Source organism: Hemiscyllium ocellatum, chromosome 30 (genome assembly GCF_020745735.1).
Source record: "Hemiscyllium ocellatum isolate sHemOce1 chromosome 30, sHemOce1.pat.X.cur, whole genome shotgun sequence".
NCBI lineage: Eukaryota > Metazoa > Chordata > Chondrichthyes > Orectolobiformes > Hemiscylliidae > Hemiscyllium > Hemiscyllium ocellatum.
The window spans coordinates 50,802,215-50,874,303 of NC_083430.1; the positions used below are offsets into that span (position 1 = coordinate 50,802,215).

Here is a 72,089-nt window from a genome sequence, read left to right on the forward strand (position 1 = left end):
ATTCGTCGACGACCTGATTCTGGCTCAGGGTTTTGTGTATGTGTACTGGTAACATTAAATGGTACTTGCTAGCATACAGGAGTATGGAACATACATTTCACTCTTCAAAATTGTTTCTAAATGCACTGATTCTCAAAACTCTTTAGAGTTGTATTGGTCTGATCATCTTTACTGTTCTCAGAGCTTCACACAAACTTTCAGAAACCAGTATAAAGTGACATTTCACCTCAGAAGGGAATTAAACATTTACACATTTAGATCTTGAACCAAAAAAGTCTCAAAAAGCCAAAACAAAAAACCAAACAGGCTCTGCATCAAGATCTTTTATTGAAAAAAAAAGACGCCACTGTAGTCTGGTCCATAAAAAGCACCAAACTATTAACAAGATCTTTTCACTTGATCTCTGTATACAATATCATCTCAATACAGTGCTACTGAGGGTCATAGCACAGAACATCAGTCCTGGATGTACTCTAGTATTTGTAGCCAATTCAATCCACCACGTCAAAGGCAAACAGAATCTTAAATCTCCTCCACTATAATGCAATATAAACGTGGCATTAGTGAAGACAGCTTCATTTAATAGTGTTTGCTGGGAAATGAGTAGATTTATTTTGGCCACTTCAAAGCCATTCTTTCCATCCTTGTGATTATATCCTATTCCAACAGAAGAGATTTGTTTTAATTCAGCAAAACACAAATATCACAGCAGTGAAATATCTTAACATTATACACAATACTTTTGAAATAAGGACACAGCATTCTTTGCCCGTTGTTCAAAGTTTAAATTTATAAACATACCCCAATCTTTAAAAGTTCTCCAACTTCAGTTTTAAACAATTACAATATTCCCCCACCCCATCCTTCCAGACTGCTCTCAACTGGAAATACACCGAAAGCAATAGTTGTTACTGTGAATCCAAAAAAATGTCAATTACTAATCTACCAATTTGCAAATATGAAATACAGCAGAAGTAAATCAGAAGGTCATACCAAATTTCAAGTGAAGTACATGGTAATTATTTCTGTGTAATTACTTTAGCTCCTTCTACAAAGTAGAGGGGCTCCGTTGGGAATAGGTGATGAACTGACTTGTATTAATACAACTTTAATGACCGCCATCATGGGTGTTCAGCGTCAGGCCAGCTGATAATACTTCGCTCGACTTGTGATTCGACAATGAACTGGCTTTAAACAAATTTCTTCATGGAGAAATGGAGGGCTTCATGGAGTGCTCTATATTACTGGGAAAGAGGGTGCATGAGCCAGGGAGGAGAAGGTGAACAGAGGGATTACAAAATGATAATGAAAACACAGAAGCCAAAGGGGGAGGACAACAGCTGAAATGTTAATTAAGGGATGGACCTCAAGTAGACGTTGCTGAACGTCCAATTACAGAACTCTGAGGGCAACCAAGGGCAAGCCAAAAGGAAGTGCTGGGTTTGTTAGCACTGCTCATTCCCCATCAGCAAATAAAATGATGACAGAACTGGTGAAAGTGGAACAAGCAAGTCATCTATGTCAGACAGGCAGTGTGAGTCACTAGTAGAATTGTTGTAATTCCAAAACTAAATTTGATATAGAAAAATTCCAATTTAGCAATAAGCTGAAGGTTCTGCTTGCTATCCCCGGTGAGTCATTAATTTGCCATCACGGATTTAAAGCTTTATATAGGGACTGTAAAATTGAACACGTTTCTTCATTTTTCTGCCTTTATATTCTATGTTTTGGTTTACCTTTCTGTTTTAAGACAGTACTAGTGTGGCAACACTATACAAAATACATTGAAAAAAAAAGTGTTGTATCAAAATACACATGATAATAAAAAGTAGATTGGATTGGAAAGCATTGCCCGATAGTGGACATGTTTTTGGTGTCCAAATAAAAAGGAACTTGAAGGAGAAACAAAAATAGGAGAATGCACGATGAATTTTCAAAAAAGAACCACAAATGGCTAAATTGCCTCCTCCATGAACCCTTAAGTGTACAGGCAGAAACAGTACATACTGTTCTATTGTGCTTACATTCTATATTTTGCTTCTAAGTAGCTCTTTTCTAGCTGTCATTTACCAGACTAGGTATTGCTCAACAAGAGCAGATAATGTTACTTCAAACAGCTCAATGCAAAATGTGATAGAGTACACCGTGTTTTAAAACATATTTTAACATTGACAACAGGAGATGGCAGGAATGACAACAGCATTCTCACACCACACTTAGTGACAAATGCAAAATAAGCTGACCACTTAGGACCTGGGATAGAGGGAGAGCTGGCCAACTTAATACAAAAACTGGCTGAACAGCAGGAGACAGAGGGTGGTGGTGTGGTGTTTTTTGGACAGGAGTCCTGTGACCAGTGGTTTCCATGGGGATCGGTACTTAATCCATTTTGCCATTTACAATTAGGATTTAGAGGAGATTAGAGGGGGTATGGTTAGTAAGCGTGCAGATGACACCAAAATTGGTAGTCTAGTGAAGAAAGTTCAGATTTCAAAAAGATCTTGATCAATTGGGTCAATGGGCTGAGGAGTGACAGATAGTGTTTAATTTGAATAAATACAGTTCAGTTTCATAATTTTGAAATTTGCATCACATACAGACTGTTAGTTCAGGCAGTGTTTAGCACACTTGCCTTCATTGTTCAGACCTTCGGGTATTGGAGTTGGGATGTCATAATGAGGTTGTACAAGACATTGGTGAGGCCCCTTCTAGAGTACTGTGTCCAATTCTGGTCAGCCTCCCTATAGGAAGGATATTATGAGGCTGGAGAGGGTCAGAGATTTACCAGGATGTTGCTGGGAATGGAGGGATTGAGTTATAACAAAAAAAAATAGACTGATGATTTACACTAACATAGGAAGTGGAGGGGAGACCTTTGAGGTTTATAACGTAAGAGGTATAAATAAGGTGAATAGCAAAAAGGTTTGTTCCCTGAGGTAGGTGGGGGGTGCTCATATACAGGGAGCACTTTTATTTTAAAAAGGCAGAGGAGAAAGACGAAGTTATTTTAAAAAGACAATTTTCTTTAGTTGGAGAGTGGGGTGTGCAGAATGAGCTTCCAGAGGAAGTGATGGATGCAGGTACGGATACAACATTTGAAAGACATTAATTTGAAATGATTGGAGGGATATGGGCCTTGCATGGGCAGGTGGGACTAGTTTAGTTAGGGATTATGTTTGGCACAGACTGGTTGGACTGAAGGGTCTGTTTCTGTTCTGTATGACCTGCTTAATTTAGCGACTGTAAAGATCAAAGCGGTATTACATTGTTTCTGACAAATTCTCCCCACCACACAACAGTATACCTGGTTTGCAGTTTGAAATCCGACTGAGATGTTACCCAACACCCCCAAATACACAACTGTCGGATGAGAAAGAAAGAGCGCAAAAGATGCTCAGTTGACTGATTATGCTAATCTCTGCACAGACCGTGGCAAGGTGTACTGGTCGGAGTAATACTTTCAGAAAAACAGAATCACAATATTAAAAGAATTTCACTCCTCACACTGCTACTTGGAAAAAATCATCTTTCAAACTATAATTCTTATCATTCAATAGATCAAGGCATTCTTCAAAAACAAAACCACAAAACAGGTTTGAACAACTGGCTGCTTGAACCATATTAAAACGCTGTTTCTTTAAGTTATATTTGAACAATGCAAACAAAAAAAAGGCATAAATCAAAAAGGATTGGGTTGCTGATCATTACTGTCTGCAACACATCACTTTTAGACAGTTCAAAGCCAACAATCTAAAATGTTCAGAGTCCAATACCATCTGTGCTTATCAAAAAAAAGAGAAAGCACATGGGTTAATGGTGTGATGAGACATGCATTTGAATCAAAAACTTCATCAGGGTGCAGACTACGTTAGAAAGACGCAAAGTAAAGACAGGAGACTATCGAGAGACTATATTGAAGCATACTGCAGACAGATAACAGTAACACTAGTGATGCATCCACGCACGAGCTCTGGTAGCAAGCCCCGGAGGGGTCTATCAGAGGGAGTTGTTCCCCTCGTTTGAGAAAAATAACCACATTGTACATCAATAATTTTCTTTTAAACACTGTGCTATCATCCCAAATAGCAAAGATTTTTAAAAAAATGTTAAATATTTCACTCATGCTCATTCAATACGTAGACTGTAATGGAGCAATAATTAAAACACTGGACAGGAGTCTATTCTCTTTTCACTGACAACATTTAGACAAAACAAAAAAGGAAGCTCTCAGGCTTTTGCTGGGTAATAGGTGCCAAACATTGCCAACATCAATTATTGTAGCTTACCAGTACAAAGGTCAGGCCACTATTGGCACAGTTGATAGTTACTACAGCAAAAGACTGTACCAAATTGTAGAAAACTAGGAGTTATTATGAATCTAGCTATACAAAGCTCTCATCCTCTGGCAGCAGGGTCAGACTTTAGGGTTAGCAAGCTAGATTTTACAAGAGACAGGAATTGAATCCCAAAAAAACATCCCGAACATCTTCAAACTCAATGCTCAGAATTACACTGGGAGATAGCCAGGGGTAAGTTTTGAACCCAACTCAAGCAATAGAGAAAGGAATCTTGGGGAGATTGGGGGGGGAGCAAGGGGAAATCTACTTTATACATTCACCCTACTTTCATTTTACTGAGCGACTCAAAAAAGATTTCAGAAAAATTAAACTGTTGTTATTCTGACAACTTGGACAGTTCTCATATTTCACAGTTCCAATCAAGACATCAGGAATAAAAACAGATTTTTAAAAAGTTACATATTTACGGGAACATCACCCTTTTTACTAGTCCAACATTGGAGCAATTAGCTGTATCCAAAATGTATGATCTCTCCCTGCATTCATTAAAATCTCTCAAATTTAAGTGGTGAATCATTGTAAACAGAATCGTGACAAATGCACAACACACAAGTAAAAATGCACTGCAGTGCATGTTATAAAGACATTAAAAGTAAATGAAATTTTGTTTTCTTGTTCATGTGAAGGGCAAGCTATTACTTCCTTTATAGGCGAGTCAGGTTGTAGCCAGACCTTACACAATCTACTGTGGCTCCTCACTATTTGCAGCATGTGTTAAGATGAAACAAAACAAAAAAAAGACAAATGAAGCAGACAATGCAAACCAGCAAAGAAACTGTAGCAGTACTTTTACATTACAAGCATTTCTCGTTAAGGATGTTAATCTTGGCATCAATGAAGGACAGCACAGTAGCTCAATAGTTGGCACTGCTGCCTCAGTGCCAGGAATCTGGGTTCGATTCCAGCCTTGGGCAACTGTATGTGGAATTTGCACATCACATTCTTCCAATGTCTGCATGGGTTTCCTCCCACAGTCCAAAGATATGCAGGTTAGAGGAACTGGCCATGCCAAATTGCCCATATTGTTAGGTAGATCTTCGAGGGTCGGTGTGGACTTGTTGGGCCGAAAAGGCCTAGGGAATCTAATCTAAATCTTCGAATTAATGAACTGAATTAATCTTTCATTGTTTCTCACTACTTGAGCAATCTCACCCCCAACTGTCTAGTAAAGATTTAATAAATGCCACCCAATGGAAACAGAACTGGATGTGATAAGATTTCTTCATATTTCCCCATCCCTCCCCATTGAAATGTCAGTCAGGTAGCAAGTTTTTAAGCATTAAAATAAAAATAAAAGCCCACATCACCCTATGCATGCATCCCTCCTACTCCACTCCCATGGAATTTAAAAATAGAAGAACATATTTTTAAAAACAAATCTGGTCAGGGAAAAAAAAAAGTGATCAAGGGGTTTTGAGCAAATAAAAAAGTGTGGTGGGGGTTGGGGGCAAGAGTGGAGTAATTGGGGTTGGGCTAGAAATCAGCCAAAGTGGAATGATCACCGAACACCATGTGGGAGCCAACGGCCAGTGATCATTATTGGACTATTAAAAAAAAGAGTTGCAAGTGTAAATGGCCACTTTTAACCTGTGATCCAGGAGCATATATCTAAGGAAGTGGCTGAACAATGCTCTATGTCCACCTATCCTTTACTCCTTACCCATTATCTCCTGCATAAAGGAAACCCAACTTTTTCCTAGTTAACAGAAGATCTGAGGAAGGGTCACAACCTGAAATGTTAACTTTGATCTCTCTCCACAGATGCTGCGAGACCTGCTGAGCTTTTCCAGCCATTTCTGTTTTTGTTTCCAATTTCCAGCATCCACAGTTCTTTCGGTTTTTTTGAATGACTCTGGTAGATTGGAACCAAATACTAGCAAGTTGGAACTCGCAAAGTTAGTGGGTATTTCTTGAACCTGGCCAAGATTAGTCCTAGTTCTGATGCTGCCCATAATTAGCTTATGAGCACCATCTCACTCACACACACAAAACACTTCAACAGGTAACTAGCTGGCAAATAACAGAGGGAAGTCCACACATTTGGCAATGGTGTTCAGAATGAGGGGACAAACCACACAAACATGCGAGAGGTTTCAATTAAAGAACAACTTTCAATTAAAGTAACCAGAGTTGTTCAAACCCACAGGTTCCTGACAGTCTCCCAGTCAAAACAAAATGGTGGGCAATACTCAGAGTAAGCAGTGCAGGTGCAAACTCCATCTTAGCTGACTGGTTTTTGTTGCAATTATCTTTGCACTGAAGATTTTTTGGATTGAATGCATAAACCCAAGGCATAATATGGTGCACAGAAGCAATACTGCTACATTAGGGAACTGCGAGATAACACTGTTTAACTAGTTTATTAATCAGGTGGCGAAAAAGTGAGGAGGACTGCAGCTGCTGGAGATCAGAGTCAAGAATGTGGTGCTGGAAAAGCACAGCAGGTCAGACAGCATCCGAGGAGCAGGAGAATCGATGTTTCGGGCATAAGCACTTCATCAGGAATACCCTGATGCCCTTCATGATGAAGGGCTCTTACCCGAAAGATCGACTCTCCTGCTCCTCAGATGCTGCCTGACCTGCTGTGCTTTTCCAGCACCCCGTTCTTGACTCTAGTTTATTAATTAGACTATCTAGATGTCAATCTGAAGCTATGGAAATGGATGGTAGAAGCCACTTGTGCTGATCAGATTCTTAACACTGCATTAGAAGGACCCACGACACCAGATAATAACGAAGGGCTTTTAGTATATTGCAATGCATCAATTCAATATGACCCTCCAGTCTCATCACAGCAGTGCTATTTCACTTCTTTCCAAATTTCAGAGGGACCCCACTACACTGCATTCACGAAAGGCTCTTTCAAGTGCTCATTACAAATTTTCCTTTTCTTTCTTTAAAGCTGTGCTGTTTTTGATCGAGTCCAATGTCCCTTAATCAGGATCACGACCTGGATTTGAAACATTCACTCGGTTTCTCTCTCCACAGATGCTGCCAGACCTGAGTTTCACCAGCAATTGCTATTTTTGTTTCAGATCCTTGGAACACAAATACCTGCAGTTGTGTCTGAGATTTCTCTTGCAAATGAAGAGGTTGTGCTGCGTTTACTAAAACGTCATTACCCATTGAAACCAGAGTGGAGAGTTAACACTTCATAACTGCATTGGTGGCACATTTAAAATCAGTCATCTACATTTTTTTTGGTTGACTTGAATTCTATACCTGACCTCCTATTCTATCTCCTCTCCCAGTTTAGCATGGTGTATAAAAACAGTTTTCCTAACATAAAATTTGAAGGTAAAGGATTAATTCCTCATGTCCCACTCACTTTATCCTGAATTCTCACCAAAGATTATAAAATATTAAAACTTTCTTGCTGTTTAAAAAGAATACAGGACATAGGACAAGTAGAAGGGATTTTTCAGGAGGAAAAACTTTCAATATAAGAAAATTTAACAGCTGCACTATTTTTTCCTGACACCGACTGTAAGTCTATTTATAACGACATTTACCTGCTCTTTTCTGACCTAATGAGTGATTCAATACGTTTGAACAGAAGACAAGTGACAACATTAAAGCTTTAGCCATCAGCAAACAAAGCATGCAGGAGGGGGCACATGCAACATGAACATTGGATGAAATGGCAAACAAGGAGTTGGGGGTAAAACAAAGTACACAGCAGGACAACAATGATCAGCATGCCACATTCAGAAGGCAGGTCAGTGCTTACAGAGTTTGGTAGGTTCCATCTCGTGCCTTGAAGAACTTGACTGCAAAGAAAAATGCTGCCTCAGCTCCCAGAACCAAGACAATTCCTCCAATGAAACTGGCTGGGTCAAAGCTGGAGGGTGAATACACAGGAGTCGTTGTTGGAATCTCAGTGGTGATGTCAGATTCTGTAATGAAAGGAAAACATCCACCTTTTTAAAAAAAACACAAAAGAGCTCCACAACAGTTCGCCCAATTGAAGCCCCTGCGGTCTTTGCCCCCCCATCCCTCGTCATATCCACCAGAATATCACCGTGAGGTATTTCAGTGACCAATCCTCCTGGGTCCTGGAACCAAAAAAAGAGAAAGTGCTGGAAAATCTCAGCAAGTCTGGCAGCATCTCTAAGGAGAGAAAAGGGCTGATGTTTCGAGTCTAACTGACCCTTTGTCAAAGCTCCTGGGTCCATTTAGTGATTAATGGTACACCACTGTCTAGCATCTACAGAAGAGACACTGCTCTTAGATAAAAAGAGGACTTGCTGCATGACAGCAGTAATAGGTTTGTTCTAGCATAAGTACTAGGATCTTAGCAAACTGTTACACATACTCCTGCTCCATTGGAAACAATGGAGCTCCCGGTCATGTCTCGCACCACCTGCATGTGGGTTATCAGTAGGATGGTTGGAGCCAATGTAATAAACGCTGCTCATTTCATAGTCAGAGTCAATCAATGCCTTATACAAGAACCTCTCAATTCACATGTCACAGTATTGTATTGAAGGAGTGAGCAATTGATTATGGAAATGAATCTCTTTTCCCGAGACATCGAGTGAGATAGCGGAGCTCAGGGACAGGTGCCCTTCTGAAATCTGGCAATTCCCTGCTCCAGGAAAGCCCTGGCTCCAAGTTTGCCAGATTACAGAGGTACAGCCTGGACAGGTATGGAGCAAAAGCATTTTGAACATGGCTACTCTTCCAGTGAGTCCATGCGGCGTGTCTTTTCTCAGCACAATAGATCAGAGTCACCTTGGTCAGGTTTACAAGTTAAATTAATTTGTGCATGAACAAAAAACAAAAAACTCAAATCATTCCTTCCTATCAATATTATTAAAGAGATGTTACACAAAAGCATGTATCTGAAAAAAGTTTCTCAGTGTTCACCCCTGAACTAAACCCTTTTCCTATCAGTGCTCCCACATAACAATAAAGCAAGTAAATAGCTAGTCAGGTATGGGTCCCAACAAATTTAGTTAAATTGAATTAATCGGTGGAGAGATGGATTGCCCAAGGCGGCTTCCAGTATTTACAACAGAAACCAACACAGAGCCACTCTCCTCCGGTCTTTACCGCCTCCTGCAGGCTCAAAATCTTCATGAAAAATGCATATTAAAAGACAATAATTCTGAAAAAGGATGAAGGCTAATGTAAAGAAGGATTTCCAAAAGCAAAACAGAGGATAAAAGCAACATTTCTTTAAAAACATCTAACAACGCAGTCTATACAGCATGTGAGAATTTTCTAAAAACCTGCCTTCGAGATTAAAAGCTTCAACTAGGAATAGATTTGAGTAAAGACTTAGTGTCAAGTTCCACAATTCAGCACCCAGTTTGCATTAAAGAGCATGGTCACTACCTATTCTGCAGAATAGACTGATTAGAAGATTACATTAAAGAAAAAGAACCAACTGCAGATGCTGGAAATCAGATATTGCTAGAAAAGCTCAGCAGGTCTGGCAGCATCTGTGGAGAGAAGGCATTGATGTTTCGGGTCCAGTGACCTTTCCTCAGAAAACATAATTGTGCAACTGCTGCAACAGCCACAGTGAGGGGGTAAAGTCGCCGCAGTCTTACCAGAGACAGGGCTGCTCTCAATAGAGGGGCGACCAGTGGTGGTTTAACCAGAGGATCACCACACCTCAGGGGAGAGGAGAAGTTAGAAGGCAAGGACCTGAGTGCACAACAGCTACAGTTGGCAGGATGAGCTGAGATTGGAGGCTGAAAAATCAGAATTTATTAAAACCCTTGAATATGTTAAAGAAAAATTATTCTATCCTGAACACCTCAGACCATTTGCCTCTGAAATTTGAATCAAACCTGGATTACGGGCTGTTTAAACTCAGATTTCCACGCAGCTTAGTTACTCTGTGAAACCTTCATCAAAAGAACACCGGAGTGCCCACAGAATCCATGATGCTCATTTTCTGATCATTAGTTATGAATATGGAGCACTCAAGATTTGGCCATTTCAGTAACCTGATGCAGGCAAATTAATGAAAGTCATCTTAAGTGGTAACCAGTATCCAATTTATAATCAGATTGTCAGGGAACCAAGTGTTTAGGCATTTCTGTACATGTACCCCTCCCAGAAAGAGAGGGGTTAAGGAGCACATGTTGTTTAGGATTTGTGCATTTAAATCTTGCAGACCACTTTTGCCAGATTAAGTGGTCACTTTGATTGCAGTTGAGAACATATTTTCTAACTGGTAGAACACTGTAGGCACAACACTGACTCATCATTACCTACAGATCTTTGTGATAAACTTCTGCTCTCAAACTTTTCGAAAGGAGGGAAGGGTGGCAGAGAAATGGGAAGCAAAGCGGAAGAAAAGTGAACCAAAATGGAACCAAGACAACTGTCCATCCTAGCCAGGAGAAAGAAAAAGAAAAGTCAGCATAAAATGCACGACTTAATAACCCCAAGCAAGGTTTCTAGAATATGTCTAGTGTTTGTTCTTGCGTTTCAGATTCCAGTATTTCAGGGGTCATCCTGACCATGTGGCCCACCTGGAGATTGGACAGGCCAGTACTGTCCAGACAGATCTACAACAGAAACCAGTGATCCTTAGCAGACAGGAACTCCGAATCGAAGGAAAACAATGGGTACGCTAGATCCAATTTATTTTAATTGACTGTATCAGCTTGAGAGAGAAGCAAAGTTCCTAAAACCAACAATTGCCATCATAACTGGGGAACTCTTTGCATTCAGTCAAAAGACGGATTGATTTTAAGGCCATTTTGAGCCAGAATGGTTGAACATTTCCTCAATACACATTGTTAAAAGGCTACGCTGTTCAATAGATTTACTAAAGCATGGTGCAATTGAAGTGATTCCCAACTCTAAGCCAAGTCATTTTAATTTCTTTAAAAATGGAGTCAATACATAGCAACAATTTCTTAATTATGCTACTTCCAAATTACTGCCAGTGAATAAAAGGTTATTCAATTTAAACTTCCAGAATTGAGTGGTTTTATACATCTTTAGGTCTTTACTCAATTAAGCAAGGTTTCTCAGAGTGGAAAGTATCTTTCTCAATGTAATTTAAAGCGGTGAAGATTAGTTAGGGCTGTGGTTAGGTATGCCTTTTACATCTTTCAAGAGCAGAGGGTCAGATGAGTTGGGGATGCAACATGTGAGATCATTACTGCTGAGGGAGGGACGGATCAGCAAGTTATATGTTGCTGTACAAATAATCACTTAACCCCTGGAACATGCTAACTGAAAGCAGCATATTCTTCACCAGGTCTGTAGAAGGGGATAGGATCTCACAGTATAGAGGAGGCTGTTCAGCCTATCAGGTCTGCGCCAAATCTACAGCAGTCTCACTTCCCAGCACCTGGCTCATACCCTTGAATGTTACGATATTTAAGTACTTTTTAAAAAGTTTGAGGGGTTTCTGGTATTCTCCACAAGAACTTGAAATGAACGATACTATTTTATCCAACATGCAATGCATTAAAATTACAAAAGTTGTCCAAATTGATGATAGAAGCTCCTTCTTTCCACACCCACCCCCAGAGAAGCAATATCGGGATTTGACTCCTCAACTTCACAATTAGTTTAAATTGTCCACTAAACTATTGATGAGCAGATGGTAAACACCATGGAAAGAAGAGGTTACCAATACAGTACAGCCTAATTTTTAAAGTAAAAAGGCTCATCCATTCTGAAGGCAAAAAACCCTTTATGAAATTTGCAGCTTTCTGAGCAGCATAACTATTTACAGGTTGAGGGGGATGCTGTTACATTTGCATCTGAATGGTGAAAATTTAAATAAGCGTTTTTCCTTAAAAAGAATAATACTTGACTTTTACAAAGACAATGCAAACAGTCTTTATGCTTTCTGTTTTCACCCATCAACAAGATGGAAGGTCAACTTCTCCCAACTGTGCATCCAGACAGGCAGCAATAGGATGGAGTGAAAGGATTACAATTCCTCAAAAATATGTATCCTGATGAAAAAAAAGTTCGATAATACGTTTACAGCACAAAACAAAAACGCAATAAACAAGCTAGTGTTTCCAGTGGAGAGTTAGTAATACATCATGCAAAGTACCTCCTATTGTCAATAAGCAGAACATATCACTGTTAGTGAATAGACTGTACCTGCAGTGGATGAAGCTTCTTTAGCAGTAGTGGCAGCTGTTAATTCAGCAGGAAGAGAAAAAATAAACAAAGTCTGATTAATGTAAAAATTAAATCTCAGTTATTAATACACATTTCTATCGCCACGATTGAAAAAAGGTGCATACCCCTTTAACCCAGCTATTTTGTTGAAAAACGAGAGAATCAGATGTACATGGTGGAAGCAAAAGGAATAGAATAAAAATGGCACTACAATTCTTCAAATAATTCCCAGATATTTTACATCAGATCAAAATCACTGGGACAGATGAAGTCCATCACTCAAACCTCGTGATCCTAATGATGCTTACAGGACACAGTATGAAATATTGAGCCACTGCTGCCTCAGAGGGGATTGATAAATCACCAGCTCTCACATTCTGCAGCGTACAATAATCAAACACAAAATGATTCCAAACATGAACAGGTTAGAGAAGTGCAGGATTCAACAGGAGGGCAGATGAAATTGAATATATGGGTTCATACTAATAGTCCAGCTGATCAAGAGGTAAAGTCACTCAGACAGGGGGACACAGGTGGGGGTAACGTTGAGAAGACATGAAGTTCACTAATTTCAGCTGGTATAGGAGTTGAACCCATGCCATTGGAATCACACTACATTGCAAAGGGGCAGTCCAGTTAGTGGATCCCCCCTCCCAACAGCCAACGATGAACCAGTACACCATACAGAAACTGGCTACCAATTTTAAAGGAAGAAAAAATAAACTTTCACTGCTCTTACAATACAACCAAGCACATTGAAATGGATTCAGAGAGCAGAGAGAAACAGAAAATTTAGTCAAGTCTTTGACTGAGGTTGATACCTCTGCTCACTCAAGTTCAAAACACATTGCAGTGTATTGGAACCAGTTTGTGGTCAGAGTGTTATCACCTCTATTATTTTGTTAATCAATTATCTCAGTGTATGGAGTTTGGAATCAAGAATGTATTTCAGCTCCAATATGAAAAATTCTTGAAGTCCTTGCCATGAGTACTTTAAAATCCTCCCACACACTAGCACTGCATCTAGGACATAGAACAGACTCTGTAGCCCACAATGTTGTGCCAAACATGACAAATTAAACTAATCCCTTCTGACTGCCCTGAGTCCATATCCCTCCATTCCTTGCAATAATCATGTGCTTATCTAAAATGTCTCTTAAATGCCCCGATTGTATCTGCCTTCACCACCACCCCTGGCAGCATGTTCCAGACTCTGACCACTCTTCATGTAGGAAATGTGCCCCACATCTCTTTTCAATTTTCCCCTCATCTTAAATGCAGGTCTCCTTTGTAAAATGTGTCAATGGGATGTGGAATATCAAAATTGCTAACCCCCTCTCCCCCCAAAACATACACAAAGGAAAAAGTGCATGCAGATATACTCACAGCGCCTGAGACCCGGGTTCAATTCCCGACTCAGGCGACAGACTGTGTGGAGTTTGCACGTTCTCCCCGTGTCTGCGTGGGTTTGCTCCGGTTTCCTCCCACAGTCCAAAAGATGTGTGGGTCAGGTGAATTGGCCATGCTAAATTGCCTGTAGTGTTAGGTAGGGGTAAATGTAGGGGTATAGGTGGGTTGCGCTTCGGCAGGTCGGTATGGACTTGTTGGGCCGAAGGGCCTGTTTCCACACTGTAAGTAATCTAAATCTAAAGATACAAAAGACAAGCTTCATGGAGCAAGTTCTCACAGCAAACTGATAAGTGGTGGGCTGTTGCATTAGAGTTTTACTACTTCACACAAACAGACTGCACTGTACAGCCTGAAATCTGCACTCAATACCTACCCTATGGGCATGAGCAGAACTGATAGATAATGGAATTCAAAACTCAGTCCTTCAGTGTTATAATGTGTGGTACAAGAGTTCAAGGACTGAAAAACAGTCGTAACCATCAAAATTAAACTTTAAAAGGAAACTATCAAATACTGTAGTTGATCCCACAAGAGTGTGTGTGTGTTTTAGTGAATAATTGCTTTCATTTTACCTGCAGAAATGGAGGTAGTCACAGCATTAGTGGCATTGAAGATAGGAGGAGTAGCAAGGAAAGATAGAGCCGAGGAGACAGAACAGTAACATTTACAGGATTATTTCTAACTGAGTGGACAGCATTTAAGTTGAAATCACATTTCCTTGAAGGAGCATGCCTCTAACAATTATTCCTGCTTTCAAAAACGTTTTGATTTGTTACACAAGCCTAACTAAAATAAAAAAAACACTAACATTTTTGCACCATCTAGTCCACCTCTTGCAAAATCCTCTTTTCTTTTTATTTCCTCACCATTATAACCTATTCCAACTGAGAGTAACTCAATGTGGTGGTGTAATCGGTGGTGTGTCACTGACTTATTTCATCATTTCAGAAAGCCAGCATTCTAACACTATTCCATTCTTGGCGAACCATTCACTCTGACTTCACAGCATGAATAAAAGAGATGACCAGCTAATCTGGTTAGGAACATTTACTAAAAAGACAACTGCACAAGAACGTTTTCTGAAAATGAAGCCATTTTGGAGTTATTGTAGTACAAGAGCATTCTGATTCTTTTTCAGATGTAAGGGTGACTTTTATTGAAAAAAAGGATTCTTACAGGATTGCGATGATAGGACATATATGGAAGGAGCTGCCAGAGGAAATGATGGAGGCCAGTACAATTGCAACATTTAAAAGACATCTGGATGGGTATATGAATAGGAAGGGTTTGGAGGGATATGGCAGGCAGGACTAGATTGGGTTGAGATATCTGGTTGGCATGGATGGGTTGGACTGAAGTTGTTTCCATGTTGTACATCTCTATGACTCTATGTGGAGAGATCATGGATTTCCCCGTGTGGAGAGTCTAGGACAGGAAAGCTTACTCTCAGAATAACAGGTCGCACATTTATAAACAGACAAGGAACAACTTCTTTCACAAGTAGTGAATTTGTGGAGTTCTTTGGGCAGCACAGTGGTTAGCACTGCTACCTCACAGCGCCAGAGACCTGGGTTCAATTCCCGCCTCAGGCGACTGTGTGGAGTTTGCACGTTCTCCCCGTGTCTGCGTGGGTTTCCTCCGGGTGCTCCAGTTTCCTCCCACAGTCCAAAGATGTGCGGGTCAGGTGAATTGGCCATGCTAAATTGCCCGTAGTGTTAGGTAAGGGGTAGATGTGGGGGTATGGGTGGGTTGCGCTTCAGCGGGTCGGTGTGGACTTGTTGGGTCGAAGGGCCTGTTTCCACACTAAGTAATTTAATCTAAAAAAAAGAAAGTTGTAGAGGCAGAGTCATTAAAGTACATTCAAGACGGAGACATTTTTAATCAGGAAAGGATTGAAGGGTTTTAGGGAAAGGCAGGAAAAGTGGAGTTGAAAATTAACAGATCAGCCATGATCTTACTGAACGGGGGAGTAGATTTGATAGAACAGCAGGTCACTCAGCCCATGTCTTATTTGCATCATAGGACACTACAGCACAGTCCAGGCCCTTTAGCCCTCAATGTTGCACTGACCTGTGGAACCAATCTGAAGTCCATCTAAACCTACACAATTCCATTTTCATCCATATGTTCATCCAATGATCATTTAAATGCCCATAAAGTTGGTGAGACTACTACTGTTGCAGGCAGGGTGTTCCACACTCCCACTACTCTGAATAAAGAAGCTACCTCAGACATCTGTCCTACATCTATCACCCCTCAATGTAAAGCTATGTCTCCTTGTGATGGCCGTCATCATTCAAGGAAAAAAAGCTCTCACCATAAACCCTGTCTACGCCTCTGGTTTTCTTCTGTCTCCATTAGGTTCTCGCTCAACTTTCGTGTCTTTAACAAAAGCAGCCTCAAGTTCCTCAGCCTTTCCTCATCAGATCTTCCTACCATACTTGGCAACACCCTAGTAAATCTCTTCTGAATCCTTTCCAAGGCTTCCACATCCTTCCTATAATGCAGTGACCAGAACTGCAGCCATACCAGAGTTTTGTACAGCTGCAAAATGTCCTCATGGCTCTGAAACTTAATCCCTCTACCAATAAAAGCTAACACATTGTATGCCTTAACAACCCTTATCAGCCTTGGTGGCAACTTTCAGGGATCTAGGTACATGGACAAAGATCTCTCTACTCATCTGCACTACCAAGAATCTTACCATTAATCCAGTATGGGTGTTCCTGTTGCTCCTTCCAAAGTGAACATCTCACACGTTTCCACATTAAATTCCATTTGCCACCGCTCAGCCCAGCTCTGCAGCTTATCTATGTCCCTCTGAAACCTACAACATCCTTCAGCCCTATCCATAATTCTACCAAACTTTGTATCACCTGCAAATTTACCAACCCATCCTTCTATGCCCTCATGTAGGTCATATAGAAAAAATGACCAACAGCAGTGGCTCCTAAGCAGATCTTTGCAGGACACCACTAATAACTGAACTCCAGGATGATGATTTCCCATGAACCATCCTGTCTTCTTTTAGCTAGCCAATTTCTGATACAAACTGCTAAATCACCCTCAACCCCATGCCTCCGTATTTTGTGCAACAGCCTACTGGGGGGTGGGAGGGAGGGGGAACCTTATGAAAAAGGTCTTACTAAAATAAATATGCACTACATCAACTGCTTTACCCTCATCCACCTGTTTGGCCACCATCTCAAAAGAACTCAGTAAGATTTTGAGGCACATCCTAACCTTCACAAAACCTTGTTGACTATTCCTAATCAACTTATTCCTCTTGAGATTACAACAAATCCTATCTTTAATAACATTTTCCAACTCTTTACCCATAACCAAAGGAAGGCTCACTGGTCTATAATTACCAGGGTTGCCTCTACTTCCCTTCTTGAAGAAGTGGACTACATTTGCTATCCTCCAGTCTTCTGGCACTATTCCTGTAGACAATGACGACACAATGATCAACGCCAAAAGCTCTGCAATCTCTTATCTAGCTTCCAAGGGAATCCTAGAATAAATCCCATCTGGCCCTGGGGACTTACCCATTTTCACACTTCCCAGAATTGCTAACACCTCTTCCTTGTGAACCTCAATCCTGTCTAGTCTAGTAGCGTGCATCTCAGTATTCTTCTTGACAAGATTGTCTTTTTTCAGCGTGAATACTGAAAAAATATTTAGTGCTTCCTCTATTTCTGCAAGATTCCACGCACAGCTTCCCATTACTGTCTTTGATTGGCCCTAATCTTACTCTAGTTATTATTTTATTCCTGAGATAGCTATAGAAAACTTTAGGGTTTCCTTGATCCTACCTGCCAACAACTTCTCATGTCCTCTCCTGGCTCTTCTTAGCTCCCTCTTTAGGTCCTTCTGGTTAATTAGGTCCTTCTGTAACTCTCAAGTACCCTAACTGAGCCTTCACGTCTCATCTTAACATATGCCTTCTTCCTCTTGACAAGAGAGTCTACTTCTTTAGTAGACTGTTCCCTCAAACACTTCCTCCTTGCTCAACTTATCAAGGACACATAGTAGTGTTCCTTGAATAAGCTCCACAATTCAATTATGCCCATCCCCTGCTGTTTCCTTCCCATCCTATGCATGCCAAATTCTATCAATTGCCTTTCCTCCACCTATAACTCTTGTCCTGTGGTAAATACCTATCCCTTTCCATCGCTTAAGTAAACATTGGTAATAGTGACCACAATTTGGCTAAGTGCTCACCTACCTCTAAAATCGAATACCTGGCCTGGTTCATTATCCAATACCAAATCCAATATGGCCTCGCCTCTTATCAGCCTGTCTGCATACTGGGTCAGGAAATCCTCCTGCACACATTGGAACTGACCCATCTAAATTACTGGAACTATAGTATTAACTTTCAAAATATTGACTGGTAAAGGCCCCATAACAATTCCTTGTTACTCTCACTCCTATCCAGGATCATCTTTGCTATCTTACTCCCTACATCTCTGGAGCTATTCAGAGGCCTATAGAAGTTTGACCTCTCCTTTCCTATTTCTAACCACACCTCCCCCACTTTTACCATCTTCTCTGTTCTTACCGAAACATCTAAATCCAAAAACATCCAGCAACCATTCCTGTCCCTGCTCCATCCATGTCTCCAAAATGGCCACAACATTGAAGTCCCAGGTACCAACCCATGCTGCAAGTTCACCCACCTTATTCTGGATTCTCCTGGCATTGAAGTAGACACCCTTCGAACCAACTTCTTGCATACCGGTGCCTACTTGCGACCCTGAAACCTTATTTCTATACTCTCAACAACCTGTATAGTTTAGATTAGATTACTTAGTGTGGAAACAGGCCCTTCGGCCCAACAAGTCCACACCGACCCGCCGAAGTGCAACCCACCCATACCCCTACATTTATCCCTTACCTAACACTACGGGCAATTTAGCATGGCCAATTTACCTGACCCGCACATCTTTGGACTATGGGAGGAAACCGGAGCACCCGGAGGAAACCCACGCAGACACGGGGAAAACGTGCAAACTCCACACAGTCAGTCGCTTGAGTCGGGAATTGAACCCGGGTCTCAGGCGCTGTGAGGCAGCAGTGCTAACCACTGTGCCACCGTGCCGCCCAAACGGGGATTGTATACTCTAACTACAGTCCAGGTTGCCATCCCCCTGCTGAAATAGTTTAAACCAACCTGAAGAACATTAGCAAACTTCTCCCCCAGGAGACTGGTAACCCTCTCGTTCAGGTGTAGACCGTCCTGTTTGTAGAGTTCCTACCTACCTCAGAATGAGCCTCAATTATCCAGGGTGTGAGAAAGTCCAACCAATTTCTCCATTCCTAAAACAATGGCCATTAAGTAATTCCTAGTGCTGAGAGATTTATGGGTTATATCAAATGGAAATCCCTCCCTCCTGCACCATCCCTGTAACCAGATGTTCAACTGCTGTCTATCGCTATTCCTCACCTTGCTAGGACGTGGCACAGGTAACAAACCGGAGATAACAACTGTTCTAGCTCTCAGCTTCCACCCTCACTCTGAATTTCTGCCTTAATCCCCATCCCTTATGTCATTAGTGCCTATGTGGACCATCACAGTGATGTCAGTGATTACCTGATAATTGCTTCATCATTAGCCTTTGAAGACAGGCACGCCTTAAGTACCTTGTGAAAATATTTGTAACTTCGAGCAACTGACAAAAGGATTAATAAGAGGAACATGAAAAATTGTACATTAAAAAAATAAATCTGTGTGGTTTGAATATGGAATACACAGATGACCATTAGACAGATTCAATTGTTGCTTTCAAAAGGGATTTGGATAAATAGATTCAGCGCCAGATCCTTCAGTCCAACCAGTTCATGCTGACTCTAACCCCAAACTAAATAACTCCCACCTGCCCGCTCCTGGGCCAGATCCCTCCAAACTTTTCCTATTCACATACTTCGCCAAATGTCTTAAATGTTGTAACTGTATCTGCATCCACCACTTCCTCTGGAAGTTCATTCCATACATGAACACTTTTCTAAGAAACAAATAATGCCTTTCAAACCTTTCTCCTCTCACTTTAAAAATATGCCCCCATAGTCTGGAAATCTTTCGCCCTTGACACAGGCCCATTCACCTTGTCCAGACCGGTCAGTGAAGGAAAGAAGTTTGCAGTCTAATGGAAAAAGAGGCAGGAGAGTGGAATAATTAACTGCAGAAGCTAGAGGCGCTAAATGGCATCCTCCTGCAACGTAACTAATCTTATTCTTCTAGGACCAACACCTCCTGGACTCTAGGGAGGGTGTGAGGAAGTCCAACAAATTGCTCCATTCCTAAAACATTGGCCATTAAGTAATTCCTAGTGTTGAGATTTATGGGTTTTATCAAATGGAAAGAAAAAAAAAAGTGTTTACCGCTATGAATGAGTAAATTAAAAAACATAGCTCACTCTCCTTGTCTGTGATACTAAAAGTAGCCACACACGCAGATGACAAGCAACATGAATTCGACTGGGACAACATTACTATTATAGGACAAGCCAAACAGAACAGCCAGGGAATTCCTAGAGGCATGGCACTCATTCACAGATTCAATCAATTAATCAATAAGCACATAAACCTAGACTCAATATACCGGAAGCTGGACAGCTGGAAATGACAACCGGAAGTGGCAGAAACAAACCACTACAAACGCCGGAGGAAACATCACAGAAGCGCTTCACAGGAGGCTCCCAAGCACTGAGGGCGTCACCTAGACAGGGGGCAAAATGTCTGCAACACAAACTCCCAGCTCAGCGAACAGAACCACAACAACGAGCACCCGAACTACGAATCTTCTCACAAACTTTGAATACTAGAAGAAAGACATTTGGTGCCGTGGGAGCAGAGCCTGGGAACAATAACTAGAAACAAAGCAATGGCAAAATGGACAGAAAGCACTTTGCATTGGTCTCTCAATCATTTCTAGAATAGTAGAAAATGAAGAGGGCAAACACGTGAGGGAAGAAAAGGTCCTGGGAAATCTAACGGAACCAAAAACTCTGGAGTCTCTTTGACAGAGGCTCCCTATGTTTTAAAATTCCTGCAGAGATGTTGGATGCAATTGTTGGACCTGCCAAAATAAAGTCATAGAGATGTACAGCACGGAAACAGACCCTTCTGTCTGATCCGTCCATGCTGATCAGATATCCCAACCCAATCTAATCCCACCTGCCAGTAACCGGCCCATATCCCTCCAAACCCTTCCTATTCATAGGCCCATCCGAATGCCTCTTAAATATTGCAATTGTACCAGCCTCCACCACTTCCTCGGGCAGCTCATTCCATACCCTTACCACCCTCTGAAAAAGTTGCCCCTTAGGTCTCATATCTTTGCCCTCTAGTTCTGGACTCCCTGACCCCAGGGAAAAGACTTTGCCTATTGATCCTATCCATGCCCCTCAACTTTGTAAACCTCGAAGGTCACTCGTCAGCCTCCGACGCTCCAGGGAAAACAGCCCTAGCTTGTTCAGCCTCTCACCCTGTAGCTCGAATCCTCCAACCCTGGCAACATCCTTGTAAATCTTTTCTGAACCTCTTCAAGTTTCACAACATCTTTCTGATAGGAAGGAGTCATAAACTATGTACAAAAGAGGAAGGGTGGGAGACAGAATCAAGAAACCAGTCTAACGTCTGTTTTTGGTCTGTTGCTGGAATCCACTGCTGAGGTAACAGCAGGGCATTAAGAGTCAACATGGTTTCTTGAAAGAGAAATCACGCTGGACTCATTTATTGGAGGTTGAGGATGTAGCAAACAGGATGGATGAGGGGAACCAGAAGATGTACTGTATTTGGGATTTCTAAAGAGCATTTTAAAAAGGTTTCACAGAGAAAGTTAAATACATAATGAGAGTTGGTGGCGTCAGGGCGAGAGATTCATGAAGATGGTTTACTAAGTAAGGGGAAACAGAAGGTCAGGATCATTGGCCATCTTCAGATTAACAAGCCTCAACTCAATGGGATAGTGTAGGGATCAGTGTAGTCAGCATCTATTTCCAATCTATATTGCAAACTTGGATGAAGGGGTCAACTGTCCTGTAGCCAAATGTGTCAAAAAAGGTACAAAAGATAAAGTATGAAGGCAAGTGGAGGAGAATACAGAGGCTGCAATGGAATATGGATAGGTCGAGAGACTGGGTAGGCAAACAGCCACTTCCATCTAGAAAGACAAGGGCAGCAGATACATGAAAAACACCACCCCCTGCAAGTTCCCCTCCAAGCCAGTCACCATCCTGACTTGGAAATATATTGCTGTCCCTTCACTGTCACTGGGTCAAAGTCTTGAAATTCCCATCCCATTGTGCATCAATCTATAGCAGTTCAAGGATAGAGCTTATCATCACCTTCTCATGGGAAACTAGGGATGGACAATAAATGCTGGCCAGCAACACTCAAATCCCAAAGTTTAAAAAAAAAGCAGTTTCAAAATAACAGCTTCCAATTTAAGACTGGAGAAGGAAACATTTCGTCAACCACAAAGTTGTCTCTTTAGAATTCTTCCCTCCAAAGATCAAGGTGGGAGTGAAGTGGAGAGTAATGTTTCTACATCACAAAAAACTTGCTCACAAATCTATTGTCAGGATAGTGACACAAGGAGCATAGCTGAAAATCAAACAATACTCCACAACCATACAGGCTGGCATCACCAAAACAAGACATCAGGAATCCCCCACTGAGACAATATGGAGTTCCCACTGTACAACACCGTCTTCCACCCCCACCCTCCTCTAGCTTATCTCTCCATGCTTCAGGCTCACTGCCTTTATTCCTGATGAAGAGCTTTTGCCCGAAACGTCGATTTCGCTGCTCCTTGGATGCTGCCTGAACTGCTGTGCTCTTCCAGCACCACTAATCCAGAATCTGGTTTCCAGCATCTGCAGTCATTGTTCTTATCTCATTGATTTTAACACAGTCTTCCAGTCAAGCAAACACAACAGAGATTGTTCTGCAGAAGGCATGGCTGCTTTCCAATTCACAAGCCCCCAGATGCAATTCCACAGCATTTCACTGCATCCAGCCATCCCAGGGCAGAATCACACAACACAGGCAACTACTGATGAATCCAAATCACACAATGATCTTCAAATAGTCTCGTGCTGGTTCTGTGTCCCCTGATAGAATCTAACTCCAAAGCCTGTCCCCCCCAGTCAGATAGACAGGATATTGCTTTGGACCAGTCTCTCAAAACAAACATACAAAACAAAAGCCAACTTTCAAAATTTTGAAAGTGGAAACAAAATCAACCGGTGAACCCAAGGTACAGAAAACTAAAAATGTTCGTTTTCTTTAAAGAACAGGTGTAATAAACAGTTAAAATTCCAGGATCATCCATAAGTTCAAAATGGAAGCAATACTGAATTATTAGTCAGGATTCACAGTGAAATAGAATTATACAGCAATCTGACAGGTTGAGCTTCCTGGGACTAAAATAATTGCTTCCTTCTAGTTGAGCATTTTGAACGTTGCGCATTAGGACGTAAAGGGATGATTTTCAGGTTCTCTAAACAAAGCACAAGTACACTTTCTTTATAGAATTAGTTACAAGGTCGGTCTCAAATCCGGAACACTGACGTAATGGGGAGAAACATGTCAGAGAGAATTAGCACAACAGCAGCAGCGTTACATTCTGCTGACAGGAGGCAGTGAGCATTTCACATTTTGGGAACAGTAAGACATGAGTCAGGCAGTTACAAAGTCAAATCATTTCTCGTACCTTCACACATTGAAACTTCGTCATGTGTAGTGCAGTCAGTGAGATTTTCAGATGTCTTTGCAACACAAAAGATTTCTGAAAAGAAAAACAAAGAAGAGTCCAGTTTTGGTACTTTCCTGGGGTGTACAGATTTAAGAGGTGCTCCTTACAACATGTATAAATTCAGAATAGTGGTTATTCCAAAACAGTAATTACAGTTACTTTTCAGAATGAAAAAGAAATGCAAGAACCCTTCTGAAGTAGGGTCACTAGAATTGAAATGTTAACTGTTTTCTCTCCAAAGCTGCCAGACCGGAGTTTCTTAGAACAGAAAAATGTATTTGGAGCTTAAAAACAATTACTGCAAGAACTATATGAGTCAGATCTGCAGCACAGAAAAAAGGCCCTTTGGCATATCATGTCTGCACTGGTCAGAAACAACCACCTAACTATTCTAATCCCAATTCTAGCACAACCTGTAGTCTTGTATAGAAAGGGAAGAATGGTGCAGGAATTGGCAGTGAATATTTCATATGCCCCTTGTCAAGATACGGAGATACGGGGGCTAACCACACTTCCCAGGTTTATGACAATAGGAGATCCACTGCACTGGTTAGCTTCCAGGGAGTTGTTTACATATTGACCAATTGGCTTCCATTCCCAATTCTTTCCATAAATCATCAGGGGCCAGGGAGGACAATGATCCAAGAGACAGAATTAGGTTGACCTTTCAAAAAACAAAACAATTAAAATTTTCACTGGGCAAAATTTGTCAACCTGGCTCAATGCCCCCAAGGGAGCAGCTTAATTTTAGCACAAACCTCCCAGGATCAATGGTCTGGAAGACCTTTTAGTCACAGTTTCATATTGGTCAGTAGTGGGCATGAGCCTTCTCTGGAACGGTATCTCAAAAGTTAAACAAGGGACTCACGAATCAATGTTTTTCCCTTCTACACAGGGTGATGGGATGAGCTGCTAGAGGAAATGGTATAGACAGGTACAATTATAACATCAAGAGACATTGGGACAGTTACATGATTAGGAAAAGATTCAGAGGGATACGGACTAAACGCAGGCAAAAGGGACTAGTTCAGTTTGGAAAACCTGGAAGAGTTAGACTAAAGAGTCTGTTTCTGTGCTGTATGATTAACTTAAGAAAAAAAAAAATCAGCTTTCAAACCATAAACTAAATAAATTAAGGCATGAACCTCAGATACAGAAAACTCAATATTCTTTTTTTCAAAGAGGAGGTGGAGATCCACCAGGTAGAATTCCAGAATCATCCTAAAGCTCAAAACAGAAATAAATGCTGAATCATTATTGGACAGGATTCAGTGAAACTGAATGTAAACAGCAATCTGTCAGGATACTCTCACTGGGAGTGGAATAACTTTTTTTAAAAAAGGTGCAATACATCCCATTCAAAATGATCAACCAGAATCCAGGACAAAAAGGATTCTAGCTGAGCAAGTTGATATTTCAGAGGGATAGTAGCATTAATTCCTACATCCAGCTCCTCCTGTATGCACCCTTGCCCATTCCTTTTGCTACATACAGCATTGACCACTAATGCTTTCCTGTTGGCATCCCATTTTGCACTCTACTTAAAGACAAGCTCAGACTCCATTTGAGTTCTAATTCTCACCAGGTGGATACTATTCACCCATACCAGTGAGATCACTGACCCAGTGAGAGCAGACACCTCTTGGTTTTAAATTTCTTTGCCTGTTTCACACCCTGTATCCCCATTTTGGATTCCCCTTTCATCCAGAAGTTTTTATTACTTATTCAATGAAGGCAGTGCTTAATAAGTTAAGCTTTCTTGGTCTTAGGACAAAGGGTTTCGTACCTAGGTATCTTTGTACCAAAGATGGTGCCTTTTGTGGCGATATTATACCTTTTCCACTGGACTGGAGTACACATTACAATAATATCCAAGATCTGCATTTCACCAATTAGGGTTAAAAAGCAACATTAACTGCTGTTGGAGAATTTTTTTTAATATCTGGAAAAGAGAGACTCCACACTTGGGGGGTGTTATGTTGCAGTGCTAGATGCAATAACAAACAAGATTCAACCATTTTAAAAAAAGTGATCACAAAAACTTCGATCCCAGCTTGTTTTTTTTGAGAACAGTGTTTACGGTGATCATTGCTCAATAAAGAGCAGCTTATGCTTTGCATTGGTTTTTCTTCAGAGTCTCTTGGCAAGCTACTGCTTTGTACAACATTGGAGGAGCAGCAGATAGCAACTTCTGACCTGTGTGCTTAACTACATGTATAGATGCTAGATTTAATCTATATAGTGACAATGTGCAATAGCAGTTCAGTTGTTATTCTTTGTGCAAAATTTGGAACCATTATAGAGTTGGCTGCACTGCTGTTCTGGAGCAGAGAACACAATCAGCCACTAATACAAATTTTGAAACAAGCTTTTTCTGACTGTGCATGCTGCAACTCAAGAAATCAGAGCCGGTTACATTCCTGCATTTGTTTACAAAAAAATGTTAAGCAATAGGATTATATTACTGAACAAACAATGGTTTGCCTGTGTGCCTGCTGACTGAAAAACAAATTAGACTAAGTCAGATTTACAAAAGATCTTTCAGACATAACATTTCAGTTAACATAAAGCATTGTGTGTGTTAAATTCCTATAAACCAGGGGTTAACAAATTGGTAGGGAAAGACATCAGCAACGGACAGTTGCAATTTATTATGAAGTTAGGATTTTGAAGGAAGCTCTCAAAAAGGGCTACCTTTTCCAAACAGAGACACCTACAATTTGAAAAAAAAATCTGTATAGTGGTAATTTGTAACATTGTGACCAAAGGCAGAAATGACCAACCAGTCTGCTCCTCCTGAAGCAAATCAAGCAAGTCTCTTCTGAAACAAGCTGAAAAAGCGCATGAGGTCAGGCAGCTTCGACGTTTCAGACATAAACCCTTCTTCTGAAACAACCCTTGCCATAGGATACAGTACTTGCAGATTCAACTCTATTGAACCCCAGGAGATGGGAGAGATACTAAATGAATATTTCATGTTGGTTTTTACTGCGGAGAAAGAAATGGAGGCTAGAGAACTCTGGGAGATAAATATTGATGTTTTGAAAACAGTTCACATTACAAAAAAAAGGAATTGCTGGAAGGGCTTAGAAAGCAAAGGTGGATAAATCTCCAGGACCTGATCAAGTGTATCCCAGGACATTGTGGGAAGTTAGGGGGGAAACTGCAGGATCTCTAGAAGGAATACTTGCTTCATCTATAACCATTGATGAAGTGCCAGAGGACTAGTGAGCGGCTAATGTTGGCTTTTTGTTTAAAACAAGGCTGTAGGGATACATCGGAGTCTGACATCAGTGGTGGACAGGTTGGAGGAGGGACTCTGAAAGATGGATTTCTATGTATTTGAAGAGGCAAGGATTGATTAGGGATAGGCAATATAGTTTTGTATGAGGAAAATAAGTGTGTCACGAACTTGATTGAGTTTTTAAAATGAAGTAACCAACATTGAGGGGGGCAGAGCTGTAGTCAATGTTCACTTGGACTTCAGTAAAAACCTTTGACAAGGTTCCTCGTGGTAGACCAATTGTTAAAGTTAGATCACATGGGAGTCTGTGAGACCTTGCCAATTGGATACAAAATTGGCTTGACAGTAAGACAGAGGGTGTTATAGTGGTCTCAGAATGGAGACCAGTGACCAGCAGTGTTTCATAGCAATCAGTACATGGTACACTGCTTTGTCATTTTAATAAATGATTTGGATGAAAATTTAGGAGGCATGGTTCATGAATTTCTGGATAACACCAAGATTGGTGGCATAGGTGGACAGTGAAGAAGGATATCCATGATTAGAGATCTTGATCACTAGAGTCAATGGGCTGAGTGGCAGATGGAGTTTAACTTGGATAAATGTGAGGTTTTGCATTTTGGTAAAACAAACAGGGGGCAGTTTTATATAGTAACGGGAGGGCCCTGGGTAGTGTCATAGAATAGAGAGAGACCCAGGTGTTCAGGCATCTAATTCTTTGGAAGTTGTATCACAGATAGACAATGGTTCAGAAAGCATTCAGCATGCTTGCCATCATTGCTCGGACCTTGGAGTATCAGAGTTGGGATGTAATGTTGTGGTTATACTGGATGTTGGTAAGGCCTCTTCCAAAGTATTGTGTACACATCTAGTCATCCTGTCGTAGGAAGGATATTGTTAAATTGGACAGGGTTCAGAAAAGATTTACCAGGGTGTTGACAGGAACGGAGGGTTGAGTTAAAACAAAAAGAGGCTGCGACGTTTTTTTCAGCGCAGCATAAGAGATTGAGGGAAGGGGTGACCTTACAAAGGCCTATGGCCTTCATGATTTTGAAGTGAATAGCATGGATCTTTTCAAAAGGTGGAGAGTTCAAAACTCAGGGCATTTTTTTTTAAAAAAGGAGAGAGGAGAAAGTTTTTAAAAATGACAGGAGGGCAATTTTCCTTTTTTTTAAAAAAAAGGAATGGTTAGTTTGCAAAATGATCTGCCAGAAGTGGTGGATGCAGATAAGTTATGTACCTTATCAAATGTGTTTAATATTATAAAGTAGGAAAGATTTGAAGGGATATGGGCCAAAGCAGGCAGGTGGGACTAGTTTAGTTTGGGAACGTGGTTAGACTGAAGGGTCTATTTCTGTGCTATATGATTCCTGCTTCATAAATTCAGTGCACAGAGTAGTGAACACTGTTAGAGGTGCGCTCTCTTGATTAGAACAGGAAACTGAAGCCCTCTCCATCCTCAGAGAGGGACTATTTTGAAGAGTACAGGACTTGCTTTGATATCTTGGCCAATATATCCACAAAAGAACATCACACATACAATGGTTGGTAATGACATGATGATGTGGGTGTCCATGCAGTACAATGAACTGAAATAGTTCAAATGACAGCTTACCCTCACCTTCTCTGAAGCAACTAGGGGCAGGCAATAAATGAGGTAAAAAACAATGACCGCAGATGCTGGAAACCAGATTCTGGATCAGTGGTGCTGGAAGAGCACTTTGGATGCTGCCTGAATTGCTGTGCTCTTCCAGCAGGCAATAAATACTGGCTCAGCTAGTGGCACCTATGGCCCAGGGGCTGAATTTCAAAATAAAGTTATACATTGCCATTTGAGGGGTGCAACGTGGTTCCACAATACAGGCAGATCCCAGATTGCAAACAAGTTCTGCTCGGTCCTTCATTCTTGAGACTGCTTGTTTGCAAGTTGAACATAAAAATATAAAGCAACCGTTCACGAGTACAGGAAATGCTCATACAGGTTTTTGAAAAAGACACATCTATATGGAATCACATACAGAAGTATGGGTGTTCCTAAGTCAGACATTCATAAATTGAAGACCCCTGCAAAACCACTGGCTACAAAAGCAGGTGGGAGGTGGAGGTAATGAAAGGCTCTATGTAAATGCAACCTTTTAAAAAAAAATTGTTTGAGTACTTCAAACCTGGAAGATAATGTAGTGTTTATCCCACAAGCAATCCCTGTGCTCGAGTATACGGACTTTTTTTGCTGAATTTAAAAATAAATGTCCCACAAAAGAATCTACTAAATTTTACAGTGCATTAATTCAGCACGCAGTGTTACTTGGTAACAGTGATCTGATACTGGAGGATAACTAACCAATCTCAAGGTTGGATTACATGCAAGGTGATGTTACTGCAACTGAATTGGGTTTGTGCTGCTGATGTTATAATTGAACAAACAAGGCATCAGTTTACATATTGCAAACACTTACTGTGTGTAACCAGTCACTAGAAACGGATGATACACGGTATCCACCTGTTGCAGGTCTCCAGTACTAAAAGGGACAATCCCCTGGATTTTAAAAGATGTTTCACAAACTATATTTTGGAATCAAACTTAAGTGCATTTTTTCAAAAAAAAATGCACTTAAGTGGGAAGTTTGAACAAGGATCTATGCTGAGCAAAATGTATCCAGGACTTACTTCTTGACCGACAGATAAAGAAAGAACGGAAATTTTCAAAAATAAAAACCAAGTATCGACACCATCATTAAAATGACAAAACCACAGATTAGGTTAGAAATGATGCCAAAGAAAAGAGTTTACAAGTGGTGCTGTTTTCAGCGTTTACAAGGGTCAGCACTCAGTGGTTTGCACTGCTGCCAGGCACCCAGGTTCGATTCCACCCTCAGGTGACTGTCTTTGTGAAGTTCACATGTTCTTCCCGTGTCTGCGTGGGTTTCTCCAGTTACCTCCCACAATCCAAAGGTGTGCAGGGTAAGTGAACTGGCCATGGGAAATTGCCCATAGTGTTCAGAGATGTGTAGGCTTGGTGAAATAGCCATGGGAAATGCAGGGTTCCAGAGATGGCTCTGGGTGGGATGCTCTTCAGAGGGTTAGTGTGGACTCAATGGGCCGAATGGGATTCTAAGGTTCAAGTCCTTCCTGGGACTGCAGTAGTTGAGCATAAGTCAGGATCAAGGCTTTGCACTCATACATTTGCTTTCATAGAATCTCAGAATCATCCAGTACAGAAGAGATCCTTCAGTCCATCAATTCTGTACTGCCAAAGCTATGCTAAAACTATACGAGTCCCACATCCCCACACATTACCTATAGCCTCAAATGTTATGACATTTCAAGTAGCTCCTCCAAGTACTTAAAGATTGTGAGGAATCCTTCCTCAACTTTCCCTCCCAGGCAGCACATTCCAGACTCCCATCGCCCTCTGAGGGGAAGTATTTTCCTCAAATCTCCTCTAATCCACCTGCCTTTCATAATAAAATTATGCCTCATTAAAAAAAATTAACCTATTTTTCTAAATCAACTTGTTCAGTGATGTTAATACACACTACTGGAGCAGGTCAGACTTGAACCCACAGCTCCCTGATTCGGGGGGGGGGGGGGGGGCAGGGACACTGCCAATGCACCACAAAAGGGTGCCAAATAATTCTGACCACCTACCCTCATGGGATTTGGGCCCATACCCCTAGCATATTAATCTGATCCTCTGGTTAACTAACCCAGTGATATTTCTGCAATACCACAATCACACCTTAAAGGTACAGGCTAGGATTTGAATCCAGGATCTCATGTTTACTAAACAGGTTCATTAACCAACTAAGCAAAAGTGAGGACTACAGATGCTGGAAACCAGAATTTACAACAGTGGTGCTGGAAAAGCACAGCAGGTCAGGAAGCATCCAAGGAGCAGGAAAAATCATTAACCAATTGAGCACAGCATTACCATGTCTCTTCATTACTGACCCTTCAACCAATGGGAAACAGCTGCTTTGACTATGCCCCTCAATCCAGTCCCCCGCCCCCTCTGCACCAAAAAGCTGATAACCCGAGCTTGTCCAGCCTCTCATGGCTAGTACCCCATCCTAGGGGACATCCTGTTGAATCTTCTTTGTAATCTTCCAGTGCAATCCCATCCTTGCTATATAGTGCAGACATCAGACTGCTCACAGTATGTGGCCTAACCAAAGTCTGACAGTCTCCACTTCGACTAGTAGCAGAAAGTGTCCAGTACAGCTTCTTAAATAGCCTCTTAACCAGCCCCTGCCACCTTCTGGGTTTCCCAGACCATCAATCTGCTGCAAATCATCTATAGAAGGTGACTTTACAGTCAGGAGATAGATTTCGACCGCACAAAGACTTGCAAGAATTGCAGACACTAAAGGTTTTATTTAAAATAAAACCTTAAGTTATCTCAGGAATGTGACTTGTAAGAAAATCTGGGATTTACATATTAGTGAATCAAAATCTACAACCCATGCTAAAAGATGAAAGACTTCGTAACAGTCTAGGTTTGTTCAATATATCACATCAGTTGCATGACACTGATCTTTTACTATAAATTCTGTGTCTTATAATCCTTCCTTACTAACTACCTGACAAAAGAGCAGTGCTCTGAAAACTAGTGTTTCCAAATAACACTAGGTTACAGTCAAACAGGTTTATGTGATTTTTAAAGACTTTAGACAATGTAGAGCAAGTTAGATGCTGAGTGTGGCCAGGGTTTGAAATGCAGCATTTGGGTAGTGGATACAGATTCACGAGTAGTCTTCCAAAATATAAAAAGGAAACTTAATAAAGACGAAGAATAAAATTCCAGGGATATGGGGTTTAGAGTGGAGGGGAAACTACCTGGATTGCTCTTCAAAAGGAGCAAGTCTAGCACAGTCACCGAGCTGAATGGCCTCTTCATGTTCCATTATAATGAGACAGATGCATCATGGAATCCCACCAAAAACCCCAGAGTTATGTTACTGTTGTTTATATTATTGTCAGTCAGTGCAGCTTACTGTCTTACAGCCAACGGTCACTATGACAAAACAAAATGTCACATTTGCAAGATGGACAGATTGTTCCATCAGATCCTTCATGTTTCTGGTTTTCTCAGGCCCAGAGATCACAGGCTCTGGCAGTGCTCCTGGCCCGGGACCAGAGACTCCCATAAAAGTTCCTGGTGTCTGTCCATCAGAGAACTCTGTCCCAGGCCTATGTATATTAATCATAAAATCCCTACAGGGCAGACAGAGGCCACTCAGTCCATTAAGCCTGCACCGACCCTCAAAGAGCATCCCTACCCCCACAACTCTCCCCTTTCCCATGGCTAATCCCCATTATCTGCACATCCTTGGACACTGTGGGCAATCGAGCATGGCCAATCCACCCTTAGTCCAAAGGTTTGTAGGTTGTGGGAAGAAACCCACGCAGACACAATGAGAACATGCAAACTCCACACAGTCAGAGGGTGGAATTGAACCTGGGTGTCTAGTGCCGAGAAACATCAGTGCTAATCACTGAGCCACCGTGCTAACAATCTTGCTGCTTGCTCCCCCAGCTGCAGTGATTCCTAATTTTAACAGGATGGTGCGGACTCACTTGTTATTGAGGGAAAAAAAAAGTCCTCACAACCCAAAGGGGCTTCATAGCAATGGCTCCCTTGGAAATTGTGACCCCAAAGGTTTGGCTGGTGACCAGAGTAGGGGTCATGACCCACAGTTTGGGACATCCTGCCCATCGTTTAACAACAGTGTCACACCAGGATACCACAGCATAAGAAAAAAAAAATTAAAGCCACATCCTCTGGTGGAAAAGGTAGCACAATTCACCGCAAATGCTTTGGCTAAAACATCAGACAGCAGTGTACATATTCTGCATCTCCCAAAGTAGCATTGCCTTACGGATGAATGTAAACTTCAAGGTTGGTTATTTTGCTGCACTGATCCAGGATGCTTTGTAAAGTCAACCATAGGAAATAGAATTTAGGAGCAGGGTGATGAAGGGAGCATCTGACACACTTGCCTTCATTGGTCAGAATACAGTATAGACATTGGGATGTCATGTTGCAGCTGTACAGGACATCGGTTAGGCCAATTTTAGAATGCTGCCTCAGTTCTGGTCACCTTGCTTTAGGAAGGATGTTGTGAAATTTGAAAGGGTGCAGGAAACACAATGACAAGGATGTTGCCAAGACTAGAGGGTAAGTTATAGGGAGTGGCTCAATAGGCTGGGCTTCCTTCCCCTGGATGGAGGCCGAGGGGTGACATATAGAGGCTTATAAAACCATGAGGGGCATGGATAGGATAAATAGACAAAGTATTTTGCCCCAGAGAAGGGGAGTCCAAACCAACAGGCCACAGGTTGAATAGGGGAAAGAAATTAAAAAAAGATGGACTTCAGGGTCAAGCTTATCATGCAGAGGGTGGTGCGTGTACGCAATGAGCTGCCACAGGAAGTGGTGAAGGCTGGTACAATTACAACATTTAAAAGAGGCACCTGGATGTGTATATGAATAGGAAGGGTGGAGAGGAATACGGGCCAAGCGCTGGCAAATGGGACTAGATTAATTTAGGATATCTGGTCAGCATAGACGATTTGGACCAAAGGGTCTGTTTCCATACTGCATGACAATGGCTCTAGGATTAGGCATTCAATGAGATTATGGCTGATCTAGTCACAGTTACCACACAACATTTGTATTTACCCACCACCATAACCAGTCACTCAAATCTCCAGCAGAAAAATCTAACTTAACCTCGAGAAAAGTCAATGACTCAGCCTCCGCTGCTTTCATGGAATAACAGGCCAGTAATCTTGAGCAACAGAATTCTCATCTCAGTCTTAAAAGCAAGACCTTATTCTTGAGCAGAGTCCTAATTCTAGTCTCTCATACAAGACCCTCTGAGAATCAGCCTTGTCAAATCCACTCAAGATATTCAATGCTGCAGTAAGACCCCTGCCTGTTCTTCCCAACAGGAAAAGGCCCAAACTGTTCAACCTTTCTTCACCAGACAAGTCCTTCATTCCAGAATGGAGCTGAAAAGGTGTTGCTGGTTAAAGCACAGCAGGTTAGGCAGCATCCAAGGAATAGGAAATTCGACGTTTCGGGCATAAGCCCTTCATCAGGAAAGCCCTCGGCTTATGCCCGAAACATCGAATTTCCTATTCCTTGAATGCTGCCTAACCTGCTGTGCTTTAACCAGCAACACATTTTCAGCTGTGACCTCCAGCATCTGCAGACCTCACTTTTTACCCATTCCAGAATGGAGTCAAGTGAACGATATAAAATACAGAATAGTAATCTCTCAATGCTGTTGGCTAATTTAATACCTGGGATCTTCATTGATCGAAATGGTTTCTAAAAAGAGATTAAAAAACAAACAAGATTTAAAAATGGTCAAATTCCATGAAACCAACATGCATTTGACAACAGTCTAAAGGAAAGTGCGTTTTTTTTTTAAAAAAAAAACACCCCCCAGTCACATTTGATTGATCTCATTGGGAAATCTGCTGAAATGATCAAACCTGAGCAATAACGTCAATAGATATGGAATATAGAGGCAAGCTGTTTCATACAATTGTTTTTCATTGACCAGAGGAGATAGATTGAAGAATGCAAAAATGAACTCAGTTAAAACAGGCTCACAGGAGGAAAATAGATTTGATTTTAATCAGCAAGATCTCAGGCACAACTGCAATTTTTCCAATGCCAGAAGCAATAAAAAATTATTGAAGCAATAAAATTTACTTCTTCCCCAGTATGACACCAGAAGATGCAGCAAACAGATGGTGTTTCAATAGCTAGTGCGCCAGACCTCCGACAAAAAAAATCACCACAATTCGATATGACAGCACTTTGGGTACAGTGCAGGGTGCAAGACATGACTTTGATATGATTATTCTTCATCTTACCCAGAGATAGACACTGAAGGAATCCAGTGAAATTCCCTCCTTGAAATTTCACTGTATTTACAATACTTTGGGATTTAGGAAGTTTACCTTTTATTAGGTCGTAATACACAGGAGCAGAATTAGGCCATTTGGCCCATCAAGTCCTCTTCACTTCAATCATGGCTGAAAAATATTTCTCACCCCCATTTTCCTGCCTTCTCCTTGTAATCAAGAACTGATCTCTGCCTTGTGTACACTCATGACTTGACCACCATTGCCTTCTCCAGCAAAGAGTTCTGCAGATTAATCAGTCGCTGACCAAAGAAATTTCTCTTCATCTCCGTTCTAAAGGGTTGTCCCTTCCCTCGGATGCTGTGCCCTCAGGTCCAAGTCTCACCTATTAGTGGTAACATCTTCTCCATGTTGGCTCTATCTAGGCCTCTCAAAGGTTCTGTCAGTTTCAATTTAATCCAATCTCCGAACTCCAAGTACAGACCCGGAAGTCCTCAACCACTCCTCATGCCAAGCCTTTCAGCCCCAGGATCATTCTTACAAGCCTCCTCTGAATGCTTTCCAATGCCAGCACCTCCCTCTTTATATAGAGGGCACAAACATGCTCACAATATTCCAAATGTGGCCTGATCAGAGCCTTATACAGCCTCTGCAATACACCTCTGCTCTTGTATACTAGCCATCTTGGAAAACAAATGAATGCTAACACTATTTTCCTCCTGAACTGCCAAATAAACATGCATGTTAACCGCAAGATTATCCTGAACTAGAACGCCCAAGGTCCCTCGTGTGTTTTAGATTCAGAAGCCTTCACCAGTTTCGATAATAATCTATGCCTCCTCTCTCCCGACCAAAGTGCATAACCTCACAATTTCCCACACTGGGCAAAGGACAGACAGATGAAACTGTCTCTAGCCTGTCCAAGTCTTTCTGCAGCTTGTCCACTTCCTCAACACTCTCTGTCCTGGTCTCATCTACAAACTTAGCAATAATGCTCTCAACCCCTTTGTCCAAACTGTTAATGTATAATGTGAATAGTTGTGGTCCCAACGCCTGTGGAACTCTACTACTCACTAGCTGCCATCCTGCATCCTGAAAGAGACCCCTTTATCCCCACTCTCTGCCTTCTGTCAGTCAATCCACTATCCATGCCAATATCTTGCCTCTAACACCATGGACTCTTATCTTATTCAGCAGCCTCCTGTGCAGCACCTGGTCAAAGACCTTCTAGAAATCCAAACAGGTCACACCCATGGGCTCTCCCTTGTCTAACTTGCTGATTACCTCAAAATATAATGATTTATGAGGGGACGGTCATGCCTGGCAAAACCTGCTGACTCAGCCGTATTTTACCACACTAAGCACTCCACAATTTCATCCTTAATAAATTGTCTCTCAAATCTTACCAAGAGGAGAGAAAAAAAAGAGGTCAGGCTAATTAGCCTATGGCTTTCTGTCTTCTGCTTCCCTCCCTTCTTAAAGCAAGTTATTTCATTGGCCATTTTCCAGTTCTCTGGGACCCTCCCTGACAACAGTAATTCCTGAAAGAACACTAACGTCTCTAATCTCCTCAGCTATCTCCTTCAGAACTCTGGGATGCAGTCCATCTGATCTGAGTGATTTATCCACTTTCAAACCTTTCAGCTTTCCCAGCAGCTTCTCCTTAATGATGGCCACCATACTCACCTCGGACCCCTGACACTCTCAAAGTTCTGGTATGCTGCTGGTGTCTTTCACCATGAAGACAGATGCAAAAAATATCTATTCAGTTCCTTTGCCATTCTTTTGTTCTCCAGCCTCATTTTCCAGTGGTTCAATGTCCATTTTTACCCCTCCTATTCCCAAGAGAAGTTATTATTTCTATGGTTTGGTGTATAGAGGTGATTTGAATCCAGTAGCTCAAGTTTATCAGTGGTTTTTATTTGAAGGCTGTGCTCTGTTCTGTCACAATATCAGATTGGTGTTAAAAAAACAAGGTAGGAAGGTAAATCATAAAATCTATGCAGCATCTGATCCTTATGAACAGTTTTTAGTTGAATAAAAGTTTTAAAAGCCATGTTAAGAAAATCAAATTTTGCAACCAACTCCATATATTCTTCATCTTCAACAGTCCAACAGGCTGAAGATGAAAATAAAAGTAAAAAGACCACCACTTTTGCATTATCATCAGATAATTATAAAAATTCTAACTATAGTAAAGCCTTTAGTGGATAGGAAACCGGAGTAACTCTACATTAATGTATCACAGAAACTGCTAGGAAACACCAGTACAATCACTTCAGCGATTGCAAATTGGAATGTTATGGCTTTAATACAAATATTGCTCATTAAATCAAACTAAGTATGCACTTTTCATGTTTGCACATTTCAGGTTTCAGAATCAGGAAAGTGAAAGATAGCTTTCTTTCCCTCCTAATGGAGAGAAATTTTCTCTGGGTCATTGGACTGTGGCCAATTGCCCATTTATCACCCAACAACTCAAAAGGTGAGCAGCAGCACACTGGTGATCAGCTTCACTATGAACCATAAAGATCAGAAGGCTACTGAAGTAGTGAGGAATTCATGAATCAGATAGTACAGCTCAAGTACTCCAGACAAAAGTTAGAAGCCAGTTAACAAATGATTTAGTGGCATACCATACCCAGCAATTTTGCAAACTCAGCACTGTACCAAGCTAAAATTGGAATCTGGCGTGCTCCATTACTCAAAGTTCTATTAAATATTTAAGTTACTCGCTTACCTAGGCAACCTGCAATGAGTTGCAAAGAGCTCTTCTCTGGTAATAGGTTATATAGTCAGGAGCCATAATCTAGATGCATTAGCCACATTCGCTTGGCATTATTCAGTCACCAACATAGGGACAGGACAAAGTAGTTCAGCCCTGCTCCCCTCAGCACCTCCATACCAGCTCGGTGCCTGTACCATCATTCAAATGAGATCACGGGTGACCAATGATCAAACTGCTCATCTCATTTGTTTCATGGCCCTGAATCTCTCTGGTTAAGGGAAACTCATTAACCTTGGGTTAAACAATTAACAGTAAAAAATGAGGTCTGCAGATGCTGGAGATCACAGCTGAAAATGTGTTGCTGGTTAAAGCACAGCAGGTTAGGCAGCATCTCAGGAATAGGGAATTCGACGTTTCGAGCATAAGCCCTAACAACTGATCTAGTAACAACTGATCTAGTATCAACTGCCACTTGGAGAGTTCCAAACTATTAACCCTTAGGTTTAGAACCGTTTTTCCATTTTACTTCTGAAAAAGGCCCAACTCCAATTGAAGTTTCTGTTTCCATGCCGTATAACTAATCTTTCGAACCTCACCAACAACACCGCCGCCCCCCCCCCACCATTAGAAATTGTTTCTCTCCAGCTACCCAGTCTTTTTCTCCTTAATATATTGAAAACTTTAATAAAAATACCATTCAAGTTTAATTCCAGAGAGATATAGAATGCTTAGTCTCTCTTTTTAGATTAACACAAAGTCCATGTTTCATTATTACAAATCTACACTCTGCTCCCTCCAAGGACAAAATATCATTCCCAAGTGTATAGTGCCGAAAACTAGAACTTTTTACACTTGACTATGTGGTGTCGTCTGTGGTTCAGTTAGCAGCACTCTCACCTCAATCAAAGGTTTCCACTCCAGAAGTAGAGCACAGAACAATAAGGCTAGCACTCCAGTGCAATACTGAAATGCTGTATTGTGGAGGAACCTGTTGGCTGAGATATTAAATAGAGGTTCCATATTCCCCCTCAGGTGGGTGTAGAAAGTTATCCCATGGCACTATTTTGAAGAGCAGGGGTGTTATCTCCAGTGTGACAGTGAATATTTATCCTTTGATCAACATCACAAACAGATTTCCCAGTCATTACCATGCTCCTGTTTGTGGGAGCTTGCTGTACATATATTAGCAGGTGTATTTTCTACATTAAAGTATTTCTGACATGTCGCCATTGTTGTATTGGCTTTAGTGCCCTTTAGGACATGTGATGGTTGTGAGAGACTTCAGTGGAACAGAAAATATCATAAAGGGTTGAAGGCGAGGAAAATCAAAACCCATCACTTTTAGGAAATAATTAAAAATGTCAATAATTAAAAGCAAAATTCTGTGGATGGAAATCTAAAATAAAAATTGGAGAAACTCAGCAGGTCTGGCAGCATCTGTGAAGAAAGAAAAAAAAAAAGAGTCCAATAAACCTCTTCTGAAGAGGAGGAGTGAATCTGCAAAGGTCCAAAAGTTAGAAAAGCAGTTGTAGAAATAATGGCTTTTATTCAGGTAAACAAAAACAAAATAGATAACACAAAAGGATTCAGTTTACATTGGACCAACTGTGATTAATATCTATGGTTTCCAAATCTCGATCAAGAATGATCATTTTTCAATTCTACACCTGCTAAACCTTATCAACCAGTAGGAAGTTACAAGATGATTGACACAGTTTGAGATCAGTACCTGGGAACAAAGCATGCTGAGCTCTATATTCAGAGAGACGCAGCCAACAGCTGATGTCATCTCAAGCAACCACCTGAGCCAAGACAGTGAGTGTCCCCAGGTAAAAGGCAGCACTATAATTAAACTGCTTGACAGATCAGTGATGTTTGTCTTATATTTGATGATACAAACAGAGAGGGAAGCTTCCCCCCCTCCCCCACCCCCACCCCCCCATAGAGAATTCTCCCCATTAAAATAACCAAAGCAAATTGTGTGGCAGGGTCATGCATTAACAAATCAGATAGGTTGGGAAGTGAACAATGGTACTGAAGATGTGTTGCTGGAAAAGCGCAGCAGGTCAGGCAGCACCCAAAGAGCAGGAGAATCGACGTTTCAGGCATGAGCCCTTCAAGAATGTTCCTGAAGAAGGGTTCATGCCCGAAATGTCGATTCCCCTGCTCTTTGGATGCTGCCTGACCTGCTGCGCTTTTCCAGCAACACATTTTCAGCTCTGATCTCCAGCATCTGCAGTCCTCACTTTCTCCTCCAAGTGAACAATGGTACTCAATGAAGTCATAGAAAAAGCAGCTGACCACCATCTTCACCTGGCTTCCACTACCAACCATAATCTGAACATTTCAACCCCAATAATTATCACAGCAGCATTTAGTTTGGGAGGTATGTAGTTGGTAAACACCCACTAAGGTTGCCTTGGAGTTCTGACTACATCTGGAGGCTCCAAAATCATTTCATGCCCCTCCAGAACAAGAACTTGATGTTGGTCATACCGCTGAATAAAAAAGTTTGAGTATCTTTCCATCTTTGAGATAAAATATTGGGAAACAGCCTATAAAGAATTAGCAACTAACAAGATTGCTCCATGCCAGTGTGTTGGATTATGTACAAAGCACTTACCTGACTTACATTGTGCCCATACACAGTCTGTTAGGTTCAGTGAAGTATCACCAGTGATACAAAGTTCACATGTCTCCAACTCTGCACATTCTAAATGAGAAACAAACCAAAAGAAAATAAACAAGTCTAATGCAATTATTTAAAAAACGGTTAATGTTCAGCTCATTGGTATTAACACCCTTGTACTGCCCTGTGTAAACCAAATGCACTTTGGATGACAATACTTGTTTGCCTGTTTATCAGAGGGGAGTTTAATTCCATGATAAATATGAACTCCAATAGGTGAATTATTGCAGACTGACCCAATAAACTCTGGGTGCATTGCAGTCAGTAAGATCATACCAGCTGACAAACGTCCCATCAGAAGAACCAACATCAACTCAACTTAAGTCATTAAGATAAAATTGCCTCCTCATTCGGACTTCAGTCCTTGGCCTCTTGCTCTGTTTCAAGGAAGAGCAACACGAGGAACAGAACCTCATTTTCTGACACTTCGATTCCCACCCAATTTCAGATCTTATCTTAATCTGCATCAGCACTACAATTATTGGCAGGAGTCACCATCATTTACAGTTCCTCTAGACCCAGTTTTGGTCTATTGGTCCCATTGGAATCATTATACAGAAGAGGTCCTTTAGCCCATCAAAAATATACCACCTACACTAGTCCCACTTTCCTACATTAGTGTCATAACATTCAAGAACATAGGCATAAGTGTTCATCCAGATACTTTTTAGAAGGTTTGAGGTTTCCCACCTCAACTACTCTCCCAGACCGTCATCACTCTCCAGAACTTCTTTCCTCAAAACCTGCTGCCTTTCACTCAAAGCTCCCCTCCTTTGATCTTGATCCTTTTGAAAGTAGCTGTTGCCCTTAGCCATACATCATTGCAAGGCAGTTACTCCTTTAACAATTCAACCTCTTCTGCCTTCACCTAATCTCCCTGTAGCTATACACATTCTTCTCCAGATATGAAGCAATCTCCTTTTGAATGTCTTGATTGAAACTACAGCACGACAGAACAGAAAGCACAGAGTTCACTTTCACTTTTGACACTTCACCTTTTATAAATCTAAAAGTATTTTCAGGTTTTAAAATTTTGCTGTTAAGATATTTGCTTTACTGCCTTAAGGTCATGTCAATCCTGAGGGTCTGTAAAACTACTGAATGTATTATGATCTAAAGCTTCCTTTTACCCATCTTTCAAATTCTGAATCATTTGAAGCAGCTTCATCTCTCTCTGCTGGGAGTGGGTTTAAAAAAATCTGCTATAAAATGGCTCACAGCCCAGCTATGTTTTTTTAAAAAAAAATCCCTGTCTCTTAGCACCTGCTGGAGAATGGGGTCACATCAGGGAAGGGTCTTCTGTACCGTGGTGAGTGAGCAATTTCAACATCAACGTTTACTAACCATAAATTTAAAAGATGACTAAACTAAGCTAGTGGGGCTGGACCCTGCACTTTCACAGTCCGTGATGCTACAAGCAAAAAAACAAAAATATCCAAACTTAAAAGAAACAACAAAAAAAACACAAGCAGCATTGGACTCACTCCAAACGGTCAGACACAGGGTTCCTGCACATTGGGAATTTCACTATTCAAATTAGACACTTAATATAGAATAAACGTGAAAGCAGTTTCAATAATCCATTTCGTACCCAGTGCTGCCAACAATATAGGGCAAGTTTTCCCTCAGAATTCAGAACCCAGATATCAGGATGAAATAAGGGTCAGAGATGCACAAAGCAAGGGGAACCATCGCTCAATTGTTACTTTCTCTGAATTGGAGTGAAAGGCCGGAGGGTGGACTAACGTATTATTAAATCCAGTGGGAGCCTCCAACACCTGAGGAGTCGAAGAGTGTGGTGCTAGAAAAGCACAGCCAGCCAGGCAGCATCCGATGAACAGAGTCGGCATTTCGGGCATACATCTTTCATCAGGAAAGAGACCGTGAGGAGAAGGGATGGAGAGATAAATGGGAGGGTTGGGGCTGGGGGAAGAAGAGAAAAGGTAGCTGAGAGCTCAATAGGTAGATGAAGGGGAAGGTGTAGGTGGTAGGTCAGAGGAGGGAGTAGATAGGTGGGAAGGAAGATGGACAGGTAGGATCATTTATGCCTCAGGACATGGCTGAAGCACTTACTCTAACACCCGAGGAGGAGATAGCCTTTCCAGGTAAGGGAGACAAGCACACAAACCTGCTCCCCCCATCCCACTCCAGGCTACATCAGCTCCCCAAATGATCAAATTTCAGGATTACAGCTTTTCCCTTTAGCAACTCAGCCTTAATATGGAGAAAGAATCTCTCGCCCACAATAGATATGGGACTTCTCTTTCTGTTCTCCCCCACCTGCACCCCCTCCCCAACCAATCCCAGCTCCAGAACAGTCCAGCATTCTCTTCCTCAGAACTCAGAGAGAAACAATGAATGTTTTAAGTCTATCTCTCTCCAGCCACAGATGTTGCCAGACTTGCCGAATATCAGAATACTGAACGATCTGGACAGAGCGGATGTTCAGAAGATGTTTCCATTGGTAGGAGAGATAAGGGCCTCAGGGCACAGCCTTAGAGTAAAGGGAAGACCCTTTAGAACCGAGATAAAGAGAAATGTCTTTAGCTAGAGAGCGTCGAATCTATGGAATTCACTGCCACAGAAGTCAGTGGAGGCCAGGTCATTGAATATATTTGAGAGAGAGATGGACAAGTTCTTGATTGACAAGGGGATCAAAGGTTACAGGGAGAAAGCAGGAAAATGGGGTTAAAAAAAATTGTCAGCCATGATTGAATGGCAGAATGGCCTAATTTCTGCTCCTATGTCTTCAGTCCCTTTGAAGATATTATTGTTTTATTCATTCAAGAATCATATGCATGTATGACTAGGCCAGCATTTATTACCATCGCCAAATTCCCCTCAAAAGGAGGTGGTGATGAGCTACAGCCCATTGTGTGTAGGTACACTCACAGTGCCATTAAAAGGTGGGAGCTCCAGGATTATGACTCAGTGACATTCAGACTACCACAAGGAAGTGAGAAACTCATCTTGTTGTGCTGAGCATCTCATCCCACATTACGCCAAAACAAAACTGAACACTCACTTCACGAAAAAGTGTTCAAAAAAGCCAAATGACTGCACCTTAACCAGACTGAAATACAGGACCAAGCAATTTGTAATGTTAGCTATGTATTATGTGTTAATAAAAAATGATAATTGCTCCTTTACAGTCAGTAGGATGTGAGCTTTGAAGGGAAATTAATTGAGCTGAGCATTGTATGGAATTGACCAGCTCAATACATTAAAATGGACAGGCAAGCTTTTAAATAGAGTCATAGAGATGTACAGCATGGAAACAGACCCTTCGGTCCAACTTGCCCATGCTGACCAGATATGGTAAATTAATCTAGTCCCATTTGTCAGCATTTGGCCTATATCCCTCTAAACAAGTGTGACACGGATTCAAATCAATGTCATCTGACAGAAACCAATGTCCCTTTCATGGCATTAGTTAGATGACCAAATAAGTGATCCAGTTAAACTAAAAGATGATTAAAATTAAAACTGTGACTCAGCGAAAAGGATGCTTTTCCAGGTTAGAAGAATCGGAGGGTTCAAAAATCACTCAACCACAGAATCTAAGTTGAAGTACTGAGTGCCACAATTCAGATGAGACATTAAATAATGTCTATGCATCGACGCAAGAGATCCCATGACACTGAGGAAAAGGAGGGGTTCTCCCTGGTGTTGTAACCATCACATAATCCCTCACTTGACACGATTGAAGCAGATTAACTGGTAACTTAAAAATATTCTTGCTAAAGAGCTTGGTCAAAGCAAACATTAATACACTGACTTCAACCAGAGTGCTGCAGGAGAGGTGGTAAGATCATGGCATTACATAACATCCTTTTAGTCATGTGTACTATCATTAGCACATTAGTCAGACTTAACCCCTTATTGTACAAGTTTCAGTGAGAGTGTCCTGTGCAGACATTCCATATTTTCCATGTTACTGCAGCAGCTACCCTTCAAAATATGTTTCTTGGGCAGTAGAGCACTCAAAGGTATCCTGAGTTGAAGGTGCTATACAAATAGTAGTTTTTACTGCTATCTCAGACAATTTTATGCTGCCCATCTTTCAATGAAACACTGAAAATTAACCTGCCACTGCCACTGAAATTGAGGGGGGTCAAATAGCACAAGTGTGTCACAATTCCTCTCAAAGTTCAACAGGACTAGATCACCTATATCCTCTTTCACTGTTGTGTTTTAACTACAATAAGAAAGGATTCTGTTAATTATTTTGGCAGTTTTATTGATTTATTCAAACCCAAATCAATCAAAAAAGGTAAAAGGGTAAAAAGTCCAATCCTTCAGTTGTCCAAGCTGAACTGGAAACTACATCTACACCACCCCTAAATCCAAGACAAGCAGTGAATGAAATGCAAAATCTTCAATGCATCCTGGAGGCTTGTACAGACAAAGGAATGGATTTCATCTGTTAGCTAACTCCCCCTTCTGAACAATTCACATTTCTTGCTCAAAAGAAGTTCAGCAATCTCAAATCAGCAGGGTTGGGCAAAAAGGAGTTTCAGAAAGTCTGTCCCATGCTGAAACTCCTTGATGATGATAATGATGATGATGAGTAGGCTCTTCCTGTTTTAAAACAGAATAAAAAGGGTGAAGCAACTAAGAGAGCTTTTTCATTCAGTATTTGAATCCTTCAGTTCTTTATTCAGTATCTGATGGATTCAGATTGACCTTTGGAAATCTCTACTTGGGGATCTGCCTCATTCACTCAGAGCAGAACATATTCAAGTAAAGAGGTTGATCGAATGTTGGTTAAGGTAACAAAAGGATGGGGGTGGTTGGTGAAGAGAGCAAGATATAAATTTCTGCCATTCTTTAATCCAAAAAGGGCTTGAAGCACTGGAGATCTAGGTGTCACAAATGGTATTTTATCTAAATGTTCCAGATTCCAAGCTCTTACAGAAACATCCTGGACAGTTGTTAACTCAGAGTAATAGGAGAACTTTGACCACGGTAGACAGAATAATCCCCAACTCTGAGGAATAGCTAGCACCAATATCATTGTAATTTAAAAATGTATTAAGTATTGCTGATGCATATTTTATCTGCAGAAACAATTTAGAAGTTTTCAAACTTACATCAGATTTGAATATTGCAACATGGAGGGTCTGCTGGTCTTTATGCTTCTATCAGGTTGTTGTTATAAAAAAGAGAGTCAGTTGAAAACACCAATTGGCATTCTGCAAAGCCCAGCATTGATTTTTTTTTTAAAAAAAAGAGATATTCAGTCACTTTGTGCTGTTTACTTGTACACTTCAGCATCTGTATTACTTATCAGGGCAAATACTAGTAGGCTGCTCGGATATTTAATTGACCTGAATATTAAATATTCAAAACTACCAGACAGCAGCCAGCATAGAGAGATGAGAGTTTGTGTTTTAAATTCCCAAGTGCAAAATGACATTACCTTAACACTGGAGGCAGTACCAGCAAAAACAATGGAAAATTCCACCTTCTTGATACACTGCAGACCTCTCCCACAGAGGATTTAAATTGTAATCAAACTGCAACCGCGTTACTGAAACATTCACTGGACACTTGCATCAAACCACTGGTACCTCGGTATTTGTACACACACGCTGCAATAACTTATAACAAAAACAGACAACCGTTATCGCTGCCATTCACCCCAGCTAGAAGAGGCAAGAGTACGAGAAACGCAAAGCCAGCAACTAGCTCCACTCAAGAAGTTCGCCAGCCTCACAGGCTTATTCAAAATAAAAATTAGCGCCGTGACCTGCGGGGTCAGTACCTGCAGCCTGTCCCCCACAAACTCCAGAGAGTAGCACCAGCAGCGAAATTCCTACCGCAATCTCTGCCCACTTCATCTTCTGAAATCGGAGGGGGGGGGGGGGGGGGGGGGGACAGAGTCTGCAAATGACAGGGGAGGGGAGGGGAGTGTGGAATTAAAAAGTTATAAACACTGAACAAAAAAAAAGGGGAGGGGGGGGAATGAAAGCAGAGAAGCTGTGAAGTTTCCCAGCGAGGTAAGGAGCTGCGATGCTGCAGGAAATTCACCGGGAGACCACGTGAGCGAAATGTATCCGAGCGCCTGTAACAAGTTATTAAAGGGACCGGTCACATGACCGCCCCTCATCACATTTCACACAAAACTGATGCCAGTCTCTGTTTACCTGACAACCAGCACTCTGGAGACACTGCCTACAGTCATTATTTTTATTATATATATATATAGTCTGGTGTCATACTGGAAGGAAAAAGCACCTATTATAAAATAGGAGCCCAAACAGAAATGGCTGGAAAACTCCAGCAGGTCTGCCTCAGCAGCAATTTCTGTTTTTGTTTCTGATTTACAGCATCCGCAGTTTTAATTGTAAAATAAAGGCCTAACCAAACCCCTCCTATAACAGGTGGTACCCGTGTCTGCGTGGGTTTCCTCCGGGTGCTCCGGTTTCCTCCCACAGTCCAAAGATGTGCGGGTCAGGTGAATTGGCCATGCTAAATTGCCCGTAGTGTTAGGTAAGGGGTAAATGTAGGGGTATGGGTGGGTTGCGCTTCGGCGGGTCGGTGTGGACTTGTTGGGCCGAAGGGCCTGTTTCCACACTGTAAGTAATCTAATCTAAAGTGGCTAGCAGTGGTGAGCACTGCTGCCTCACAGCGCCAGGGACCTGGGTTGATAGCAGCCTCGGGCGACTGTCTTTGTGGAGTTTGTACATTCTCCCCATGTCTGTGTGGGTGCTCTGGGTGCTCCGGTTTCCTCCCAGATCAGGTGAATTACCCACGCTAAATTGCCCACAGTGTTCAAGGAGGTGTAGGTTATGGGCATTATTCAGGGGTAAATATAAAATAGTAGGGGAGAGAATGGGTCTGGGTGGGTTACTCTTCCAAGAGCTAGTGTGGACTTGGGCTGAATGGCCTGTCCCCACAAGCCCTCCATCTCCCCCAACACACCACCTCCTGCTCCATTTTGTCAGCAAGGGTTATGATGCAGTGCCATTGGGTTTATTGCAACCGAGGGCAATGAATGAACGTGAATGCCAACTGCCAGCAATTATGGAATTACACCACTGGAAGCTGATACAATTAAGACAAATGGAATGAGTGGACTATCGTTTCCAGAATACCACATCCACTCACATTGCAGAGGACCTGCCAGTAATTTTCAGGGTTCTGGTTGAATGCAGAAGTGGTAGTGTCCCTACCTCTGAGCCAAAAGACCTGGGTTCAAGTCCTACCTGCACCCAGAGGATGTATCATAACATCTCTAAATAGGTTGGCTTGAGGTAAAACAGAAATTGTTTGTGAAACTCAGCAAGTCTGGCAGCATGAGTGGGCAGAAAGCAGAATCAGGGTTTCATTAAAAACCAAAAGAACTGCTGATATTGTACATCGGAAATAGAAATTGCTGGAAAATCTCAGCAGGTCTGGCAGCATCTGTGGAAGGAAATCAGAGTTAATGTTTGGGTCAAGTGACTCTTCTTCAGAACTAAATTCTGAGGAAGAGTCACTCAACCCAAACTGTTAGCTCTGACTTCTGTCTACAGGTGCTGCCAGACCTGCTGTTCCAGCAATTTCTGTTTCTGTTCAAGGTTTCATCCTCTGGGGTACTCCTCGGTTAGAGAATTCCAAAGGTTCATTACCCTCTGAGGGAAGAAACATTAACTCTGCCTTTTCTCCATCAATGTTGCCACACCTGCTGAATTTCTCCAACAATTTCTGTTATTGCTTCTGATTTCCAGTATCTGCTGTTCTTTGTTTGATTTCATGGCCCTTATACAAGCCTGTGGTTTCTAGGATTTGGGGGAATTATCTGAACTCCTTGGGTATGGCATCCCAGGTATAGCAGATATTCTCAAATATCACTTGATGTCAAATTCTATTGATACATCAATCAGACATGTTAAATGATTTTTATGCTTCACCTTATGTGCTTTTATATTTGTGGAGTGGTTTTCAATATTGCCAAGACAAGTGAGGAAAAATGAGATATACGTACTATCTTTCACAATGGCACAGTGGGTAGCACTGCTGCCTCACAGCAGCAGGGACCTGGGCTCAATTTCAGGTGACTGGTTGAGTGGATTTCCTCCCACAGTCCAAAGGTGTGTAGGTTATGTGGATTAGCCATGTTAAATTGCCCATTGAGTCCAGAGAAATGCATAGTTACAGGGATAAGGTAGGGGGGTGGGTCTGGGTGGGACGCTCTTTAGAGGGTTGGTGTGGAATTGATTGGCTTGAATGGGTTGCCTCCACACTGTAGGGATTCTATGATAAAAGTTGCTCCAGATGATTGCTTTTTAAAAAGACATGAGTAATTCAAAAAATACTGAGTCCAAAAAGATGCAGTACGAAAGCAGCTTCATAATTTCTTGAAATAGCTAACTGTAAGAAATCATAGAATGCCTGCAGTGTGGAATCAGGCCATTCAGCCCAAGGAGTACACACCAAACAGCATCCCGCCTGGTCCCATCACCCTACATTTCCCATGGCTAAGACACATAGTCTGCACATCCCTGGACACTATGGATAATTTAGCATGGCCAATCCACCAAACCTGTGCATCTTTGGACTGTGGGTAGAAACCAGAGCACCTAGAGGAAACCCACGCAGACACGGGGAGAATGTGTAAACTCCACACAGACAGTCACCCGAGACTGGAATCGAACCCAGGCCCTGGCACTGTGAGGCAGCAGTGCTAACCACTGAGCCACTGTGCTGCCCTAAGCAAATACAGTCACAAAGAGATGGGCATTATTATAAGTAGACATTATGTGGTCAGCATTGGTAAAGTTAGCGTTTATTGTTCATCAATAAATGTCCATGAGAAGCTGGTAGAGAGCCGCCATCTTGAATATACCTGAAGAGCTTGCTGGGTCATTTCAGCATGCAGCCACTTCACTGTCAGTCTGAGTTTGCACATGCAGCAGACCAGTCAAGGACAGTAGGTTTATGTTGTTGTTTGTGAAAAACATATGGGTTTTTATTACAAACTGGTAGTTTCATGAGTGTATTACTGATCATAGGAACAGTTGAAGGCCATTCAGCCCATCAAATTATCTCCTCCATTCAATTAGACCATAGCTGATCATCTACCTCAACACCACAGAACTGAACTATCTTCATATCCCCAAATGTCACTAGTCCCCAGCTATCAATTTTTGTCTTGAACCTAATCAATGTTTGAGCTCCCACAGTGCTCTGTGATCAAGAATTCCAGAGATTCATCACCCTCTGAATGAAGAAATTCCTCCTCATCTCAGTCTTAAATGGCTGACCTCTTATTCTGAGATTGTGTCCTTTGATTTTAGACTCACCAGTCAAGGGAAACATCCAATGAATGTCCAGCCTGACACTTACTTCAAAAACTTTGTAAGTTTCAATGATGCTAACTTTTTATTCCAGATATAATTAATTGAAATTAAATTCTCCAACTGCTGTGGTAGGATTTGAACTTACGTGTGCAGTTTATTAGTCCAGGCCACTTGAGGATTCATCCAGTAACACAATTCATGGGTCTGGATTTAGGTTTGTTCGCTGAGCTGGAAAGTTTGTCTTCAACCGTTTCATCACCATACCAGGTACCATCATCAGTGAGCCTCTGGGGAAGCACTGGTGGTATGGCCTGATTTTTATTTATGTGTTTAGATTTCCTTAAGTTGGCAATGTCATTTCTGGTGGTGATGCCATTTTCTGTTCTTTTTCCCAGGGGGTGGTAAATGGGATCCAAATCTATGTGTTTGTTGATAGAGTTCCAGTTGGAGTGCTATGTTTTGAGGAATTCTTGTGCATGTCTCTGTTTGGCTTGTCCTAGGATGGATGTGTTGTCCCAGTCGAAGTGGTGTCCTTCCTCATGGGTCATAATTCATGGGTCATGGGCACTCCAAGCTGGGCAAGCATTTATTGCCCAGCTCTGGTGCCCCGTGAGAAGGTGGTGGTGAGCTATCTTCTTGAACCGCTGCAGTCCATTCAATGTAGTTAGACCCAGAATGCCCTTAGGGAAGGAATTGTAAGACTTTCACTAAGTGACACCAAAGGAATAGAGATGGCCCTGCTTCCAAGTCAGGATGGTCAGTGGCTTGGAGAGGTTGGTGGTCCCATAACTACTGCCCTTGTCCTTCTAGATGGTAGTGGTTGTGGGCTTGGAAGGTGCTGTCTCAGGACCTTTGGTAAATTTGTGCAGGCAACTTGTAGTTCGTTCACACTGCTGCCACAATGTGTTGATGGTGAAGGGAGTGAATGGTGTAGGTGGTAGATGTAGTGCCTATCGAGTGGGCTACTTTATTCTGGACGCAGTGTAGCTTCTTGAGTGTTGTTGGAGCTGCACCCATCCAGGAAACTGGGGAGTATTCCATTACGTTCCTGACTTGTACCTTGTAGATGGTGGACAGGCTCTGGGGACTCAGGAGGGGAGTTCCTTGCTGCTCCATACCAAACCTCTGATCTGCTCTTGTAGCCACTGTATTTATGTGGCTGATCCAGTCGGGATTTTTCAAAATACCTAAATTGTATTTTAATTACATAGTACTTAGAGCGATATCAAGACATGTGTGCATGCTTGTTTTGTGGTGGGTTAGGTGATTACAACTTAACTTGCAGTGGGAACGTTGTAATTTTCAGTAAGATTCCTGAACTAGCAAAGGAAAGGACACTCAGCCAGCAGCCGAGGGAACAGCACCTTAACGTGAAGTTAGGCACTTTACTGCCTCATGACTCAACATTAAATTCAACAATTTCTGACTGTGAACTATCCACCATCTTGATTCTTTTTTCCCCAATGTTCCAAATTGAATCATATTTTTTATCCTTTTGCCTCTGAACATAGCCATTTATATGAGGTCCCAATTTATGAATGTCGGATTTATTAATGTTATCTCATACAGGGCTGTAATGCAGGGCTGTAATGCAAGACTGTAATGCAGAGCTGTAATGCGCAGCTGTAATGCAGGGGCGTAATGCACAGCTGTAATGCAGAGGTGTTTATGCACAGCTGTAATGCAAGACTGTAATACAGGGGTGTAATGCATAGCTGTAATGCAGGGGTGTAATACAGGGGTGTAATGCACAGCCGTAATGCAGGGCTGTAATATAGGAGTATACAAACCCAATGTATAAACATTTCCCGCACTTAAAAGAAGGCTGCTTTACATTGTCCTGCATTGTGCTCCTAATTACATACAAATCGACTTAGGAACAGACTCCAATGCAGAAGCCAGGGACTGCCTGTACTGTTACTCTGGATAAAGACTTGATTTATTTATTGCAACCACTGCGTTTGTCTTTTGTTCTGTGGGATCATTGACATTCGATCTTTCCTGGCCTCTACTCTACCCCAGACCTTCCCTTGTGTTCCACCTCCCCCTACCTCCTCTCAACTGCATCATGTTTCCAGCTTGTTTCAGTTCTGATGTGGAGGTGCTGGTGTTGGACTGGGGTGGACAAGGATAAAAATCACACAACACCAGGTTATAGTCCAACAGGTTTATTTGGAAGCACTAGTTTTCAGAGCGCTACTCCTTCATCAGGTGTTGAAGAGGCAGCGCCTTGAAAGCTAGTGCTTCCAAATAAACCTGTTGGACTATAACCTGGTGTTGTGTGATTTTTATCTTTGTTCCAGTTGTAAAGAAGAGCCACATTTGACTCAAAACATTAACAATGCATTTCTCTTCAGAGGCGCTGCCAGACTTGCTGGATTTCTCTGGTACTTGCTGTTTTTATGACAGACCGCAACATCTGCAGTTTTTTGCTTTTGTCCAAACAGTAGCTCAATGATTTAATTATTACCCACTGCAATGTTAAATATATGGGCCCTGGAAGAGGCAGGAAGGCTATAGACAATATAAACAGATATTCTAAGCACCCCCATGATAGAAGAAAGTTTGATGCTGGATAATCGATAATAAATCTATGGCACATAGCATATACAATTATATCGAGGTGATAATGTATTTATAAGAATGCACAATATGTTGAATTTCCCCATCTGACTACTCACTCTGCCCCAGTGAACATGTATACAACGCTAATGATAGATTCTCCATCAAGTTCAGTTAATTTCTTTTTTGTACTATGTAAGGTTATAGCTAAAATAATAGATATCTGCATCATGTCATAAAGTGACTTGATGTTAAATGATTTTCAACTTTGGTCTTAAACACATTGTTGCTTTTCATCTCATTCTGAGTTTTGGAGAGTTCTTGAAGCAGCTGACAGGTATGGTGGACATGGGAAATGCAATGTATGTGGCATACATGGACATTCAGAGAGCTTTTGACATGGCACTACAAATTGAAGTAATTATTGATGAAGATTAATCTGTATAACTTTAAAGGAGTGTTGCAATATGGAGTGAAAACTTAAAGAAGAGGTGGTTCACTGGTTAGCACTGCTGCCTCATAGCACCAGGGACCTGGGTTTGATTTCCACCCTCAGGCGACTGTCTGTGTGGAGTTTGCATATTCCCCCCGTGTCTGTTGGATTTCTTCTGGGTGCTCCGGTTTCCTCCCACAGTCCAAAGATTTGCAGATTAGAGTGGACTGGCCATGGTAAATTGCCTATAGTGTCCAGGGATGTGCAGGCTAGGTGAGGTAGCCACAGGAAATGCAGGGTTGTAGGGTAGGTCTGCGTGGGATGGCGTTCAGAGTGTTGGTGTGGATTTGAGTGTCCTGCTTTCACACTGTAAGGATTTTATGATTAAGTGAAGGAAATATTGAAGAGCAGTACTACTGTAATATATGACCTAGTTACAGAGCAGCACCTGGCAAGATTTAAAAACTGCCTGTGTAATTTTAGCCAGCTACTTATGCACAAAAACTTCAAAATGAGGAGGAAAGACTATTTGCAACATATTTTAAAATGAATTAAAATAAAATAATTCAAGACAATTCTAATTCAATACTCTGAGAGTGTCGTATGCTTGTAGGTTTAATTCAGATATTTAGTTGAACACCATAATTAGGAGCTGAGGATTCTCTCTGTGAGTTGCTGCAGTTAAGCTGTCACAGTTTACCCTGCAGTCAGTCATTTTCCATTGGAATGAATCTGCGGACAGAAGATCACAGAGATTAAAATAACAAGGCTGATGTACCGACCGGTATGGTGCTGTACTGAAGGGGTGCTGTGCTGTCAGAGGTGTCATTTTCAGATGAGAGGCTAAACTGTGATTGTATTTGACCCCTCAGGTCGACGCATAAGGACAGAAGGGCTATACCCAGGGTCTTGGATTAAAGGTCAGAAGGGCTATACCCAGGGTCTTGGATCAAAGGTCAGAAGGGCTATACCCAGGGTCTTGGATCAAAGGACAGAAGGGCTATTCCCAGGTTCTTGGCTGCTAATGATCCCTAAATCAACAGTATTTAAAAAAAGGATTATCCAATCAGGATCAACACACTTTGTGGGAGCTTGCTGTACACAGATTGGCTGCTGCATTTTCTACATCACAGTAGCGACTTTTCTTCATAAGTATGTCATTGGCTGCAAGATCTGTCCTGTGGTTGTGAAAGGAGCTATTTAAATGTATGTCTTTATTCCATTTCATTGTGGGCAACAGAAAAAAAAAACTTGCCAAACACTTGATCTTATGGCTTTTTGTTTTTCTTTTGTATTTTAATTCCTGCGACACTTGCCATACATTGAAAATGGAACAGCATTAAACTGGCTACTCTTTCACCTTTCTGTAATGTATATCCCTTGTTAGATCTTCCACTTAGGCTTATAACCTTTTGGAGTGCAAACATAAAACGATATATACAAGAATTACTGCAAAAGAATTACAGAATAATTGCTTTCATATTTCACAAGTATGCCCAACTGGCAACCAAGATAATTGATGTTATCATTATAAAATATGCAATAAGGATTATATTAACTTCATTTTTTTGCAAAGAATTCATTTCATTTTTACAAATATACTGTATTATAACTGTATTCATTAGCTGGAAGATACATGGAGCAAAACCAAATATATGCAAAATTGAAGAAGATATGGTTAGAGCAGAATAAGATCTTGGAAATAATCTTCAGGAGTCCATTGCAAAACCCACAGAAAATTATGACCATGTGCATTGAGTGCTGGTGTACCCTACCACTGATTTAAAGTATTTTTTTTCCTGAAGACAATTTTTCCTATAATTTAGTCAAAAGCGAAATCTTTTACAAAAAGTTGCTACGTTGAAGAGAAATTTCCATGCAACATTGTGTTGTTAACGAATGGGGACATTCTCATTGCTATACCAACAGATATTATGTAAATAATTACCGTGCATTGCTAAATTTCTACAAAATGTTGTATCACAGCATATGGAGGTAGCACTTCCCGAGGAATGTGCAAACCTGTGAAAAATTAATGTTACACTATTACATAATGTGGTGCAGCACTGTTATAATCCAATCTTGCTTTTTTTTGTCAAAAGTGGAATATTGCAAAGCCATGTATTGTTACAGTTTTACATCTGGTACTGCCGACAATACTTGGACAAAGCAGAAAACCAGCCTCTAGTAAAAATTTGCAACACTGGATTGCAAAGTGTAATAATTTAATGCTAACAAAAAGTGACCCTCAATAAAATAGCACTTGAAATTGGTTATCCCAAGACTATTCGAATATGGGGAAGTGTCTATTGCACCATAACTAATTCTCATGTTCAGGGATATTGGAGAACTAGAAGTCAATTGGGATGAAATCATGTTTTGCTGTCAAGATAATAATATGGTAATTTTTTCTTTGGTATTTTAATGGTTTATCCCATAAGACCTGACAAAATTGAATATGTTTTTTGACAGATCCTCAACAGCCCTCTGCAGTAAAGAATTCCACAAATTCACAACCATCTGAGAGAAAAAAAAGTCCTCCTTCTTATCTGAAATGGGAAACTCCTTACTCTGAGGTTATACCCTCTGGTCCTAGACTCTCCCACAAGCGGAAGCAACCTCTGAGAAGTTACCCTGTTAAGCTCCCCCCACCCCCCTCAATCTTTCTTGTTTCAAAAAGGTTACCTCTCATTCCCCTAAACTCCAATAAGTATAAGACCAACCTACTCAACCTCTCCTCGTAACACAATGTCTCCATACCTTGTATCAATCTTCTCTGGACTTTGTCCATAGAGTCATAGAGTCTTACAGCACAGAACCAGACCCTTCGGTTTAACTAGTCCACACCCACCGTGTTCCCAATCTAAACTTGTACCATTTGCCTGTGTTGGCCAATATCCCTCTAAGTCAAGTGTCTGGTGCTGGAAAAGCACAGCAGGTCAGGCAGCATCTGAGGAGCAGGAGCATCCATGTTTCGAGCAGAAGCCTTTCATCAGGAATTCCTGAAGTGTTCGTTTCACACACCAAGTACTCTCTGTGTAAAAACATTGCCCTCAGGTCCCTCTAACAACTTTCTTCTCTCATTCTGAAAATATGCTGCATTGTTTTGAACTCTCCCACCCTAGGCAAAGTACCCCTACTATTCATATTATGTATACCGCACCCAAGATCTCTCTATTGTTAATCCTTATTCCCTATGAAATAACGGCCACCATTTCATTTGTCTTCCCTATCACCAGTTGAACTGGAATACTAGTTTTTGTGATTCACGCACTAGGACTCCAAATTCTCTCTGTACTATAGCTTCCTCTAGTCATTCTCCATTGAAATAATATTCAACTCTTCTCTTCCTGCCAGAAAAGGTTGGGGGTGGTGGTGGTGGGGGGGGAAAGGAACAGCCACAAGTAAGTCTTAACAAGAAGAGGCTTTTGTCTAGACAAGATGTAGTTTATTGCATGATAGTAATTTGGTAAATCAAAGCAAATCTAGTTTGACATTGTTACTAAAAATATTGGAAATCACAGATGACACATCTTCTCCGGTTGAGATCCATAGCTACTCTCTCTATTACTCCAGTCAAAGTCCTTGGGTTGGGTGGAGCTTAATGTGACTGCCAACGTTAACCCATTCAGATTCATTACCTTATCTAACATTTCCCCAAAACCCTTTCTCTCGTAGTAATTTTGTATTTTCATGTATATAATTACAACTGTCTTCCTGCTATGCACCATATTCCTCCTTCATCTCTAACTTTCCAAATTCAGGCAATCTAGAACATGTGAAATTCTGTCAGAACATGTTCGACATCATATAGGGACATTTGGAGGAGACATTATCAGTTCAGTCCCACTCCTCCATGGGTCCCAATGTAAAATTAAAAATATCACATCCAAATTCTAATATGGCCCATTGTTTATGTTCTTTATTGGATTTGAAATGAAAAAAAAGCTACTGGGTTTCTTTTGTAAATATAAAATTATTGTTTTATTATTAAACAAAACCAATTCAATGGAAGATGCAAACTTGTTTAATGCACACAGTTGGCAAGATGAAAATAGATACGTTTACCCTGCTAAACGTGCACACACACACACAAAAAGAAATTATTTTGCTCTGCAAAGATTCATTTCAATAGGAAAAATAAACTCTTTTTGGCCACTGACTGTTATTTTTAAAGACAAAAACAAACAGAATAATCTGAAGCCTCTTAATTTGCAGTTCTTATTCTATGATCAAGTCATCAATCACACATGGATGACTCTGAGGTCTTGGCAGATACTGCTTACTCAGGATATAAAATATTAAGAAGTTCTTGTAGTTACTCTTTCAGAAGAACAATCAGGGTTTACTCCAGTCTTACTGTTTTTAGAAACAGGAGATATAAGCTGATCAGCCTTTCTTACGAGTGTCTTGTCTTAAACTAATTCCATAGGCTGAAAATATACTCTAAGTCAGTCACTGTTCAAATAAGTTATCCACAAAACCCACACAGGCTGATATCTAAGCCAGTCAGTGAAAGAGAAATAAAGACACTTTACTCTGCGCATAGAGTTTATTAACTGCTCAGTAATTTGGCTTTTTCCCCAAATCAATCCAATCTATTCCTGCTTTATGTTGACCTACCAAAGTCAATTACTGAACCAATTAACCCAATCAATTACTTAACTATCTGCTACAGTAACATTACAGATGTAGCATTCCTTGCCAAAGCTTGGCACTGCTTCTGCCTGTGAGGCTATTTTTGTTCAATAGTACAGCTGCTGGCTGTTAATATCTGCTGTCTGGTTTATACTTTGAGTTGAGTTTTTAGGTCCATCTTTAAATTATTAATACCTTATACAATGAATAGATTCCATTGCTCCTTTGTAACAAGTTTATCCTCCTCTCAGAATTTGTCTGATTCTTCCTGGTTTCAGCACAGTCTGGATATCCTTGTCCAAAAATGAAATCTTCTTTAAACAATAATAAATCTGACAAAGACTCGTCAGTAATTCCAACAATATATTGATCTCTCCTGAATTGTGATTTCAAACCTCCATGATCAGTTTCCCACATGTTCCTGCTGACAGCTTGTTTGTTCAAGCACTTGCAGATACTGACAGTCCGAGTGAATAATAGTTGTTCAGTGGTAACGTGTTTTAAAGCTGTAAACTCATTTGGTTTTCTGCCAATGTCTTATGCTGGATTTTTTTCACCATTGTACTTTGCTGTATTAAGGAACGGTTCACACTGCTGATCACCATGTGATATTAGTGGATCGTGAGATGCTGCCACTAATCCTATTTCCTTTGACTGGATCTAAGGTTCAATCACTACCGAGGGACTAATGATAAAACACTATAATTTGAACAAGATGTAGTTTATTGTATAATAGCTTTTAGGACCTATTTATATTAGTTTGATAGACATTATTATTTACACAATTGGGAGACACAAATAACACACTTATCACCTTTGAAATACAGGGCTTTTTCTTTCCATTTCCCCGCTCAAAACTGTATGATATTTTTAATTAGGGTGAAACTTAATGCAGTCTTCAACATTAACTCTTTCAGGACCATTACATTATGCAGTAATATGGGAGCAAATTACTGCAGATGCTGGAATCTGTACTGAAAATAACAAATGCTGGAGATCACATTGGTCAGTCAGCATCCATGGAGAGGGGAAAGCTCATGTTAGGAAGCTTAGACTCGAGTCAAAACATTAGCTTGCTCACTCTCCATGGATGCTGTCTGACCTTCTGCATTAATAGCTTTTGATTGTTGTTAATATTGTACAGTGTGGTTTTATCCCATTCGTAATCAGCTGCACATTACAATTGGAGAGCCCCTGGGTGCAATACCAACCCATTGATTCAATAAGTTACCACAGGAAATTCATCGGCAAGAAAAAACTGAGAAAAGAAAAGGTTTGAACAACAGATTTTTTTCAAGATTTAGGGTAAGATCAACTGGTATAACAATTCTGTTGCCAAAAATTCTTGGGCTATACAATATAAAAATGAAAACTATCGTTTTTGCAATAAATTAAATTGTATGAACTGCTCTGCGTATCAATGAAGATAATCATTCTAGCTATGTTTTTATCCTTCTCAAGTGATGTCAGCTACTCCAATTAGCTTAGAGACTGAACCTCAGACCTTTTTGGTCTGTATGACGCATCTCTTTACAGCAGTCCATGTCAAACTGATGGTGAGGTTGAAATTTAACTTCTAATTTTGTTCTGCATGAATGAACAATTGCACAGCTGATGTCTCCTGAAGCTAAGTCTGATTTTTTTTATTGACTCCATATGGTCCGGGGGTTTGATGCAGAACATACAGAACATTTTATTGGCCTGACTTAACAGAACATCCTCAGTTTCCGCTGTTCACATACAGTATGTAAAATCACTTCACTACCGTAATGTGAACTGCGCACTTTATCAGTAATGTTACAACTGAGCAACACACGTGTGGGCGCACACCTCCCACAGGTAGGTACACACACAGGGGTGCATGCACACACATATACACGCACATATGGGTACATTCACACACACGGGTAGATACACACACACACACACACACACACACACAAATAGATACACACACACTCACATGGGTACATGCAAACACACACACACACAGATACACACACACACACACACACACACATAGAGTCACAGAGATGTACAGCATGGAAACAGAACCTTCGTCCAACCCGTCCATGTTGACCAGATATCTCAACCCAATCCAGTCCCACCTGCCAGCACCCGGCCCATATCCCTCCAAACCCTTCCTATCCATATACCCATCCAAACGCCTCTTAAATGTTGCAATTGTACCAGCCTCCTCCACTTCCTCTGCATCTCATTCCATACACGTACCACCCTCTGTGTGAAAAGGTTGCCACTTAGGTCTCTTTTATATCTTTCCCCTCTCACCCTAAACCTATGCCCTCTAGTTCTGGACTCCCCAACCCCAGTGAAAAGACTTTGTCTATTTATTCTATCCATGTCCCTAACGATTTTGTAAACCTCCATAAGGTCATCCCTCAACCTCCAACACTCCAGGGAAAACAGCCACAGCCTGGTCAGCTTCTCCCCATAGCTCAAATCTTCCAACCCTGGCAACATCCTTGTAAATCTTTTCTGAACCCTTTCAAGTTTCACAACAACTTTCCGATAGGAAGGAGACCAGAATTGCACACAATATTCCAACAGTGGCCTAACCAATGTCCTGTACAGCCGCAACATGACCTCCCAACTCCTGTACTTAATACTCTGACAAATAAAAGAAAGCATACAAAACGCCTTCTTCACTATCCTATCTACCTGCAACTTCACTTTCAAGGAGCTATGAACCTGCACTCCAAGGTCTCTTTGTTCAGCAACACTCCCTAGGACCTTATCATTAAGTGTATAACTCCTGCTCAGATTTGCTTTCCCTAAATGCAGCACCTCGCATTTATCTGAATTAAACTCCATCTGCCACTTCTCAGCCCATTGGCCCATCTGATCAAGATCCTGTTGTAATCTGAGGTAACCCTCTTTGCTGTCCACTACTCCTCCAATTTTGGTGTCATCTGCAAACTTACTAACTGTACCTCTTATGCTCACATCCAAATCATTTATGTAAATGACAAAAAGTAGAAGGCCCAGTGCCGATTCTTTTGGCACTCCACTGGTCACAGCCTCCAGTCTGAAAAACAACCCTCCACCACCACCCTCTGTCTTCTACCTTTGAGCTAGTTCTGGATCCAAATGGCTAGTTCTCCCTGTATTCCATGAGATCTAACCTTGCTAAACAGTCTCCCATGGGGAATCTTGTCAATGCCTTACTGAAGTCCATATAAATCACATCTACCACTCTGTCCTCATCAATCCTCTTTGCTACTTCTTCAAAAAACTCAATCAAGTTTGTGAGACATGATTTCCCACGCACAAAGCCATGTTGACTATCCCGAATCAGTCCTTGCCTTTCCAAATATACGTACATCCTGTCCCTCAGGATTTCCTCCAACAACTTGCCCACCACCGAGGTCAGGCTCACCAGTCTATAGTTCCATGGCTTGTCCTTACCACCTTTCTTAAACAGTGGCACCACGTTAGCTAACCTCTAGTCTTCCAGAACCTCACCTGTGACTATCGATGATACAAATATCTCAGTAAGAGGCCCACCAATCACCTCTCTAGCTTCCCACAGAGTTATAGGGGACACCATATCAGTTCCTGGTGATTTATCCGCCTTTATGCGTTTCAAGACATCCAGCACTTCCTCCTCTGTAATATGGACATTTCTCAAGGTGTCACCATCTATTTCCCTACAGTCTAAATCTTCCATATCCTCTTCCACAGTAAATACTGATGCAAAATATTTGTTTAGTATCTCCCCCATTTTCTGCGGCTCCACACAAATGCTGCCTTGCTGATCTTTGAATGGCTCTATTCTCTCCCTAGTTACCCTTTTGTCCTTAATGTATTTGTAAAAACCCTTTGGATTCTACTTAATTCTATTTGCCAAAGCTATCTCATGTCCCCTTTTTGCCCTCCTGATTTCCCTCTTAAATATACTCCTACTGCCTTTATACTCTTCTAAGGATTCACTCGATATATCCTGTCTATACCTTACATATGCTTCCTTCTTTTTCTTAACCAAACCCTCAATTTATTTAGTCATCCAGCATTCCCTATACCTACCAGCCTTCCCTTTCACCCTGACAGGAATATACTTTCTCTGGATTCTCGTTATCTCACTCCTGAAGACTTCCCATTTTCCAGCCGTCCCTTTACCTGTGAACATCTGCCCCCAAACAGCTTTTGAAAGTTCTTGCCTAATACCGTCAAATTTGGCCTTTCTCCAATTTAGAACTTCAACTTTTAGATCTAGTCTATCCTTTTCCATCACTATTTTAAAATTATTACAATTATGGTCGCTGGCCCCAAAGTGCTCCCCACTGACTCCTCAGTCACCTGCCCTGCCTTATTTCCCAAGAGTAGATCAAGTTTTGCACCTTCTCTAGTAGGTACATCCACATACTGAATCAGAAAATTTTCTTGCACACACCTAACAAATTCCTCTCCATCTAAATCCTTAACACTATGGCAGTCCCAGTCTATGTTTGGAAAGATAAAATCCCCAACCATAACCACCCTATTATTCTTACAGATAGCTGAGATCTCCTTACAAGTTTGTTTCTCAATTTCCTCTGACTATTGGGGGGTCTATAATACAATCCCAAGAAGGTGATCATCCCTTTCTTATTTCTCATTTCCAGCCAAATAGCTTCCCTGGATGTATTTCCAGGAATATTCTCCCTCAGCACAGCTGTAATGCTATCCCTTATCAAAAACGCCATTCTCCTTCCTCTCTTGCCTCCCTTCCTATCCTTCCTGTAGCATTTGTATCCTGGAACATTAAGCTGCCAGCCCTGCCCATCCCTGAGCCATGTTTCTGTAATTGCTATGATATCCCAGTCCCATGTTCCTAACCGTGCCCTGAGTTCATCTGCCTGTCCTGTTTGGCCCCTTGCATTGAAATAAATGCAGTTTAATTTATTAGTCCTACCTTGTCCCTGCCTGCCCTGACTGTTTGACTCACCTCTGTTCTCAACTGTACCAGACTCAGATTGATCTCTTTCCTCACTATCTCCCTGAGTCCCACACCCCCACCTTACTAGTTTAAATCCTCCCGAACAGTTTTAGCAAATTTCTTTGCCAGTATATTAGTCTCCTTCCAATTTAGATGCAATCAGTCCTTCTTGTACAGGTCACTTCTACCCCAAAAGAGATTCCAATGATCCAAAAATGTGAATCCTTCCCCCATACACCAGCTCCTCAGTCATGCATTCATCTGTTCTATCCTCCTATTCCTGCCCTCACTAGCTCATAGCACCGGGAGTAATCCAGATATTACTACTCTCGAGGTCCTCCTTTTTAAATTTCTGCCTAACTCTCTGTAATCTCCCTTCAGAGTCTCAACCTTTTCCCTTCCTATGTCGTTGGTTCCAATGTGGACAGTGACCTCCTGCTGACGCCTTTCCCCATTGAGAACATTCTGCACCCTCTCTGAGACATCCTTGATCCTGGCACCAGGGAAGCAACACACCATTCTGATTTTTTGCTGCTGGCCACAGAAACGTTTGACTGTACCTTGGAGTAGAGAATCCCTTAAGACAATTGATCTCTTGGAACCTGATGTACCCCTCATTGTATTAGAGCCAGTCTCAATACCAGAACCTTGGCTGATTGTGCAACGCTCCCCTGAGAATCCATCACCCTCTACGTTTTCCAAAACAGAATACCTGTTTGAAATGGGTATGCCTCAGAACACACCTGCACTAGGTGTCTACCTCTCTTACATTTCCTGGACTATGTGACTGTATATGACACTGCCCCCCTTCCTATAACTGCCATCCATCACATACTGTTGCTGTTGTAAATTCCTCATTGCTTCTAATGGTCTCTCCAACTGATCCATTCAATCTGATAAGATTCGCAACCAACAGCATTTATTGCAGATATAATCTGCAGTAACTCTTAAACTCTCTTTAAACTCCTACATCTGACAAGAAGTACATATCACTCTACTGAAGGCTATTTTGCTCCTTTACAATCTACAGACCCAGAATATAACAATGTCTTATTCCTCTACAAAACACTGCCCCAGGTTAGATTAATAGTTACGGCTTATATTTTAAGTTTAATCAAGAGACATATCTCAAAAAATATATAATCAAGAAAGAACCCACTCTACTCTCTCCTGCAGACTTTCTGTAGGCCACTTAAATAGTAAAATTCACAACTGATCTTGGAGGAACTGTTTGGGTGAAGTTCACAGCACAGAATCAGAAAATTTAATTGTTTTGTTTATTTTCTCAGATGCACTCCAATGTCCAGCGATATATGAATTCAAACAGCAAAGGCAGTAACTGTGCAGGTTCTCTCTAGTGTCAGATTCTTTCTCTCTCTCTCTCTCCTGCACTGACCTCCCCATGTGCTTCCTTAGTCTGTTCTTCTCCCTTTTAAAACTGCTGTTGTTTTGACTTTTTTTTTCCAAAGTTCCAAAACATGCAACAGCATATAAAACAGTAATTGCTGCTCCTGGACTTTGAGGAAGTCATCTCTAACACCTAAAATACCTCAATAAAGGAACAGCTGTTACAGCCTGAAATTTTTCCCATCCTCCATCTTGGATTGAGGGAGGATATTCCTGGAAATACATCCAGGGAAGTTATTTAGCTGGAACTGAGAAATAAGAAAGGGGTGATCACCTTATTGGGATTATATTATAGACCCCCTAATAGGCTGAGGGAAATTGAGAAACAGACTTGTAAGGGGATCTCAGCTAAGTGTAAGAATAATAGGGTGGTTATGGTAGGGAATTTTAACTTTCCAAACATAGACTGTGACTGCCATAGTGTTAAGGGTTTAGTTGGAGAGGAATTTGTTAAGTGTGTACAAGAAAATTTTCTGATTCAGTATGTGGATGTACCTACTAGAGAAGGTGCAAAATTTGACCTACTCTTGGGAAATAAGACAGGGCAGGTGACTGAGGTGTCAGGTACACACCCAGGCACAAACACACGCAGCACATGGGTACATGCAGACACATATTATGATTTGTTATCTCTAGCAGGAAAATGTAATTACTTTCTGTCAGTCTAAACAGGGCTGAACCAACAGATTTGCGATCTGCAGGCTTTATGGCTGGTGAGATGTGTTGTGTGTTATGAGTTTGAGTCATGTCTTCTCCCCCACTTGAACTTTTATTCCTGGTTTTGTTCAGCCCCACAAATCTGGGATCTTGCACATGGCCTCTGCTTCCACCTGGTTCCAAGCTGATAGCTTCCTGGGAGCTGCATTTCCACACGGTGGCTTTCAGTACATCCCAAAGTGAGTATTCTGTGCTCTCTCAGTACATCAGCCCTGACTGAGTTGGGAGCCTGCCATCTCACATCTGCATTGGACGACCAGCCATTGAAGCTTATGGAAGATGATCATAGCCATGATGCTAACGGTCCTTGAAGACACTGATGTGCTTAACCTGTCGGATCTTCAGGCAGTGCTGATGGTATGACTCCAGCCATTCTTTGAGGTGCTTTCTGTGAAGTTAGACATGTTTCAGCTTCCCCATCAGCCCCCAAACCACAAGGGAGGGATCATTGCAGCATGGTGGACCATGAATCTCGTTATACCTTTGATACAAAAACTCCCTTCCACAGCTGGTGGCTAAAAGCTGTACCAATGCACACAACCCATTTTCGACAATACATGGTCCCCACAATCAGCAATTTTTCCAACTCGAGTTTACAATTAGACATCTCTTTGTCTGTCCCATAGACTTTTTATTCCTCTCCAAGACCCACCTCCATCTATTATGGGAGAACGTGAGGGTCTGGAGAATGTGAGTGTGTAGAGAATGTGAGTGTGTGGAGAATGTGAGTGTGTAGAGAATGTGAGTGTGTGGAGAGTGTGGAGAAGGTGAGTGCGGAGAATGTGAGTGTGCCGACAATGTGAGAGTGTGGAGAATGTGAGAGTGTGGACAATGTGAGTGTGGAGAAAGTGAATATGTGGAGAATGTGAGTGTGGTGAATGTTATTGTGAAGAATGTGAGAGTGCGGAGAACGTGAGAGTGTGGACAACATGATTCTGTGGAGTATGTGAGTGAATAGAGATTGTGAGAGTCTGGACAATGTGAGCGTGTGGACAATATGTGTGTGTAAAGAATGTGAGTGTGTGGAGTATGTGAGTGTATGCAGATTGTGAGAGTGTAGACAATGTGAGCGTGTCGACAATATGAGTGTGTGGAGAATGTGAGAATGTGGAGAATGTGAGTGTGTAGACAAGGTAAGAGAGTGGTGAATGTGAGTGTGGAGATCATGTGAGAGTGTGTGGACAATGTGAGTGTGTGAAGAATGTGAAAGTGTGGAGAATGCGGCTGTGGAGAATGTGAGAGTGAGGAGAATGTGAGAGTGTGGAAATATGAGTGTGCGAGCAATGTGAGTGTGTGGAGAATGTGAGTGTGTGGAGAATGTGAGTGTGCAACGAATGTGAGTGTGTGGAGAATGTGAGATTGTGGAGACTGTGAGAGTGTGGACAATGTGTGAGTGTGTAGACTGTGGGTGTGTCGACAATGTGAGAGTGATGAGAATGTGAGTGTGTGGAGAATGTGAGTGTGTGGACAATGTGAGATTATGGACAATGTGAGTGTGTGGTGAAAGTGAGTGTGTGGATATTGTGAGAGTGTGATGAATAAGAGAGAGTGGACAAAATGTGAGTGTGAAGAATGTGAGTGTGTGGACAATGTGAGAGTGTGGTGAAGTGAGTGTTTGGACGATGTGAGAGTTTAGACAATGTGAGTGTGTGGACAAGATGTGAGTGTGGACAATGTGAGTGTGTGGACAAAATGTGAGTGTGAAGAATGTGTGTGTGTCGAAATGTGAGTGTGTGGAGAATGTGAATATGTGGTGAATGTGAGTGTGTGGATATTGTGAGATTGTGGAGACTGTGAGAGTGTGGGCAATGTGAGAGTGAGGAGAATGTGAGTGTGTGGACAATGTGAGTGTGTCGACAATGTGAGTGTGTGGCGAATGTGAGTGTGCAGCGAATGTGAGTGTGCGGACAATGTGAGTGTGCGGACAATGTGAGTGTGTGGCGAATGTGAGTGTGCAGCGAATGTGAGTGTGCGGACAATGTGAGTGTGCGGAGAATGTGAATATGTGGAGAATGTGAGTGTGTGGATATTGTGAGAGTGTGTAGAATGTGAGTGTGTGGACAATGAGATTGTGTGGACAATGTGAGTGTGTGGACAATGTGAATATGTGGTGAATGTGAGTGTGTGGATATTGTGAGAGTGTGGAGAATGTGAGAGAATGGACAATGTGAGTGTGAGGACAATGTGTGAGTGCGGTGAATGTGAATGTGAGGACAATGTGAGTGTGGTGAATGTGAGTGTATGGAAATGTGAGTGTGTGGAGAATGTGAGAGTGTTGACAATGTGAGTGTGTGGAGAAAGCGAGTGTGTGGACATTGTGAATATGTGGAGAATGTGAGTGTGTGGATATTGTCCCAACGTCTTATTTTCACAATGGACATCCAGTCCCTGTACACCTCCATCCCCCATCACGAAGGACTCAAAGCCCTCCGCTTCTTCCTTTCCCGCCGCACCAACCAGTACCCTTCCACTGACACCCTCCTTCGACTGACTGAACTGGTCCTCACCCTGAATAACTTTTCTTTTCAATCCTTCCACTTCCTCCAAACTAAAGGAGTTGCCATGGGCACCCACATGGGCCCCAGCTATGCCTGTCTCTTTGTAGGATATGTGGAACAGTCCATCTTCCGCAACTACACTGGCACCACCCCCCACCTTTTCCTCCGCTACATCGATGACTGTATCGGCGCTGCCTCGTGCTCCCACGAGGAGGTTGAACAGTTCATCAACTTTACTAACACCTTCCATCCCGACCTCAAATTCACCTGGACTGTGTCAGACTCCTCCCTCCCCTTCCCAGACCTTTCCATTTCTATCTCGGGCGACCGACTCAACACAGACATCTACTATAAACCGACTGACTCCCACAGCTACCTGGACTACACCTCCTCCCACCCTGCCCCCTGTAAAAACTCCATCCCATATTCCCAATTCCTTCGTCTCCGCCGCATCTGCTCCCAGGAGGACCAGTTCCAACACCGCACAGCCCAGATGGCCTCCTTCTTCAAGGACCGCAGATTCCCCCCAGACGTGATCGACGATGCCCTCCACCGCATCTCCTCCACTTCCCACTCCTCCGCCCTTGAGCCCCGCTCCTCCAACCGCCACCAAGACAGAACCCCACTGGTTCTTACCTACTACCCCACCAACCTCCGTATACAACGTATCATCCGCCGTCATTTCCGCCACCTCCAAACGGACCCCACCACCAGGGATATATTTCCCTCCCCTCCCCTATCAGCGTTCCGCAAAGACCACTCCCTTCGTGACTCCCTCGTCAGGTCCACACCCCCCACCAACCCAACCTCCACTCCCGGCACCTTCCCCTGCAACCGCAGGAAATGTAAAACTTGCGCCCACACCTCCTCCCTCACTTCCCTCCAAGGACCCAAGGGATCCTTCCATATCCGCCACAAGTTCACCTGCACCTCCACACACATCATCTATTGCATCCGTTGCACCCAATGTGGCCTCCTCTATATTGGGGAGACGGGCCGCTTACTTGCGGAACGCTTCAGAGAACACCTCTGGGACGCCCGGACCAACCAACCCAACCACCCCGTGGCTCAACACTTTAACTCTCCCTCCCACTCCACCGAGGACATGCAGGTTCTTGGACTCCTCCACCGGCAGAACATAACAACACGACGGCTGGAGGAGGAGCGCCTCATCTTCTGCCTGGGAACCCTCCAACCACAAGGAATGAACTCAGATTTCTCCAGTTTCCTCATTTCCCCTCCCCCCACCTTGTCTCAGTCGGTTCCCTCAACTCAGCACCGCCCTCCTAACCTGCAATCTTCTTCCTGACCTCTCCGCCCCCACCCCACTCCGGCCTATCACCCTCACCTTGACCTCCTTCCACCTATCACATCTCCATCGCCCCTCCCTCAAGTCCCTCCTCCCTACCTTTTATCTTAGCCTGGTTGGCACACTCTCCTCATTCCTGATGAAGGGCTTATGCCCGAAACGTCGAATTTCCTATTCCTTGGATGCTGCCTGACCTGCTGTGCTTTAACCAGCAACACATTTTCAGCTGTGATCTCCAGCATCTGCAGACCTCATTTTTTACCCATTGTGAGTGTGTGGACAATGTGAGTGTGGAGAATGTGTGAGTGTGCGGATAATGTGAGAGAGTGGACAATGTGAGTGTGTGGAGAATGTAAGAGTGCAGAGAATGTGAATGTGCGGAGAACGTGAGTATGCAGAGAATGTGAGAGTGTGGTGAATGTGAGAGTGTGGAGAATGTGAGAGTGCAACGAATGTGAGTGTGCGGACAGTGTAAGAGTGTAGAGAATGTGAGTGTGTGGACAATGTGAGATTATGGACAATGTGAGAGTGTGGACAATGTGAGAGTGTGATGAATAAGAAAGAGTGCACAAAATGTGAGTGTGTGGACAATGTGAGAGTGTGGTGAACGTGAGTGTTTGGACGATGTGAGAGTTTAGACACTGTGAGTGTGTGGACAAGATGTGAGTGTGGACAATGTGTGTGTATCGAAATGTGAGTGTGGAGAATGTGAATATGTGGTGAATGTGAGTGTGTGGACAATGTGAGAGTGTGGACAATGTGAAATTGTGGACAATGTGTGAGTGTGTAGAATGTGAGTGTGTGGACAATGTGTGAGTGTGAGGACACTGTGTGAGTGTGGTGAATGTGAGTATGTGGACAATGTGAGAGTGTGGAGAATGTGAGTGTTTGTTTGGAGAATGTTAGTGTGCAGAGAATGTCTGTGTTTAGACACTGTGAGTTTGCACAGAGTGTGAATGTGTATGCAATGTGACTGTTCAGAGAATGTGTGACTGTGCAAAGTGTAGTGTGTGTTGGGTGTGTTTGTTGAGAGAGTGAGTGTGCGGAGAGAGTGTTGGTATTATCGCTGGACAGTTAATCCACCGAACCAGGTAATGTTTTGGGGATCTGGGTTTGAGTCCAGTAAAAATTATCTGGAATTCAGAGTCTAATGATGAAAATGAATCCAGTGGCAGGAAATACCCATCTGGTTCACTAATGTTCTTTCGGGAAGGAAGCTGCCATCCTTACACGTGACTCCTGACCCACAGCAATGTGAGTGACCCCTAACTGCCCTCTGGGTAAATAGGGATGGACACTGAATGCTGCCAGGCAGCGACACCCTCACCTTGTGAATGAACAAAGGAAAAAAAAAGCAAGTGTGCAGATTTTTGTTGGAACATTTTTAAAACTCCATATTGGTCTTTGCTACTTCTTTGAGAATGTCTGCCACAACACTTTGTTCTATCAGCAACTGGATGGGGAGCTCAGGCAAGTACAACACATCTCTTACAGAAATTAGATGTAATTGCAAGTTTCGTAATTTTCCCCAAAATATGTCAAGGTCAACAAAGAGTAAGTACACCTCTCAAGCTAACCGTCGTGTAAGTAACATGGTAACAAATACCCTACTGTCCTCTGCCTGGAGGGAAACAATAAGAATATATTTTTATATTCTCGTGTTATGTCTGATTCAGCAGATTGCATCTGCTTTTATCTTTAACCAATTATAATTATAAAGAACAACTTAGACATAGGCCGGTGATGCAATGATCAATTCGAAGCATATATTTGGAATAATGTAACAGCATTTAGGGCAAGGCAAAGTAAATTACAAAAGAAAAATGATTGATGTGATTACAGAGAAACCCCCAACAAACAGCTGCCTTTCTGCCAGGTGCAGTTAGATAACTATTACATATTGGAACAGCTTTCTCTTCGTTAACTTTTACTGAGAAAGACAAGTCCCACTGACTTTAGGGCGGCACGGTGGCTCAGTGGTTAACACTGCTGTCTCACAGCGCCAGGGACTCAGGTTTGACTCCACCCTCGAGTGACTGTGTGGAGTTTGCACATACTCCCCGTGTCTGCGTGGGTTTCCTCCGGGTGCCCCGGTTTCCTTCCACAGTCCAAAGATGTGCAGGTTAGGTGAATTGGCCATGCTAAATTGCCCATAGAGTTTGGTGCATTAGTCAGAAGGAAATGGGTCTGGGTAGGTTACTCTTTAGAGGGTCGGTGTGGACTTGTTGGGCTGAAGGGCCTGTTTCCACACTGTAGGGAATCTAATCTAATCTAATCTAGATAAATAACCACAGTTACATTGACCGGGGACTATTCCACATATGTGAAGCTGGAGACAAAAGAAAGGTCGGTGAATTTTAACTATCCACCAGATAGGACAGGTGTACAAACCATGACACAGTTTGCTGCTCACATTCAATTCTGTTGCTGCTGTAAAATGTTGAATCAGGTAGATGTTTCATAAATGTTTACAGATTAGGGCCCAGTCTCTTGCAGACAATTTTATTAATCTGATATCATTTTTATTCACTTCCGGGATGTAGATATCACAGCTTATTTCTTGTGCCTAGTTGCCTTTTGAGAAGGTGGGGGTGAGCTGCCTTCTTGAACCACTGCAGTCCTTGTGTTGTAGGTTGACCCAGAATGCCCTGAGGGAGGGAGTTCTAGGATTTTGACCCAGCGATACTGAAGGAACGGTGATATATTTGTAACTCAGGATGGTGAATGGCTTAGAAGGAACTTGCAGGAGATGCTGTTCCCATGTATCTGCTGCCCTTGCCCTTCTAGGTGGGAGTGATTGTGGGTTTGGAAGATGCTGTCTGGTCATGGTGCGATAAGCAGAATCTTTGGCATGGATCCTCCAAACAAGAAAACCTCAAGATACGTTGACATTCCAGAGGTTAAGTCCAAAAATCTGCTGCATGTGGTTTTAAGAGACGGAAGAGTGATCTTCTACATCTGTGATCCAAAATTTACCCTCTGCCCAAGATAACACCTAAACCCCATCTCTGTCATCCTCTGTGCACTCACTGCCAACAATGCATCTGAACACTAGGGGCTGCTTCAATCCAACCTCACTGTTATCCAGTTTCTCCTTTATTTCAGGAAGACATTTGGATGTGAAAAATGTTAAAATTGGATCATCTGGGCTGTCTGAATGAGAATTCTGCCTCATCCCTAGTTTATCAGCTTGGGATTAAAATGGTAGCCACACATTCCTGACCTCAGTCAGCACAGTCACATGTTTTTGATTTAGATTTGATTTGATTTATTATTGTCACATGAACCGAGATATAGTGAAAAGTATAGTTTTGCGTGCTATCTAGACAAATCAAATTGTATGTAAGTATGTCAGGGCAATAGAACGGAATATAGTGTTACAGCTACAGAGAGGATGCAGGGAAAGATCAACTCTAATAAATGAGAGGTCTGTTCATAAGTCTGATAACAGCAGGGCAAGAGGCTGTTCTTGAATCTGTTGGTACGTGTTTTCAAACTTTTGTACCTTCTGCCCTATGGAAGCAGATGGAAGAGAGGATAACTGGGGTGGGAGGGGTCTTTGATTACACTGGCTGCTTTCCCAAGGCAGTGGGAAGTGTAGACAGAGTCAATGGGAGGAAGGTTGGTTTTTTGTGATGTACTGGGCTGTGTTCACAACACTCTGTAATTTCTCAGCTGAGCTGTCCTATTCACTCCCCTCCTCCATCCAGGAATTCCAAGGTTAATTGTAGTGTTAGTAATGGTGTCTTCACCCAGGCCATCAACTTTAACCCAGATCAGGATTCAAACCTGGGATCTTCCAGGGCACCAGGACTTGATTCAACTCTGAGAAATGGATCATTTCCAAAAATACAGCTCAGGGTTCTCTGTGTTAGGAAGGATATTATTAAATTGGAGAGGACACAGAAAAGATTTACAATAATGTAACGGGGACTGGAGGGTTTGAGTTATAAGGAGAGGCTGAATAGGCTGGGACCCTTTTTCCCTGAAGTGTAGGAGGCTGAGGGGTGACCTTACAGAGGTTTATATAATCATAAAGGGAATAGATAAGGTGAATAGAAAGGGTCTTTTCCCTGGGTTTGGGGGTATTCAAAACTAGAGGCTATAGGTTTAAGGC

The 72,089-nt window shown here is 41.9% G+C and overlaps 1 protein-coding gene across 1 annotated transcript; it reads right to left on the reverse strand.

The window, feature by feature from the left end:
- Positions 1-347: 347 nt before the first annotated feature.
- Positions 348-46,053, reverse strand: cd164l2 (CD164 sialomucin-like 2). Its single transcript, XM_060847564.1, has 6 exons — positions 45,953-46,053; positions 40,120-40,209; positions 23,602-23,676; positions 12,450-12,485; positions 8,089-8,254; positions 348-657 (listed from the first exon to the last, which is right to left on the reverse strand). Exons 1-6 carry the CDS (start codon positions 46,026-46,028, stop codon positions 651-653), a joined length of 450 nt encoding a protein of 149 aa, XP_060703547.1. The 5' UTR covers positions 46,029-46,053; the 3' UTR covers positions 348-650.
- Between the last annotated feature and the right edge of the window lie 26,036 nt (positions 46,054-72,089).

Coding starts and splice junctions, on each gene's coding strand:
- cd164l2 (XM_060847564.1), bottom strand. CDS start 46,028: ATGAAGTGGGCAGAGATTGCGGTAGGAATTTCGCTGCTGGTGCTACTC. Junction 40,210..45,952: donor TTGTGGGGGACAGGCTGCAG/GTACTGACCCCG, acceptor TTTCTCATTTAG/AATGTGCAGAGTTGGAGACA. Junction 12,486..23,601: donor CGAAGTTTCAATGTGTGAAG/GTACGAGAAATG, acceptor CTGAATTAACAG/CTGCCACTACTGCTAAAGAA.